Source organism: Ornithorhynchus anatinus, chromosome 2, assembly GCF_004115215.2.
Source record: "Ornithorhynchus anatinus isolate Pmale09 chromosome 2, mOrnAna1.pri.v4, whole genome shotgun sequence".
Classification (NCBI taxonomy): Eukaryota; Metazoa; Chordata; class Mammalia; order Monotremata; family Ornithorhynchidae; genus Ornithorhynchus; species Ornithorhynchus anatinus.
The window spans coordinates 6,773,225-6,842,048 of NC_041729.1; the positions used below are offsets into that span (position 1 = coordinate 6,773,225).

The window sequence follows — 68,824 nt, forward strand, 5'->3', positions numbered from 1 at the left end:
AACAGCATGCTGTTGTGACCTGCCCGAAAGCCAGCTGGATGCTATGGAAATGCCTAGCTCATTTAGTGCAAACCTCCAGGGTGCCATTATAGTGGACTGTGGCTCATTGTCTTCGGGGAGGGGGGTAGAAGCCAGACCAGCTGCCCTTCCCAACCTGAAGCACAAGCAGCATAGCCTGGTGGATGGAGCCCGGGCTGGGGGGGGTCAGAATGACCTGTGTTCAAATCCTGGCTCTTCCGCTTGTCTGCCGTGTCACCTTGGGCAAGTCACTTCTCGGTGCCTCAGTTCCCTCATCTGTAAAATGGGGATTGAGACTGTGAACCTCATGTGGGACAGGAACTGTCCAATTCAAAAGTATTTATTGAGCGCTTACTATGTGCAGAGCACTGTACTAAGCGCTTGGAATGTACAAATCGGTAACAGATAGAGACAGTCCCTGCCCTTTGACGGGCTTACAGTCTAATCGGGGGAGACGGACAGACAAGAACAATGGCAATAAATAGAATCAAGGGGATGAACATCTCATTAACAAAATCAATAGGTTAATGAAAATATATACAGTTGAGCGGACGAGTACAGTGCTGAGGGGATGGGAAGGGAGAGGGGGAGGAGCAGAGGGAAAGGGGGGAAAGGAGGGTTTAGCTGTGGAGAGGTGAAGGGGGGGTAGAGGGAGCAGAGGGAAAAGGGGAGCTCAGTCTGGGAAGGCCTCTTGGAGGAGGTGAGCTTTAAGTAGGGTTTTGAAGAGGGGAAGAGAATTAGTTTGGCGGAGGTGAGGAGGGAGGGTGTTCCAAGACCGTGGGAGGACGTGGCCCCGGGGGTCGACGGCGGGATAGGCGAGAACGGGGGACGGTGAGGAGGTCGGCGGCAGAGGAGCAGAGCGTGTGGGGTGGGCAGTGGAAAGAGATAAGGGAAGAGAGGTAGGAGGGGACAAGGTGATGGAGACCCTTGGGTCGTATCCACGCCGGCACTTAGTACAGTGCCTGGCACGTAGTAAGTGCTTAATAAATACCACTATTATTATTATTACATGACCCACATGAAATGAGCATAGGATTGGGTGTTGGGGGAATTGCTCTCTACTGCTTTCACTGGACCTGATCTGCTCGTGGCTAATTTCGTTCAGGTTTGCGAACACTTTTTCTTTCTCCTCATCTGAGCTAAAGGTAGTTGAGATAATGGAGGTTTGGGTCACTGGTTTTCTTCTTTATAAGGAAGCCAACAGGCATGAACGGAAGGGAGCAAAGGAAAGTTCTGGGCTGAGCTCAATGGGGAAATGAATCTCGGGCAACCCAAGAGAGCCAGGCTGCTGAGAGAGCTCCATCTCACTCCATTCTTTCTTCCTTTCTGCTGCCCTCCTGCTCACCTTTTTACCTGGAGTAGGTTAGCATTTTCCATTCCCAAAGGAAATTAAAGCAAAATGTTTAGGATTGCTGTTACCCCTTGCCACCTCCTTTTTAAGAATTCAGAGGGAGTGAACGGAAGTGACTATGGTAGTAGACCGTTTCCTTTTGAGTAACCAAACCAGTTTCCACTGTAAGCCTCGTGGTCAGAGCTGATCTGATGTAAGCTAACTGGCTTCCGCTCCCCCCCAATCCTGATCACGACAGCTTCTCTGGTGGGTTTGCAGAGCCACCGCTTCTGGCAAGGAAGAACAAAACCCTAAAACCTTACTCCTTTCAAGGCTTCCTCAGGAATAGTAGAGGCTCCCACTTAATGTGTTTCCTTCTCCCTTCAACTTCGAGGCCTGTTCTCAGTCCTTTCTAACTCTAGGAAGTTGAGTGTGAAGGGCAGCCTTCTCTGGGTACGGAGACTAGACTGTAAGCTCATTGCGAGTAAGGAAATGTCCCTATTGTCCTCTCCCAAGCGCTTAGTAGAGTGCTCTGCATACAGTAAGCGCTCAATACAGTTGACTGGTGCTGAAATCAATCCACCAGTGATATCTCTTGAGCAATTACTAGGTGCTGAACAATAATAATAATCATGGTGTTTAAGTGCTTACTATGTGTCAAGCACTGTTCTAAGCACTGAAGTAGGTACAAGATAATCGAGATGGACACAGTCCTTGTCCCACATAGGGCTCACAGTCTAAATCGGAGAACAGATATCGAAGCCCCATTTTACAGATGGGGAAACTGAGGCCCAGAGAAAACAAGTGACTTGCCCAGTAGTTATTACGATAGGCAAATAGCAGAACCCTCCTGGCTCAGAGGGCACCACCCAATAATTATGATATTTATTCAGTGCTTACTATGTCTTAAGTACTATTCTGAGCGCTGGGGTAGATACCTGATAATCAGGTCAGACAGAGTCCCTGACCCACATGGGGCACCCATTCTGAGTGGGAAGCATCGACTCCCCATTTCTCAGTTGGGGCAACTGAGGCCCAGAGAAGTTAAATGACTTGTACAAGGTCACGGGGTAGGTAAATGGCAGAGCCCTCCTGGCTCAGAGGGCACCGCACAATCATTGTGATATGTATTAAGCGCTTCCTAAGTGCTAGGCACTGTTCTTAGCGCTGCGCTAGATACCAGACAATCAGGTCGGACGGAGCTCCTGTCCCCCATGGGGGAGAACGGGCATTAAAACCTCATTTGGCCATTGAGGAAACAGGCCCAGGGAAGTTAAGTGGCTTGCCCAAGGTCACATGGCAGGCAAGTGGCAGAGGTGGGAGTAGGCCGTAGCCTGGCAGGATCCTCCCAGAGGGGCAACTGGAGAGAAGCACTGTGGCCTAATGGTTAGAGCCCGGCCCTGGAGTCAGAAGGACCTGAATTCTAATCCAGGTTCCACCTATTGCCTGCTGTGTCATCCTGGGCAACTCGCTTCACTTCTCTGGGCCTCGGTCACCTCATCCGTAGAGTGGGCATTAAGACGGAGAGCCCCATGTGGGGCGTGGAGTGTGTCCAAACCGATTACCTCCTATCTACCCCAGCGTTTAGATCAAGGCCAGTCATTTTCCCCGCATGCTCCGCTCCTCTGCCGCTCACCTCCTCACCGTCCCCTGTTCACGCTTATCCCGCCGTTGACCTCTAGCCCACATCCTACCGCTCCTTGGAATGCCCTCCCTCCTCACCTCTGCCAAACTGACTCTCTTCCCCTCTTCAAAGCCCTACTTAGAGCTCACCTCCTCCAAGAGGCCTTTCCAGACTGAGCTTCCCCTTTTCCCTCTGCTCCCTCTACTCCCTCTCTGCTCCCCCTTCACCTCCCCTCAGCTAAGCCCCCTTTCCCTCTGCTCCTCCCCCTCTCTCTTTCCCTCCCCTCAGCACTGTACTCAGTTGAATGTATTTTTATTACCCTATTTATTTTGTTAATGAGGTGCCTATCCCCTCCATTCTATTTATCATGATTAAGTTGTGTTGTTTTTGTCTGTCTCCCCTAGTAGACTGTAAGCCTGTCAATGGGCAGGGATGGTCTCTATCTGTTGTCGAAATGCCCATTCCAAGCACTTAGTCCAGTGCTCTGCACATAGTAAGCGCTCAATAAATACTATTGAATGAAGGAATGAACCTGATTACCTCTGCTCTTTCCCTTCCCCCTCCCCTCAGCACTGTGCTCATTTGCATATATTATTTATTACCCTATTTAATTTCTTAATGAGGTGTACATCCCCTTGATTCTATTTATCTTGATGATGTTGACTTCTTTTGTTCTGTTTTGCTTTACTGTCAGTCTCCCCCGTTTAGACTGTGAGCCGTCGTTGAGGCAGGGATGGTCTCTATCTGGTGCCCAATTGTCCATTTCAAGCGCTTAGTCCAGTGCTCTATAGTAAGGGCTCAATACGATTGAATGAATATTCATTCATTCATTCAATAGTATTTATTGAGCGCTTACTATGGGCAGAGCACTGGACTAAGCACTTGGAATGTACAAATCGGCAACAGATAGAGACAGTCCCTGCCCTTTGACGGGCTTGCAGTTTAATAGGGGGAGACAGGCAGGCAAGAACAGTGCCAATAAATAGAGTCGAGGGGAAGAACATCTCATAAAAACAATGGCAAATAAATAGAATCAGGGTGATGTACATCTCATTAAACAAAATAAACAAAATAAATAGGGTGATGAAGATATATACAGTTGAGTGGATGAGTACAGTGCTGAGGGGGTGGGACGGGAGAGGGGGAGGAGCAGAGGGAAAGGGGGAAGAAGAGGGTTTAGCTGTGGAGAGGTGAAGGGGGAGGGTAGAGGGAGCAGAGGGAAAAAAGGAGGAGCTCAGTCTGGGAAGGCCTCTTGGAGGAGGTGAGCTTTAAGTAGGGATTTGAAGAGGGGAAGAGAATTAGATCGACAGAGGTGAGGAGGGAGGGCGTTCCAGGACCGAGAGGGGACGTGGTCCAGGGGTCGACAGCGGGATAGGTGAGACCGAGGGACGGTGAGGAGGTGGGCGGCAGAGGAGTGGAGCTTGAGGGGTGGGCGGTGGAAAGAGAGAAGGGAGGAGAGGTAGGAAGGGGCAGGTGATGGAGAGCCTCGAAGCCTAGAGTGAGGAGTTTTTGTTTGGAGCGAAGGTCGATAGGCAACCACTGGAGGTGTTTAAGAAGGGGAGTGACAGGTCCAGAACGTTTCTGCAGGAAGATGAGCCGGGCAGCAGAGTGAAGAATAGACTGGAGCGGGGTGACAGAGGAGGAAAGGAGATCAGAGAGCAGGCTGACACAGTAATTTAGCTGGGATATAACGAGAGCCCGTAGCAGTAAGGTAGCCGTTTGGGTGGAGAGGAAAGGGCGGATCTTGGCAATATTGTAGAGGTGAGACCGGCAGGCCTCGGTAACGGATCGGACGTGTGGGGTGAATGAGAGAGACGAGTCCAAGATGACACCGAGGTCGCGGGCCCGAGAGACGGGAGGGATGGTCATACCATCCACGGTGATAGGGAAGTCTGGGAGAGGACCGGGCTCGGGAGGGAAGATGAGGAGCTCAGTCTTGCTCATGTTGAGTTTTAGGTGGCGGGCAGACATCCAGGTGGAGACGTCCCGGAGGCGGGAGGAGATGCGAGCCCGAAGGGAGGGGGAGAGGACGGGGCAGAGATGTAGATCTGCGTGTCATCTGTGTAGAGATGGTAGTCAAAGCCGTGAGAGCGAATGAGTTCACCGAGGGATTGAGTGTAAATGGAGAACAGAAGAGGGCCGAGAACCGACCCTTGAGGAACTCCAACAGTTAGAGGATGGGAGGGGGAGGAGGTGCCCACGAAGGAGACCAAGAATGACCGGCCAGAGAGATGAGAGGAGAACCGGGAGAGGACGGAGTCCGTGAAGCCAAGGTGAGATAAGGTGTGGAGGAGGAGCGGAAGGTCGACGGTGTCAAAGGCAGCCGAGAGGTCAAGGAGGATCAGAATGGAGTAGGAGCCATTGGATTTGGCAAGAAGGAGGTCACGGGTGACCTTAGAGAGAGCAGTCTCGGTAGAGCGGAGGGGACGGAAGCCAGATCGGAGGGGGTCCAGGAGAGAATGGGAGTTAAGGAATTCTAAGCAGCGAGTGTAGACGACTCGTTCTAGGATTTTGGAAAGGAAGGGTAGTAGGGAGATAGGGTGATGACTGGAAGGGGAAGTGGGGTCGAGAGTGGGTTTTTTTAGGATGGGGGAGACATGGGTATGTTTGAAGGCAGAGGGGAAGGAGCCATTGGAGATTGAGTGGTTAAAGTGGTTAAGTGGCTAAATATTGAATGAATGCTCTGCACAGCGTGGCACAGTGGAAATAGCCCGGGCTTGGGAGTCAGAGGTCATGGGTTCGAATCCCGACTCTGCCACTTGTCAGCTGTTTGACTGTGGGCAAGTCACTTCACTTCTCTGGGCCTCAGTTCCCTCATCTGTCAAATGGGGATTAACTGTGAGCCTCACGTGGGACAACCTGATGACCCTGTATCTCTCCCAGTGCTTAGAACAGTGCTCTGCACATAGTCAGCGCTTAACAAATACCAATAGTATTATTATTATTATTATTATTATTAAGCGCTCAATAAATACGAATGGATGAATGGATGAATGGATGAGTGAGTGAGCGAATGAATGAATGAATGAATGGGCGTGGGCGGGGAAAGAGGGAGCGAGAGCCGCTCTTGGTGACCCCGCCCATCACCCGAAGCCCCGCCCACTAGGGGGAGGGGGAGGGGAAAGAGGGAGCACGAGCCGCCCTCCAGGGCCACGCCCCCTCCCGAAGCCCCGCCCACCGCGGGCGGGGCCAGGAAAGACAGAGCACGTGCCGCCCCTGGCGATCACGCCCCCTCGCCCGAAGCCCCGCCCGCTCGACGATCGGCCGGGGGGCGCGAGGGAAGAGGGAGCGCGAGCCGCGCTGGGCGTCTCTTGCCGGAGGCCCCGCCCACTGGGGGGGGCGCGGGCGCGAGGCAAGCGGGGGCGCGAGCCGCCCTTGGCCCCGCCCTCTGCGCACGCGCCCCCGCGCACGCGCCCCCGGCCCCGCCCCCCCTCTCCATAGTTACGGCGCTGTGGAGGCGGGCGGGTGGGCGGCGGCCATCTTGGCGGCGGCGGCGGCGGCGATGAGCGGGTCGAACCCCACGGCGGCCGGTGCGGGCCCGTTGGCCCCGGGCAAAGAGGAGAAGAAGAAGTGTGGCGGCGGCGTCCTCAACCGCCTGAAGGCCCGGAGGCAGCTCCACGCCTCCGCGCACGACGAGGGGGGCGGCGGCGGCGGCGGGGGGTCGGAGCCGCAGCGGGTCCCGCCGCTCACCGAGCAGGACCTGCTGGCGCTCGACACCATCAGCCCCGAGCACGTCCTGCGGCTCGGCCGGGTCACCGACAGTGAGTACCGCCCACCCCCTCCCCACCCCCCCTTCGGCACCTCCTCCTAACCGGGGTCTCTGTTAAGCGCTTCCTCTCTGCCAAGCGCTGCGCTCCGCGCCCCGGTAAGCCCGGGCGGCTCAGGTCGTCATCCCCGTTTTGCGGATGAGGGAACTGAGGCCCGGGGAAGTGGCGCTCCCGCAGCAGTGGACCCAGCCCCCGGCCGCGCAGGCGGAGGTCGTGGGTTCTAATCCCGGCCCCGCCGCTTGTCGGCTGGGTGACTTGGGGTAAAGTCACTTCACTTCGCGCCGCCTCAGTTTCCTCCTCTGCAAAATGGGGGTGAAGACTGTGAGCCCTACGTGGGACCCCCTCATCACCTTGATCGCCCCCGGCGCTTAGAACGGAGCTTGGCACATAGTAAGCGCTTAAATACCATCAGCAGCGGCAGAGGAGCGGCGGAGTCGGGATTAGAACCCAGGTCTTCTGACTCCCAAGCCCCCTAGGTCAAGCTCCTCTCTCCCTCCCCCGCACCCAGCGCTTAGAACAGTGCTTGGCACATAGTAAGCGCTTAACAAATACCAGCAGCAGCAGCAGCAGAGGAGCGGCGGAGCCGGGCTTGATAATGTTGGCATTTGTTAAGCGCTTACTATGTGCCGAGCACTGTTCTAAACGCTGGGGGATACAGGGTAGGTACAGGATTAGAACCCAGGACTTCTGACTCCCAAGCCCCCTAGGCCAAGCTCCTCTCTTCCTCCCCCCGCACCCAGCGCTCTGCACCCCCGAGATCGCACTCATCTCTACCCCCCTTTTTGTCCCCATCTCAGGATCAAAATCCACCCTCCCTGCTGCCCTCTCTCAGGGGGCCTTGCCCCCTCCCTCACCCAACCTCATTCATTCATTCAGACATATTTATTAAGCGCTTACATTCATTCAGTAGTATTTACTGAGCGCTTACTTTGTGCAGAGCACTGTACTAAGCGCCTGGGAAAGTACGGTAGAGTAATAAAGAGTGACAGTCCTTGCCACAGTGAGCTCATAGTCTGGGGAGGGTGTGGGGCTAGACAGACACCAATACAAATAAGCAGGCATCAATATAAATAGATAAAATTATAGATAAGCAGCGTGGCTCAGTGGAATGAGCCCGGGCTTGGGAGTCAGAGGTCATGGGTTCGAATCCCGGCTCTGCCACTTGTAATAATAATAATAATGATGTTGGTATTTGTTAAGCGCTTACTATGTGCCGAGCACTGTTCTAAGCGCTGGGGTAGACATAGGGGAATCAGGTTGTCCCACGTGGGGCTCACAGTCTTAATCCCCGTTTTACAGATGAGGGAACTGAGGCCCAGAGAAGTTAAGTGACTTGCCCACAGTCACACAGCTGCCAAGTGGCAGAGCTGGGATTCGAACTCATGAGCCCTGACTCCAAAGCCCATGCTTTTTCCACTGAGTCACGCTTGTGACGGTGGGCAAGTCATTTCACTGCTCTGTGCCTCGGTTACCTCATCTGTAAAATGGGGATGAAGACTGTGAGCCCCACATGCGACAACCTGATTCCCCTGTGTCTACCCCAGTGCTTAGAACAGTGCTCTGCACCTAGTAAGCGCTTAACAAATACCAACATTATTATTATTATTACAGTATAGTAATGAGGGACAGTCCTTGCCACAGTGAGCTCATAGTCTGGGGAGGGTGTGGAGCTAGACAGACACCAATACAAATAAGCAGACATCAATATAAATAGATAAAATTTTAGATGGATGGATGTAACTGCTGTGGAGTGGCTGGGGGGAAGCAAAGGGAGTAAGTCAGGGTGACAGAAAAGAATGGGAGATGAGGAAAAGTGGGGCTTAGTCTGGGAAGGCCTCTTGGAGGAGATGGGCCTTCAGGAAGGCTTTGAAGGCGGGGAAGAGTCATTGGTGGATTTGAGAAGGGAGGGCATCCCAGGACAGAGGCAGGACGCGGGCCAGGCGGTCCTCGGTGGTCCTTCCAGGTGAGATGTGGGGCTCTGCTGCTCCTCCCCTGCCCACCTCCATCCCCTCTCCCCACCAGGCCCGGGGAAGCCCCTGGGCATCCCCAGGACCCACGGGGATGCCTGCCGGATGATGAGTTGAGGACATGAGCCAAAGGGCCCTGCCAGCTCCACGTTCCTCCAGGCTTTCCGAGGTGACTCACTGTGGCCTCCACCCTGAATTGGAGGAAGCGAGACCGTGGCCGCCACTTCCCCAGAAGCCCGGGGCGGCCCGGAGCTCGCACTTGGCCTGGATGGCGGCGCCCTGGAAAGATGACCCCGTTGGAAGCGGCCCGGGAATAATCATGTTGGTATTTGTTAAGCGCTTACTATGTGCTGAGCACTGTTTTAGGCGCAGGGGGAGATACAGGGTCATCGGGTTATCCCACGAGGGGCTCACAGTCTTCATCCCCATTTTACAGATGGGGCAACTGAGGCACAGAGAAGTGAAGTGACTTGGCCGCAGTCACACAGCTGACAAGTGGCGGAGACTGGATGATTCTAGTCCTGTTTTTTGGTTCTCCTCGTGACTTTTCCAGGCCTGCTGGGATGGGATCCCTTTCCCTGCAAGCCTCAGGAGGGTTCACAGCAGGATGGTGGGGGCTTACCCCACCTGGTTTACCTTTGTAGGAGGGTTGCAAGGTTTATTCCTCCGTTCCTCACCGTTTTGCCCCAGAACATGCCCCAGGAATGCCTAGTTCCTCAATCTCTGCTCCCTCTCTGGGGTTTCAGGGCAGGGGTGGGGCTCCAACCCCTGCTCTCCATCACCTTGCCCCCTCCTACCTCACCTTGCTTTTCTTCCACAGCCCAACCTGCACACTCCGCTCCTCTGCCGCCACTAACCTCCCCACTGGACTTGTTTCTCGCCTCTCCCGCTGTCGACCCCTGGCCCACGTCCTACCGCTGGCCTGGAACGCCCTCCCTCCTCACAGCCGCCAAACTAACTCTCTTCCCCCCTTCAAAGCCCTACTGAGAGCTCACCTCCTCCAGGAGGCCTTCCCGGACCGAGCCCCCCTTTTCCTCTGCTCCTCTTCCGCTCCCCATTGCCCCTACTCCCTCCCTCTGCTCTACCCTCTTTCCCGCCCCAAAGCATTTGTGTATATTTGTATACATTTATTATTCTATTTATTATTAATGATGTGTATATATCAATAATTCTGTTTATCTGTTTTGATGCTATTGATGCCTGTATTCTTGTTTTCATTTGTTGTCTGTCTCCCCCTTCTAGACTGTGAGCCTGTTGATGGGTAGGGATTGTCTCTATCTGTTGCAGAATTGTACTTTCCAAGCTCTTAGTACAGTGCTTTGCACACTTCAAGCGCTCAATAAATACGATTGAATGAATGAATGAATGAGTGAACTTCCACTCCCTCCCCGCCCCGGAGGCTGGCTCTGCTGCTCAGGGCACAGCAGCATACCAGATTAATGCTGAATTCTGCAGCTCTGTGAGTGTGAGTGCTCAGCTTTTCTCCCTTCCTTTCTGGAGCCTGCCCAGCCCTTCTCTTTTGCCCTTTTTCAATTCAGAACTTGTAAAATACCGTTAAATTCAGAACTTGTAAAATACCGTTAAATTCAGAACTTGTAAAATACCGATCAGGTCATTCCTGAAGGGCCAGTAACGGCCAAACTGTAGAACTCTCTCATTCTTCTGAAAAGCTGATGGTTTTGCCTCCTTCGGTGCCTTTGGGTCATGTCTAAAATAGGCAAATTTATTTTCCTGTATCATACATTTGGTTGACACAACTCACCTCTTGAACTGTACCTCTTTTTTTTTTTTATGTGTCCCTGATTCGGCATTGTGGGAAAGCTGTCAGGGAGTCATTCTGTGAGGCATCCAGGGAAGGCTTTTATTGCTACCCCCCTTTTTACCAGGGAATTTTCCCGAGTTGTGCGTACAAGCATATTCCTCCCTTGCTGCAGAATTTACTCTCAACAAGCCTCCCGGCCCCCCCGCCCCCCAAAAAGTGCCTGATATTTGAGAGTCATCTTAGGTGAGTCTGGAGCTGAGTCAAAGAGTACCTGGAGGATTAGGAGGCTGGTCCTTTGGGGAGTTAGTCAATAACCTGATATCTTTCTCCCTTTTAGATTATCTATGCAAGCCCGAAGACAACATCTACAGTATTGATTTTACCCGATTCAAGATCCGAGATCTGGAGACAGGGACGGTCCTTTTTGAGATTGCCAAGCCTTCTGCCTCAGGTAGAACCGGAGGGGAGCCTGGCATGGAGGAGGCAAAAGGACTCTAAAGGATTAAAACTGGCTGTTCTAGTTTGCTCTTGGGCCCCCGTGAGCCGGTATGCCTGTGCTATCTGCTGTACTGGCCTCGTGTATGGCAGCCCAAGGTGTGGGAGCTGTATAGCTCACTCCCCGAGTACCTTTCTCCAGCTTGCTCTCAACCGGGAATCTGGAAGTGCTGTACAAATAGCCCCTCAGTCATCCGCCCAGCCTCTCCCTGAGGAGAAGGGAGGAAGAGGCTTCCCCAGTTTACTGATAAGGAAAACTGGCCCCAAGGGATTCTGAAATTGGAGCAGGGTCACAAGGGGGAAAAAAAAATGAATTAATGTTATTGATCGAGTGCTTATTCATTCAATAGTATTTATTGAGCGCTTACTATGTGCAGAGCACTGTACTAAGCGCTTATTGTGTGCAGAGCACTGTATTAAGCTCTTGGGAGAGTACAGTACAATAGAGTTGATAGACATGTTCCCTGCCCCCGAGAAGCTTTCAGTTTAGCTGAGGAGATGGATGTTAAAATAAACTGGGGCTGTGTACTTACGTGCCATGGGACTGAGGGTGGGGTGAATATCAAGTGCTTAAAGAATACAAATCTGAATTCAAGGGCCAAGGCAGAAGGAAGAGGGAGTTGGGGAAATGAGGGTTTAATCTGGGAAGTCCTTTTGGAGATGTGATTTGAATAGGTTTTTGAAGGTGGGGAGCGTGGTGGTCTGTCGTCGATGAAGGAGGAGGGAGTTCCAGGCCAGAGGCAGAGGCAGGATGTGGGTGGGGTGTTGGCGGTGAGATAGACGAGATTGAGTAGAGCGAAGAGGTTGGCATTCGAGAAGTGAAGTGTGTGGGCTGAGTTGAGGTAGGAAATCAGTGATGTTAGATAGGCAAGTGGTTTTAAAGCCCCTGGTGAGTTTTCTCTTTGGTGTGGAAACTCCTGGAGGTTCTTGAGGAGTGGGGATACGTGACTGTACCTTTTTTAGGTAAGTGATCTGGGCAGCAGAGTGAAATATGGACTGAAGTGGGGAGATGCGGGTGAGGTCAGTGAGGGGGATGAGTCAGCAAAGAGGAGTAGGGTATGAGATGCAGAGGATGTTATAGGTAATCACCATGATAATATTGCGGTATTTGCTAAGCACTTACTATATGCCAAGCACTGGGGTAGATCCAGGGTAATCAGGTCAGACACATGGGGTTCACGGTAATTGCCACCTACCCCAGTCCCCCTCGTCCTCAGCAGACTTTAACCTTGCACTGTGAGATGCCAGATGGAATCATTGGCCTCCAGCTGGCATAGACAGGGTGCTGTCCCTACCCACTTCTCACTCTCCTCTTCTCCCACCTCTCTGTCCCTCAGTCCCATCCTTCCAAGCTAGCCTGGTCATAGTCCAATGCCCTCTAAGGGTAGAGAGTAGGTTCCGTAGCCCATTCAGTTCTTTATATTCAATCTCCCCCTATCCATAAGCTCTTTGAATGTCTGTCTCCCCCTGAAGACTATAAACTTCTTTTTTTATGGTATTTGTTTAGTACTTATTATGTGCCAGGCACTGTAATGAGCACTAGAATAGATTCAAGCTCATTCATTCAATCGTATTTATTAAGCACTGTGTGCAGACCACTGTACTAAGCACTGGGGAAAGTACAATACAATAATAAACAGTGACATTCCCTGCCCACAGCGAGCTCACAGTCTAGAGTTGGGGGAGACAGACATCAGTCCAAATAAAATAATGGATATATACATAAGTACGGTGGGGCTGGGAGGGGGGAATAAAGGGAGCAAGTCGGATCGATGCAGAAGGGAGTGGGAGATGAGGAAAAGTGGGGCTTAGTCTGGAAAGGCCTCTTGAAAGAGCTGGGCCTTCAATAAGGCTTTAAAGTGGGGGAGAGTCATCGTCTGTGGGATTTGAGGAGGGAGGGAATTCCAGGCCAGAGGTGGGACATGAGCCAGGGGTCGATGGTGAGACAGGAGAGAGCAAGGCACAGTGAGAAGATTAGCATTAAAGGAGCGAAGTGTGTGGGCTGAGTTGTCGGAGAGAAGCGAGATGCGATAGGAGGGGGCAAGGTGATGGACTGCTTTAAAGCCAGTGGTGAGGAGTTTGGGTTTGATATGGAGGTGAAGTGGCAACCACCAGAGATGGGGTTAGACACAGGCCATATGCTACCTGGGGTTCACAGTACTAATCTCCACTTTACAGATGTGAGTGGGGCACAGAGAAGTGAAGTGATTTGCCCAAGGATACCTAGCAGACAAGTGGCGGATCCGGATTAGAACCCAGGTCCTTCTGACTCCCCAGCCCATGCTCTATAGAGTAGGCCGTGCTACTTCTCACCTGCTTCTTGTGGTCAGGGATTGCATCTACCAAATCTATTGCACTGTACTTTCCCAAGCACTTAATACAGGGCTCTGCACACAATAAACGCTTAGTAAGTACCATTGATTGATTGATTGGTTACTTGTATGGTTTCCATTGTCATTTGAGGATGCCTAGTTAACACAGTGGTTTCCTCCCAACCCCCTCCCTGGGGGACAACTGTTGGCCCAGGGTCACTTTCCATTCCCACTGATAAAAAGGAATGAGTTCCCCCACGCCCTCCCTCCCCCAGTCTCTCTTTTCTCACACAGTTCATGTATCATTCTTACTCATCAGTCAATCGATAGCTCTGATTCATTAATTCAGTCGTATTTATTGAGCGCTGACTGTGTGCAGAACACTGTATTAAGCACTAGGATAGTCCAGTACAGCAATAGACAATCCCTGCCCACAACAGATTTATAGTCTAGTGGGGTTGCCTACGGATTGCCTACTGATGCAGAGCACTGCTAAGCGCTTAGGAGAGGACACGAATCGAATCGGTAGACACAATCCTTGCCCTCAAAGATCTTACAGTATTGTGGAGAGATAGGCATGTAAATCATAGAGAGGCGGAGCTGTAGATTTTGAAAAATATGTACTTAAAGGGCTCCAGGGCCTGTGGTAATCAACTGTGTGGATGATGCTGTGATAGGACTGAGGAGGCAGGTGGTAGGGAGATGAGAGATTACTCTGAAGGCCTCTTGGAAGAAACACGCTCTCAAAAGGGCTTTGAAGATGAGGGAAAACTGTGGTCTGTCAGATATGAAGGGGGAGGGAGTTCTGGGCGGGTGGGGGGGTGGGAGGGGGCGGGTGCGAGTTAGAGGTCGCCTGCATTGAAGATGAGAGTGAGGCACAGATTAAGCACAGGAGCCTGAGGAAGGCCAGTGCTTGAAGTGGTCCAGATTGTATATTTTGTTTCATGACTTTTATGATGTAAAAGGAAGAAAATGAAGGAAAAGATCCTTCTTTTAGGTTTTTCTCTCAGACATACGCTTATTTCGTATGGCTGTACTAAATGGTCATACTTTTAGAGGCCACGACTGCAGTGCAGTCCCATTGGTGGGCAGGTAGTAGTTTTAACAGCAACAGCAGAAGATGGCCAAAAGGCATTTGCTCGGGACCAAAATGTACTCTTAAAATGACAAATTCTGGTCCCATTCAGAGATGGGTTCAGTTCTGTCACTGAACTGAACTGTGAACGTAGTCCGAAGACACTTTCAACTATCAACTGTGTGGTCTGGATCAATCAATCAGTGGTATTTTTTGAATTTTTACTGTGTGTACAGACCACTATACTTAAGTGTTTGGGAAAGTACAATTCATTCATTCAATTATATTTATTAAGAGCCTGGGTTTAAAAGTCAGAGGTCATGGGTTCTAATCCTGCATCCGCCACCTGTCAGCTGTGTGACTTTGGGCAAACCACTTCTTAGTGCCTCAGTTACCTCATCTGTAAAATGGGGATTAAGACTTTGAGACTCACGTGGGACAATCTGATTACCCTGTATCTACCCCAGCGCTTAGAACAGTGCTCGGCACATAGTAAGCGCTTAAATGCCAACATTATTATTATTACGGTGTACTGAGCCTTGTACTAAGTGTTAGGGAGAGTACACTACAACAGTAAACAGACACATTCCGTGCCCACATTGAGCTTACAATCTAGAAGAGGGGAGACAGCAATACAAAGAAATAAATGACAGATATGTACATAGTTGGGAGACGCAAACCTTGGTCATAAGGAGTTTACAGTCTACAGGGAGACAGACATTAAAATAGATTAGAGATGGGGGAAATAGAGTGTAAGAATATTTGCATAAGTAATGTGGGGCTGGGGTGGGTATCAGGAGTGCTTAAGGAGTTCACAGCCACAGAGCAGAGCAGAGTAGTAAGCACCTCTTGTGTGGTCCTGCTCTTGGAGAAATGGTCATCCGGGCACCATCATGAGCCCCAAATGTCCCTCTCCCTTGGTCAGTGGTGAAACTGGTGTTTGCTTTGACCATTCATGCCTGGGTCTGTACCTGGTCACCGTGATCTCAGGAGGGGGTTGTGGTTCTGTGGGGGCAGTGGAGGGACTCTGGGGTCTGTCTGCTCTTCTAGACCAAGATGAGGAGGAAGAGGACGAGGAGGATGGTGGTGAAGTGGACACCAGTGCAGGACGTTTCGTTCGCTATCAGTTCACTCCAGCATTTCTCCGTCTCCGGACTGTCGGTGCCACGTGAGTATCAGTACTTACTATTTACGGTCATAATAATAGTAATAATGGTAATTAGATCATTGGTTCAGCCCTTTCTATGTGCCATGCACTAGACTATAAGCTAGGGTAGATACAAGATAATCAGGTCAGACACAATCCCTCTCCCACCCGGGACTCACAGTCTAAGTGGGAGGGAGAACAGGTATTTTGATCCCCATTTTATAGATGAAGAAACTGAGGCACAGAGAAAAGTGAGGGGAATAGCCCCAGGTTACACAGCAGTCAGTTGTATTTCCTGAGCACTTACTGGGTGTAGAGCACTGTATTAAACACTTGGGAGAGGACAATACAGCAATATAAGAGGCATATTCCCTGCCCACAGACAGCTAGAGGGGGAGACAGAAAGGCAGGTGGCAGAGCCGGCATTAGAGCCCAGATCCTCTGACTCCCAGACCCATGCTCTTTCCACTAGGCCGCACTGCTTCCTTTCAGAGTGTGGTGAAGGGGTGGGTTGGGAGGGTCCTGGGCTCATTCCTTCATTATCATATTTATTAAGTGCTTACTGTGGGCAGAGCACTGTACTAAGCAGTTAGGGGAGCCCAGTACTACAATAATGAGGCAGGAGGCTGGGGTGTGGGGTGCCTTCAGAGAGGAAAGCCGGTGAAGTGAATCTCACAGAAGTTGCTCCTGCAGGGTGGAGTTCACCGTGGGAGACAAGCCTGTGTCAAACTTCCGGATGATCGAACGGCATTACTTCCGGGAGCGCTTGCTGAAGAACTTCGATTTTGATTTTGGCTTCTGCATCCCCAGCAGCCGGAACACGTGTGAACACATCTATGAATTCCCTCAGCTCTCCGAGGATGTCAGTATGTATCTGTTGGCCCTCTCGGGGCTGGGGTCCCGCTGGTTTGATTCCCAATTTTGGGTGGTTTGTCTGGGGTACCCGTGGTCCCGGCAAACCAGAACCTCTACCGGGAGCATGTGCATGCAGTTCCCTTTGCCTGGCTTTTGTGTAGGTTCTGGACCCGACTGGGGTCTCAGGAAAGGGAAGGAGGAGTCACCGGGGCCAAGTGTATGCCTGTCCAAGGGTTCCTGGGATGGACCTTGAAGACTTGAGCGTAACCTTGTCTGGGAGAAAATTGATTAAATGATAGTGACCAAATCAGAAGGTAGGAGCTGGGGCCTAACAGTACGTATTTCCCTTGAATGGCCCATTTCTAAGGGACAGTGAAGCCAGTCCAGGCTCTCTCTCTCTCTCTCCCTCTCAAGGATCTGGCTCGAAAGAGCAAATCCAAGGGCGGAAGCCAGGTGTAACTTGGTTCTGAGGTAGCACTGCTCCTAGATGGCATTAGGAAACACTGCTGACGAGGCAGTCAGTCAATCACAGGCATCTGTGAAGGGCCTACTGTGTGCTGACCACTGTACTAAGCACTTGGGAGATTACAGGACAGTCGTTAGCATGATCCCTGCCTTCAGAGAGCTTATAGTCTAATGGAAAAGGCAGAAAAGCAGAGCCAGGCATTTGGAGCAGAGGCCAATTCTATTTCCTGTCCCCAGGGCCGCTCCAAAATCCGTGGCTGTCGGGGGCAAGGTGGCCCGCGTCTTGCCGGAGCTCAAGGGCCCATCGGCCGAGCTGGCAAGCTGGGTTCCCTAGGGAACTGAGTGTGTCTGGGTTTAAGGTGAACCCAGTAAAGGGCATTGAATGTCTCCCAATTGCTACCAAAAGTGCACCAGTAGTGAAACAAGGCTGCGACTGTTCATGAACCTTTATTCTGGCCCCCAGACCTGGCCCAAGCCAAGCCCCAAGAGACTGGACTGGAACCTAACCCAAAACCCGGTGGGATCGGTTTAAGGTCATCGTCACCTTGGGACTTCACACATTCATTCAGTCAGTCAGTCAGTCGTATTTATTGAGCGCTTACTGTGTGCACAGCACTGTACTAAGCATTTGGAAGAGTACAGTACAACAATAAACAAACACATTCCCTGCTCAGGATGAGCTTCCAGTCTAGAGGAGGGAGGCAGACATTAATATAAATAAATTACTTCCATCCAGGTGATGTTCCCTGTACTTACTTCTCAGCCTTTGGGCCCCCACACCTTAAGCTTGAGGGGATAGGGTAGTCAGCATGGTCTGGAAGATAGAGCACGAGCCTGGTAGTCAGAAGGACCTGAGTTCAAGTCCTGGCTCTGCCCCTTGTCTGCCGTGTGACCTAGGACGGGTCACTTCGCTTCTCTGTGCTTCAGTCACCTCTTCTGTTAAATGGAGATTAAGACTGTGAGCCCCACGTGAGACAGGGACTGTGTCCATCCTGGTTAGCCTCTATCCACCCAAGTGGTTAGAACAGTGCTTGAGACATAGTAACTGCTTTAACAAATACCGTCATCATTCCTCTAGACTGTAAACTTGTTGCGGGTGGAGAACATGGCCGATTATTGTTATATTGTACTCTCCCAAGCGCTTAGTACAGTGCTCTGCACGGTTAAGTGCTCAAGAAATATGACTGAATGAATCCGAAATGGGGACCACAGTGGCGTTCGGACTGGCTCAGACCAGCTTGCTCTTCCCCAAGCCCCATGCAGGGCTGTAATGGAGCTTGGAGTCCATGAGATTAAACTACATAATGCTGATAGTGTAGGGTGGGCAACAGGACATTGGGTATGTGGAAGCTGATTAACAACCTCCAACAATAGCAACCTTTCTGCTTTCTCTCAGTCCAGAGTAAACATTAACTCCCCAGACAGAGGTAGTGAGTATTAATTAACCTTATGCCGCAGCGGGGGTGCCGAGACCGGGAAGCCTGGTGGGCAGGTCCTGGCCTGAACAAACAGCTGGTTTTTATCGGGGCCCAAAGGCAAGCAGACGCCTTTTGGGAGCTCGGGAGGAAATTCCAGAGCATTGAGCCCTGTCTTGAGCAGGCCCCTCCTTCTGCCCTCAGCCCCGTTCCTGGAATGCTTTGACCCCCTCGACTCGGTCGGAGAGTCTGGGGCAGAACCCGGGTTGGGGGTGGCCTGGGGCACAGGGAGTTCATCCACAGGGCAACCCGAGTGTTACCGCCAACTTCTTCGTTGGCCGAGGTCCCTGAATGGATTCCCTGAAACGCCCAGGCTAGGGGTGAGAGGCCGGATTCATTCATTCAATCAGTTGTGTTTATTGAGCGTTTACTGTGTGCAGAGCACTGTACTAAGCCCCTGGGACAGTCCAGTAGAACAATAAACAGGCATTTTCTCTGCCCGCAACGAGCCCACTGTCTAGGATGCCCGAGGAGGGCTTACAGTGGCGAGGTCTATCTCAGCTCCTCGGTGTTGATGCGTCCGCTTCTCCCTGCAGTCCGTCTGATGGTCGAGCACCCGTACGAGACCCGCTCCGACAGCTTCTACTTTGTGGACAACAAGCTGATCATGCACAACAAGGCAGACTATGCCTACAACGGGGGCCAGTAGCCACGGCGTTGGGAGCGGAGGGCGACGGGCTGCAGCGACTCGCTCCGGGCACAAGGCACATTCCCGCCCCACTCCGCAGCTTTTCGCCAGACAGACCTCCGGAGACCCAACCCCAAGAAGGAGAGGCCGGGGTGATAACTTTTCTTCCACAATGGGGGAGAGACTTTAAGCAGGGTTAGCCTCCCCATCCCCAGCGTTCTCTCTTCCCCGCCTCCCGTCTGTCTCTGTTCTTCGAGTCCCTCTAGGTGAAAGGTTAGGATAAGACCCTTTCAATCCAGTTAAAGGAGACATTTGTTTCCATTTGAGAGTAGCTGTGGCCGAGCGTTTGTGCCGTTCTTTGATGGTGTCCCCCTCCCTGGCCCCTGCCCTCCGGGGGCGGCGGTCAGCGGACAGGTTGGCTAGCTGTGCCCAGCTGCTGAGATCCTGGTGGAAGTCTGACATGGAGGCCTCCCTCTCGGTCATTCCTGTGCCCTGTGTGATGCTGCCATTTTCACAGCCTGTCAGCGGGCTGGTTACTCCCAAATCTCCTGACCGGAAAGAGGCTGGTTGAGGAGGGTCCCCGAGCCGGGGAATGCTGCCTATCAGAGAGGGTCAGCTCCTGAGGCCCGGAGCCAGCACTGCCTTTGCCCGTTTGGGATCTGATGAAGACCTGAGGGCGGGGAAACGAGGGTTACGGTCTTCCCGCCGGGAGGGACCCTCCTGCCTCTGTCCCTAGAGCTGAGGAAGGAGCTTTGGGCCCGAGGCTGGCTCGGCTTTCTTTACTTCCCCTAGCTCCTCGAATGTCAGTTATGGTGTTGGCGGTAGGTTTGCTTTCTTCCAAGGGGTCTGGAAGGGAAACACAGGCCGGCCCCACTGTGTCTGATTCCAAATTTTCCATGAGAGGTGCTAGAATCTGACCACGGTGTCCCTGGTTCATCCGCTTTGAGGCTAGCCTTGCAAAAGAATCAACCCAGCCTCCGGGGCCTCTCCTGGGCTCCAGGCTGGTAGGAAGCCGGGGGACTAACTGTTTTCAAGGCAAGGGGTGTGTCGGTTTTAAAACCATGGGACGTGGCCTTGGCAAGGTTGGGGCTTGGTTCCCAGGATTTGCTACGATTTGCTGCCAAAGTTTGACTGCAAAATTTCTGGAGATGTCTCCTGACCTTCTTTCCTCTACTGAAGTCATTGCTGGAACTCTTCCTGGCTATCAAACCAAAGGGCAGGTCTCTGAGCCTTGTCACTCTCGGGCAGAGTGGGGCGAGGGGGCTGAGGCATTGCTGGGGGAAGGTGGCCCACCAGAGAGGGTGCCAGAGGATGGGAAGGGCTCCCCTCTCCAGTTGCCCCAGTCCTCAGACTGACTTTCATCTCTTCGGGTCTCCTTCGGATGGCTGAATTTGATCTTATTTAAGATGCTTAGGAGAATCTTGATAACTCTGTAATTAGAAGGTCTCCACTGATGGCAGTAACTATAGCAGTGATTTCATCAGGGCGATTGGAGGTGCCAGCAGGAGTCCAGAGGAGGGTGGTAATTAGAATTCTAACATCAGGAAGGGGAGGGAAGCTGTGGTCTAGGGCTGGAGCGGGGAAAGCGTGGCAGAGGGCAGGGCTGGTGAAAAAGGGCTCAGGTGACACCGGTTCCCCTCAGCCCTCCCTCCCACCCACCCACCCCCAAATTGGACTATTAGTGCCCGGTGAGGGTAAACCAGTTTTGTCTGTCCTGGAGCTGCCAGTGCTGGGCCTTGTGGCATTACGGTAGCTTTTCATCGAGAAGGCCCCAGAATGGGGCACGGAGTGAGCCAGAGAGGCTAGCTGGTCCCTCCCCTCCATCCCTCCCTCCCGGGAAACAGGTGAGAAGTCTAGGAGGAGCTGGGGTGGGGTCGGAATTCAGGTACCTTAAGTGTGAATTGGTCCCACATGCTGCTGGGGCAGCATAGTTGCTGTGGTTTCCTCTTTGACTCTTCCTGGACAGGTTCCAGCCTCTGTCCTGAAACCTCCCAATACCCACTGTTGCGTTTTCGAGGTGATGACTCCAGGGCTGTTTGTCATCTTCCCGAGCCCGTGGCTCCCAGGCTGCCACAACGTCTCTGCTCCCTAAGAGTAGCCACTTCAGGGAGGTTCGGGAGCTTCTCAGACTGCTCGGCCTCCCAGCGGCCTGAGCAGGTGGGGAGAGCTGTCTTCTTTTAGAGGTTCTCTGGGCCTGGGTCTACAGGCGGGGCCCGGATGGAGCTTGTGGGTGGCTCTCGGCGATATGGGTCAACGCAAGTGGCATTTTTCTCATTTGGGTCTGGTCATTGCTCCTCTCCCTACTCCGGGGTTGGTTTTCTCCCCAGGGAGAGAAACGATGCTCTAGACTCTTCTAGACACTCCAGGACCTTGCCCGGTCCCTACGCACCCCTGAAGTGGTCAGAGACCCCTATTTGGGCACCCAGCTCTGAGCACCATCACTCCCACTCGGACTCGATGGCCGGGGCCAGGTTCACCGTGTGGTCCGGGGAGGGGAAGGATTGGGCTCTGGGTTTTCGGACTCAGAAAAGAGTTCTCTGGGATAAGGCGGGAGGGTGAGTTTGAAGTTGAGAATCAGGGATTTGGGTCAGGAAATGAGTCCAAAGCCACCCTGTTTCCTCTGGTAATCGACCAACACCAAGTTCTTAGGGAGCTGGGCTCTTGCTGGTTCAGGTGCGACAGGGAAGAAGGGAAACGCCTGCCAGAGAAGAGTGCCAGCTGGTGTCCTGGGAGAGCCAGACAGAGCCTCTGATGTAGCTCCTCAGAAGTGGCACCTACTAGCAAGCAGGCCTTGGCTACCAGGTGGGGCCTTTGGAACCTTTGCCTCCTCCTCTTCCTCTCGTTCCTATCCTCGTGACATCCATTATCTCGCAACAGAGTGAACACTAGGGCCAGTGTTCCTGCAGAGCTTCTGGGCTGGAGCACCTTGCAGCCTCTCCTAAGAAAATAGTGATCGTCTGTTTATGTATGACGTTTTGGCGGGGCTAATTTGAAGGGCAGACAGCTGGGAGGATTCAGGGGGTTGGGAATGGTTTGGGAGTGATTCCCCCCTCTCGCCTCCCGTTCTTACCCCCGCAATCTCCTCGCTGGATACCTTGAAGCTGGTGCTCTGGCAGATTTTCCTATTTGCAGGGATCTGTGCCCCCTCGGGCTCCCTTCTGCTTGGCCGGTCTGTGCCATTGGCGATGGACACTCATTCTGACCTGACCCTTTCGGGGAAAGGCACAGCTGCAAGCGTTTACCGCCGGACAAACCTAGCTTGTCGGAACAACGTCTGCTGAGCGGTGGGGGATGATACCATTTTTTAGGCAATTTGGGAGATTAGGTGTGCGGATGGGGTGAGTTCCCCACGCTCCTGGCAAGTTCTCCAGGGCAGTTGTCTGAATCGAAACTCTTTCTGGAGTCTCTGGAAACCCAGGGTCACCCAAGCAAGGGATGAAGAAACTCTGCAGAAATCTCAGAGGCCCCAGGCTCTTCAGAGATGCTCAGAGATAACCCTTTGCTGATGCTGCAGAGCTCTGCTCTCTCCTCCGAGCTCCCTCTCCTGTCCCCTGCCTGTTGTCTCCATGTTACTTATTCTCCTGGCTAGAAGAAGGATCTGGAAAGATAACGGGAGTTTTGCCCTTGTCTCGCAATGGTCATGTAAAGTCACTGATGTCTTCAAAGTCTATTTTTTTCCTTGTAAAGCTATTTTTGTCAGAACAGAAGCAGCATCGATGACCTCCCTCCCCGTTCTGCCTCACCTAGGATCCGTGTTGGGCTGTATGTAATGTCTCCGTGTCCAGAGTGAACTAGGTGACCTTATTTGTATAAAATGTTATTTTGTCACAAAGCAATAGAATAAAAAGGAAGGTTTTTTTTCACATTACTCGGGATGAGTCCTTTGTCTAGAAGCAGGCAGTCCTGTTCCCCTGGCTCCATGCCCCCTTGCTTGGAGTGGGCACTCCTCCACTTCCCTTCGTGGGTATTTCCTGCTGTTGTTTCAGGCAGCAGTGTTACACCCTGCAGTGGAGCCTATGTGGGGGGGGTGGTGTATGATAATGCATCTCTTCTGGGAGCGGCTTTGTGAATTTTTAAACCTGTAAAATATGTATAGCCTCAAGGGCAGGGACTGTGTCACTCCTTCCTTGAAGCTCCCCCAGCATCTTTGTGCAGTGAGTGCTCGATTTGGAGTGAACGTTTGCACAAATGACCTTCAACTCTCCATGCTATGAGAGTTATTATTCAATCCAATCAATGGAATTTTTTGAGCGCTTAAAGTGTACACTATACTAAGCAATCGGGAAAGTACAATACAACAAAGTTAGCATGATCCCTGTTTAAGCATGGTTTTTGAGCCAGAGGCACCTAGACAGGAAGAACCTGACCCCTCACCCAGGTTTCAGGTTGCTGCTGGCCCAGAAAAAGGCTGTGGGAAAGGCTAAAGAAGGACCGTGGGGCCCGAGCCGATGCCCGGCCCCCAACAGCCCTTGGGAAGCAGAGAGGCATGTTAGGGCGGATATTTGCCCTGTCCCTTCCTCCAAAGGCAGAGCAAAAGCTTTCTCTAACCCTGCCAGGCTTCCTGGGTGGGGCTCAGTAATTATGGTATTTGTTAAGTGCTTCCTATGGGCCTATCACTGTACTAAGCGCTGGGGTGAAGACAAGCAAACCGGGTTGGACACAGTCCTTGTCCCACAGTCTCGATCCCCATTTTGCAGATGAGGTAACAGGCCCAGAGAAGTGAGGTGATTTGCCCAAGGTCACACAGGAGACAAGTGGCAGAGCTGGGATTAGAACCCATGGCCTTCTGACTTCCAGGTCTGGGCTCTATCCAACAGGCATCTCAAGATTGGCCGCCCGCCTTCCTATAGCCCTGGAAAAGGGGGACGCTCACAAAGGCCTCGCTACAGGATGGGCAGTTTTCCAAAGCCGGAGGCCCTTGGCCCAGCTACCATCTGACCTCAGCCTACCAGTAGCCAGCCAAGGTGACCAGCCAGCCCACCCACCTGCAGGGATGCAGCCGGTGGAAACTAATAAACAAGTTAAACCGGAAAAGACCTTGAGAGCCAGTTGCTTATAATAATAATAATAATGATATTTGTTAGAGAAGCAGCATGGCTCAGTGGAAAGAGCACAGGCTTTGGAGTCAGAGGTCATGGGTTTGAATCCCGGCTCGGCCACTTGTCAGCTGTGTGACTGTGGGCAAGTCACTTAACTTCTCGGTGCCTCAGTTACCTCATCTGTAAAATGGGGATGAAGACTGTGAGCCCCTCGTGGGACAACCTGATTCCCCTGTGTCTACCTCAGCGCTTAGAACAGTGCTCGGCACATAAGCGCTTAACAAATACCAACATTATTATTATTATTATTATTAAGCACTTACTATGTGTCAAGCACTGTTCTAACCACTGGGACGGGGAGAATACAAGTCTGTTACCGACTTGTTCATTCCAAGCGCTTAGTACAGTGCTCTGCACATAGTAAGCACTCAATAAATACTATTGAATGAATGAATTAATTAATACAAGGTGATCAGAGAAGCAGCGTGGCTCAGTGGAAAGAGCCTGGGCTTGGGAGTCAGAGTTCATGGGTTCTAATCCCGGCTCTGCTGCTTGCCAGCTGTGTGACTCTGGGCAAGTCACTTCACTTCTTCACTCCTGCAGAAAGGCTCTGGGCCTGTCACTCCCCTCCTTAAAAACCTCCAGTGGTTGCCTATCGACCTCCACACCAAACAAAAACTCCTCACTCTGGGCTTCAAGGCTCTCCATCCCCTGGCCCCCTCCTACCTCTCCTCCCTTCTCTCTTTCTAATAATAATAATAATGTTGGTATTTGTTAAGCGCTTACTATGTGCAGAGCACTGTTCTAAGCGCTGGGAGAGATACAGGGTCATCAGGTTGTCCCACGTGAGGCTCACAGTTAATCCCCATTTTACAGATGAGGGAACTGAGGCACAGAGAAGTGAAGTGACTCGCCCACAGTCACACAGCTGACAAGTGGCAGAGCTGGAATTCGAACTAATGACCTCTGACTCCCAAGCCCGGGCTCTTTCCACTAAGCCACGCTGCTTTCTACCGCCCACCCCGTAGGCTCCGCTGCTCTGCTGCCCACTTCCTCACCGTCCCCCGTTCTCACCTATCCCGCCGTCGACCCCTGGCCCACATCCTCCGCTGTCCCAGAACGCCCTCCCTCCTCCCCTCCGCCAAAATAATTCTCTTCCCCTCTTCAAAGCCCTACTGAGAGCTCACCTCCTCCAAGAGGCCTTCCCAGACTGAGCTTCCCCTTTTCCCTCTGCTCCCTCTCTGTTCCCCCTTCACCTCCCCTCAGCTAAGCCCCCTTTCCTCCCTTTCCCTCTGCTCCTCCCCCTTCCCTTTCCCTCCCCTCAGCACTGTGATCATTTGTATAGATGTGTATGTATTTTTATTACCCTATTTATTTTGTTAATGAGGTGTACATCCCCTTGATTCGTGATTATGATTATGATCATGATTATGATTCATATCATGATTATGTTGACTTGTTTTTGTCCGTCTCCCCCGATTAGACTGTGAGCCCGTCATTGTCTCTATCTATTGCCGAATTGCCCATTCAAGCGCTTAGTACAGTGCTCTGCACATAGTAAGCACTCAATACTATTGAATGAATTGCCTCAGTTCCCTCATCTGTAAAATGGGGATGAAAACTGGGAGCCCCACGTGGGACAACCTGATCACCTTGTATCCCCCCTGGCGCTTGGAACAGTGCTTTGCACATAGTAAGCGCTTAACAAATCCACCAATTTTTTCTTCTGTCCCACGTGGGGCTCCCAGTCTTCATCCCCATCTTACAGATGAGGTCACTGAGGCACAGAGAAGTGAAGCGACTGGCCCACAGCTGACAAGTGGCCGTATCGGGATTAGAACCCAGGACTTGGGACGCCCGAGCCCCGCCGCTTAAAAGCGGGCGGCGGGGAAGGTAACGCGCAGCGCAGCAAGGCGTCGCGCGGGCTCGGGGCGCGCTCCCGAGGAAGCGCCAGGGGCGGGGCTAGCGGCGCGCGGGGGGGGGGGGGGGAGGCAGGAGCCCCGCCCTTACGTCATAGGGGGCGGGGCCTGTGCACGTGGAGCGGGAGGGGGCGGGGCTAGTGGAGCATGAAGGCGGGGGTGGGCGGGAAGAGGCAGGAGCCCCGCCCTTACGACATAGGGGGCGGGGATGGGGGCACGTGAGGCGGGAGGGGCGGGGCTAGTGGCGCGTGGAGGCGGGGGTGGGCGGGGGAGGTGGGAGCCCCGCCTTTATGTCGTAGGGGGGGGGCGGGGCTTGTGGCACGTGACGAGGGAGGGGCGGGGCTAGCGGCGCGTGAAGGCGGGGGAGGCAGGAGCCCCGCCCTATGCATCCTAGGGGGCGGGGCTTGTGGCCCGTGAGGAGGGAGGGGGCGGGGCTAGCGGCGCGTGAAGGCGGGGGAAAGGGCGAGGAGGGCGGATTCCCCCTGGCTTCCGGCCTGGCCCCGCCCCCTGGCGCCTCGCGCTTGCGCGGTCCTTCCCTCTCCCCGCCCCTCTCCCCGCCCCTCCCCCCGCGGTGGGGGCCGAGGTGAGCGAGGAGTCATGGCCGCCTCCCTGCTGGGTCGGGGCTGCGGCTCGGCCGGCCGAGGTGAGCGCGGGGAGCCGGGGGGCCCCGGCCGGTCACCGGGGGGGCGGTGGGAACGGGGCCCGACCGAGCCGAGGCCAGGACCGGCCCCCCCCACGCCCGGCCTCGCCTCCTGCCTCGGCCCCTCAGGGAACGCGACCTTTGCCCCACTGCCGGGCCCGGCCGGACCAAGCCGGACCAGACCGGACCGGGCCGGATCGGACCGGATCAGGCCGGGCCTCCCTTCCTGCCCCGTCACCTTGGGCAAGACGCCTCCCTTCTCCGGGCCTCAGCTCCCTCATCCGCAAAATGGGCATAATAAATCATAATCTTGGCCTTTGTTAAGCGCTTACTATGCGCACAGCACTGTTCTAAGCGCTGGGGGAGAGACGGGGTCATCAGGTTGTCCCTCGTGAGGTTCACAGTTTATCCCCGTTTTCCAGATGAGGTCACTGAGGCCCCGAGAAGTGAAGCGACTTGCCCACAGTCACCCAGCTGACAAGTGGCAGAGCCGGGAGTCGAACCCATGACCTCGGACTCCCAAGCCCAGGCTCCTTCTGCTGAGCCAGAAGTCGGTTAAGCGCTTAGAACAGTGCTCTGCACCTAGTAAGCGCTTAACAAAGACCAACATTATTATTATTCTTCTTCTAAGTGCTGGGGGAGATCCAGGGTCATCAGGTTGGCCCCCGTGAGGCTCACAGTTAATCCCCATTTTAATAATGTTGGTCTTTGTTAAGCGCTTACTAGGTGCAGAGCACTGTGCTAAGCGCTGGGGGAGATCCGGGGTCATCAGGTTGTCCCCTCGTGAGGCTCACAGTCTTCATCCCCATTTTAGTAATAATGTTGGTTATTTGTTAAGCGCTTACCATGTGCAGAGCACTGTTCTAAACGCTGGGGGAGATCCAGGGTCATCAGGTTGTCCCTCGCGAGGCTCCCAGTCTTCATCCCCATTTGACAGATGAGGTCACTGAGGCCCAGAGAAGTGAAGTGACTCGCCCACGGTCACACAGCTGACAAGTGACGGAGCTGGGATTCGAACCCATGACCTCTGACTCCCAAGCCCGGGCTCTTGCCACTAGGCCACACTGCTTCTCTCACATACATAGATACATAGATAGAGATCATAGATAGAGATCATAAATATACCTAGATGACATTTTTATATATATATACACATATATGTTTATCATGCTCTCCAGTGCTTCCTCCTTTCTCTAACTTGTTTTAGCGTCTCAATAGATGCTACGGTCCTGGGGGCCAACGATCGTCTCTATTGTAATAATAATAATAATAATAGTGAAGATTGTAAGCAGCGTGGCCTAGTGGCAAGAGCACAGGCTCGGGAGTCAGAAGTCATGGGTTCCAATTCCACCTCCGCCACTTGTCTGCTGTGTGACCTTGGGCAAGTCACTTCATTTCTCAGTGCCTCAGTTCCCTCATCTGTAAAATGGGAATTGTTGTGAGCCCCACGTGGGACAACCTGATCACCGTGTACCTACTCCAGCGCTTAGAACAATGCTTGGCACCTAGTAAGCGCTTAAATACCAGCATGATTATTATTGATAAGCGCTTACTAGGTTTCAACCACTGTTCTACATGCTGGGGTTGATATGAGATGATAATAATGTTATTTGTTAAGTGCTTGCTATGTGAGCTAGTTGTGGGCAGAGATTGTCCTCTGTTGATGTGTTGTTGTTTCCCAAGTGCTTAGTACAGTGCTCTGCACACAGTAAGCCCTCAGTAAGGGTGATTGAATGCCTGAATGGACCAGGAACTGTATTAAACACTGGGATAGATACAAGATAGTAATAATAATGTTATTTGTTAAGCACTTGCTATGTGCTAGGCATTGTACTAAACACTAGGGTAGATACAGGATAATAATAATAATTATAGTCTTTGTTAAGCACTTGCTATGTGCCAGACACTGTATTAAGCACTGGAGTAGATACAAGATAATATAATAATATTAATGGCATTTGTTAAGCACTTGCTGTGTGCCAGGCACTGAACTAAGCGCTGGAGTAGATACAAGATAATAATATTAATGGTATTTGTTAAGCACTGGCTGTGTGCCAGGCACTGTACTAAGCACTGGGGTAGATACAAGATAATAATGCTAATAATAATAATGTTATTAAGAACTTGCTATGTGCCAGACACTGTTTTAAGCGGTGGGGTAGTAATAATAATAATTATGGTATTCGTTAAGCACTTGTTATGAGCCAAGCCCTGTTCTAAGCACTGGGGTAGATACAAGGTAGTCAGGTTGGAAACAATCCCTGTCCCACATAGGTTGGAAGCAGTCCCTGTCTCACATAGGGCTCACACTCTTAATCCCTATTTTGCAGATGAGGTAACTGAGGCCCAGAGAAGTGAAGTGACTTGCCCATCGTCAAACAGCAGACATGTGGCGGATCGGAGATTAGAACCCATGACCTTCTGACTCCCGGGCCCATGCTCTCTCCACTAAGCTACCCAGATACAAAATGATGATAATAGTTTTTAAGCACTTGCTATGTGCCAGACACGGTACTAAGCCATGGGATAGGTACAAGCAAATCAGGTTGGACACAGCCTCCTCACTATTATGACCCAGACCACTCCCTCTCCCCCTGTCCCGGGTGACCCAGGCCCCTCTAATAATAATAATCATAATAATAGCAGTACTTGTAAAGTGTTTCCTATGCACATAGGAAAATAATAATAATAATAGTACTTGTAAAGTGCTTCCTATGTACTAAGCACTGGGGTGGATACAAGCAAATTGGGTTGGACACAGTCCCTGTCCCACATGGGGCTGACTGTCTTAATCCCCATTTTCCAGACGAGGTCACTGAGGCCCAGAGAAGTGAAGTGACCTGCCCTCTGTCCCACAGCAGACCAGTGGCGGAGCGCGGGATTAGAACGCATGTCTTCTGACACCCAGGCCCGGGCTCTATCCTCCAGGCCGCGCTGCTTCCCTGTCCCTCGCAGCCCTGCGCCCTGGCGGCTGGCGGCGACTCCATACGGTTTACCAGACCGTGGAGCTGCCCGAGACCCATCAGATGCTGCGCCAGACATGCCGGGACTTTGCGGAGAAAGAACTGGTGCCCATTGCCGCCCAGCTGGACAAGGAGCACCGCTTCCCTGCCGCTCAGGTAAGGGCCACCCACTCCGCGGCGTCCTGCTCAGGATGGGGGAACTTCCAGGGTGGTGAGGAGAAACAGACGCAGCAGAGCCTAGTGGATAGAGCCCGGGCCTGGGAGTCAGAAGGACCTGGGTTCAAATTCGGGCTATGTCACTCATCTCTGGTACGACCTCGGGTGAGTCACTGCGCTTCTCTGGGCTTCGGTTACCTCAGCTCGAAAATGGGGATTAATAATAATAATGTTGGTATTTGTTAAGCGCTTACTAGGTGCAGAGCACTGTTCTAAGCGCTGGGGGAGATACAGGGTCATCAGGTTGTCCCACATGAGGCTCACGGTCTTCATCCCCATTTTGCACATGAGGTAACTGAAGCACAGAGAAGTGAAGTGACTTGCCCACAGTCACACAGCTGACGGGTGGCAGATCCGGGATTCGAACCATGACCTCTGACTCCCAAAAGAGTGTGAGCCCCATGTGGACATGGTTTGGGTCCAACCTGATGATCTTGTATGTACCCCGGCGCTTAGTTCAGTGTCTGGCACATAGTAAGCGCTTAACAAATACCGTGGTTATTATTATTACAGACCCAGGCCTGGGAGCTGCCTGGGGTGATCCCAGCAAGCTGGGGGCTTGGGTCTACGAAGACCCTCCGCTCTGTGGGGGAACTGCTCTGACCCTACCCCAGCTGTGACATTCATTCAGTCCTATTTTTTGAGCGCTTACTGTCTGCAGAGCACTGGTACTAAGCGCCTGGAAGAGGACGAGAAGCAGCCCAGCCTAGTGGATAGAGCATGGGCCTGGGAGTCAGAAGAACTCCAGCTCTGCCACTTACCTGCTGTGTGACGTTGGGCAAGTCACTTCCCTGCACCTCAGTTCCCTCCTCTGTAAAATGAGGATCGAGACTGTGAGCCCAACATAAGACGGGGTCCGTGTCCAACCCTATTTGCTTGTATGTGCCCTGGTGCTTAGTACAGTGCTTGGCACATAGTAAGCACTTAAATACCCACAATTATTATTATTGCAATATAACAATCAACAGATATGTTTTCTGCAGACAGTGAGCTTACAGTCTTGGGGGGGAGACAGATATTAATATAAATAACAGATCTTATATAAGTGGTGTGGGGCCGGGAGCAGGGATGGTTAAAGGGAGCAAGCCAGGATGACACAGAAGGGAGTGGGAGAAGAGGAAAGGAAGACTTAGGGAAGGCTTCTTGAAGGAGATGAGGGGGCAAAGTGTATTTCCAAGGCTCAGCCTGCCAAGGCGGGAAGTGACGGCCTGCAAATCCCATTCTGCATTACCTGCTGGGGGTTTAGCGACCTTTAGAATTAGGGTTTTTTTGGTTGTTTTTTAAATGGTATTTTTTAAGTGCTTACTATGTACCAGGCACTGTACTGAGTGCTGGGGTAGGTGCAAGTGAATCAGGTTGGATACAGTCCCTGTCCCACGTAGGGCTCGCGGTCTTAATCCCCATTTTCTAGATGAGGTAACCGAGGCCCAGAGAAGTGATGTGACTTGCCCAGAGACACAGCCGACAAGTGGCGGAGCCGGGATTAGAACCCAGTCCTTCTGACTCTCAGACCCATGCTGTATTGACTAGGCCACACTGCTTATGGAGTCACTTCGGGGCTATGTTGCTTTTGGAGTCAAAAAGAGTTGCCCATTGAGTCAAAAAACACCACCATCTGAATAACACCCTAGAATGGGTTAAAATGAGCTGCCCGGATGCTTTTACTATTTATTATTATTAATAAAGAATAATAATCACAGCTCTACCACGTTTTCTGTTTGACCTTGGGCAAATCACTTCATTTCTCTGTGCCTTAGTTCCCTCATCAGTAAAGTGGGGATAAGACTGTGAGCCCCATGAGGCACAAGGGACTGTGTCCCACCTGATTAACTTGTATCTACCCCAGCGCTTAGAACAGTGCTTGGCACATAGGAAGAGCTTAACAGCACTTATTATTATTATCGTTATCATTATTAAGCGCTTAGTATGTGTCAAGCACTGTTTCAAGCCATTGAGTAGATTCAAGTTGCAGCGTGCCAACCCAAAGAGAAGAATATCTGACCAACCGTCCCGTCCCTGCTGCACCCCTCTTCCTCCTCCAGCTCTCCTAAATCCTGGCTGCTGTTACTTAGTAGCGGGTGGGGGAGCCCAACTTTTGCTTCTGCAGGTGCTCTCCCTCCCCTCACCCCCGCAACCCTCTGCCAACTCCAGACACTTCCCCAAGGGCCTGACTAGGGAAAAGCCTCCAGGGCCAGAACAGGAAAAGCTCCTGAGCCGAGCCGAGAATCCTGGCTGGCAGCCCAGCTTGTTCTTCCAATTAGCTGTCATTTGGAGACTGTGTCCATTTTTCTTGCCATCACCGTGGTCTGTAAACATTTGCCCTTCTATGGGTAATAGTAATTTCAACTGTCCTATTTGTTAACCGCTTATCGTGTGCCAAACACCTTATGAATCACCGCGGTAGGTACAAGGAGAAGCAGACGAGACACAGCCCCATCCCGTTATTTATTTGTATTAACATCTGTCTCTGTCCCTAAACTTGTTGTGCGCAAGGAACCTGTCTGCCAACTCTGTTGTAGTGTACCCTCCCAAGCGCTTAGTGCAACGATCTGCACACAGTAAGCGCTCAATAAATATCACTGATGATGGGGGTGAAGGGGCTCACAGTCCCAAGAGGGAGGAAGAAGGGGAAGTTGATTCCCCAATTTAAAGATGAGGAAATCTAGAGGGGAGTCCAACCGAGGAACTCCGGGAAAGAATGTTCTTTTTCATTGATCTTTGAATTTTTCCCTTGTGTCGTCTTAGTGTTTTGTTTCCTCTCTCCTTGTGTCTCTCACTGGTCCCCTCTCCCCCTTTTTATTTTTAAATGGTGAGCCCCCTGAGAGACAGGGACCGTGACAAATTCCCAACTGTTTTCTTAATGCTGAGGACAGTGCTTGGCACCCAGGAAGTGCTTAATAAATACCATTAATGCTAACTACTACTACTTGTTCCTGGGACTGGAAGATGTTTGGTGGCTCATTTAGTGAGAATGGCTTGGAGAATCCCACTTTCCCACTTTTGGGTGGGCCTTTTGATCTGGGCTGGGATCTGGGTGGGCCTCAGGGGTGGAAGCAGGTAACACAGCTTGCCTGCTCACCCGTGATGTCATGTGTCACACCGGGCACGCAGCTTAGTGTGATGACTTCATAGGCTGGACCCCCACCCTCTCCCTGGTCTGCAACTGTCAACTAGGGGCAGAGACCCCCAGGAATGGGCCCCTTTTCCTTTTCACTCTCCCTCCACCAACATTCCCCTCACTCCCAGCTGGTGGGAGGGAGAGGGGACCTGTGGCTCAGATTGCCTGAGGGCCTAGAGGACCGAGCCGACCACCCTGTCCCCCTTTTCTGGCTGGTCTAGCCTCCTTCTCTGGACTCCCGCACCCTCTGAGCGTCCCACAGCGGTGGCGGGGGCCAGGGTAATAATAATGTTGGTATTTGTTAAGTGCTTACTATGTGCAGAGCACTGTTCTGAGCGCTGGGGTAGACACAGGGGAATCAGGTTGTCCCACGTGGGGCTCACAGTCTTGATCCCCATTTTACAGATGAGGGAACTGAGGCACAGAGAAGTGAAGTGACTTGCCCACAGTCACACAGCTGACAAGTGGCAGAGCTGGGATTTGAACTCATGACCTCTGACTCCAAAGCCCATGCTTTTTCCACTGAGCCACGCTGCTTGGCTCAGGGAGGAGGACGTTAGTGAGCAGTGGTCTCTGCCCAGAAACTGGGTCTGGGGCAGGGGTCGCGATGGGTACCCAGGGGGAGGGCAAGGTGACAGATGAGATGTCACGTGGCACAACCCTGTGCCCAAAGGGCATCACCTCCAGCCACCCCTGGGTTCCGTGGCAGTTCATGGTCTCCACAGATCTCCCCGGGGGTTGAGCAGCCCCCGACTTCGTGGCCACCCCTTCCCCCAACTTCCTCGGTCCCACCCAGGCTCAGCCTGGGCTCTGCCAGAGCAGAGGTCGCCCGCGGCCCCTCCTGCCACTGGGAAGTCTGAAGCAGCCATGACCTGGCCAGAATGACTACCCCAGTCCTCACGCTCTTTCCAGAGAGATCCCTGTCCCGTGCCTTCTCGGCTACATCTGCCACTCGGGCCAGCTGGAAGCCACTTGCCTCTGTCAATCAGTCAGGCAATCATATTTATTGAGCGCTTACTGTGTGCAGAGCACTGTATTAAACGCTTGGGAGAGGACAAGAGAACATTATAAGAGACAGATCCCCTGCTCACAACGAGCTTACAGTCTAGAGGGGAGCCTCTGCCCTTTCACAGCTGCATTTAGCTGATCCAAGTTGGCACAGAGTAAGCACTTAACAAATACCACAGTTATTATTATTTTTGTTATTATTACCTTTATTCTGAAACGGAGCACCTCCATGCCTGAGGAGACTCTACTTTTAGCCTCTGGGCCTAATGAGGGTTAGAGTTGGGGTTAGGGCCTGGGCCTTCCCGGTTAAGGGCTGCAGCTGTTCATTCAGTCGGAACCCTAAGGACTCAGCAGCTGTGAACCACCCGTCTGGATGCCAGGAGGGTCGGGAGAGGTCAGGGAGGAGCGTGGATAAGAGGTGAAGAGGGAATGTTTCCGAGGGGTTTGAACGAAGACCAGTTAACTCTCCGAAAAGGAACCGGCCTCAGGACCCTGGGGCCAAACCACTGGTCAGGCCATTGGCTGTGTTGGCTTGAATTCCCTGGCACAGCTTCCACTAATAATAATAATGATGACGATGGTAGTATTTGTTAAGCATTTACTATGCATCAAGCACTGTTCTAAGTGCTGGGGTAGGTACAGCCTAACCAGGTTTGACACAGTCTCTGTCCCACTGGAGACTCAGTCTTAATCTCCATTTTACAGATGAGGTAACTGAGGCTCGGGGAAGTGAAGTGCCTTGCCTAAGGTCACACAGCAGACAAATGGCGGAGCCAGGATTAGAACTCAGGGCCTTCTGACTCCCAGGACCGTGCTCTGTCCACTAGGCTACACTTCTTCTCATGAACCACTGGCTTCAAGGGTCAGCGAGGCAGAGGGCCCGGTCACCCAGAATCTCACCATGCCAGCGTCAGGCCACCAAGGCAGTGCTCCACACACGGATAGCCAGCGTGGTTCTCCGTCTGCCCATCTTATTTCCAGAGCCGTAATTGACCTTAATGTCTGTCACCCTCCTGTAGTTCGTAAGCTCCTTGTAAGCCGGGAACCTGTCCACCAACTCTGTCGTATTCTCCGCTCCCAAGCGCTTAGTCCAGTGTTCTGCACACGGGAAGCGCTCAGTGAGTACCATTGATTGTTTGCTCGATCCTGGGAGCAGGTCAAGAAGATGGGAGAGCTGGGGCTCCTAGCCATGGATGTGCCCGAAGAGTTCAATGGTGCGGGGCTCGACTACCTGGCTTACTCCATCGCCATGGAGGAGATCAGCCGCGGCTGCGCTTCCACCGGGGTCATCATGAGCGTCAACAATGTAAACCCCCACCCCCTCCCCTGGGCCTCGTCCGTCCCTCGGGCACGCGGAGCTGAGCAGATTGCGGCGGCCCTGCACGTTGGGCCAGGGAGGGGCCCATCACCCTGGGGGTGGATCCCTGTGGCCTGGGTCGTGAGAGGTGGGACTCTGGGAGGCGTGGGGGCAGGGGTCAGAGGTCACGGGCTCGCTGTCACTCCTGCCAGTCTCTCTATCTGGGGCCAATCCTGAAGTTTGGGACGAAGGAGCAGAAGCAGCAGTGGATCACTCCCTTCACCAGCGGCGACAAAATCGGCTGCTTCGCCCTCAGTGAACCAGGTACCGGGGCTGGAGGCGGGGGGCACCCAAGGACCTGGCCCCTTCTCTTCCCCTCCTCCTCCCTCCAAGTCCCTGAGCAGCAGCTGGGATGAGGGCCCCAGGCCGGGAAGAAAGGAGGGAGGGAGGGACCGGAGGAGGAGGAGGAAGTGGAGGGGAAGGGGAGGAGGCCAGGCTGGGATGTGCCGCTCCTGGATTGCAGAATTGGAGGACTTCCCGGTGGAGTGGTTTCAGAGCCGGAGTGGGCCTGCTCTCCACAGTCAGCACTCACCGCCCTGGGGATTCGGGGGCTAGGTGGGGAGGAGGGAGAGTGCTTGGCCGGCTCAAAGTATATGAGTTCTATTTTTTACTTATTTTGAAATCACGAGGAGTTTGCAATGAAGATGAAATCTGAAGGACTATTTCTTATCACCATATATTGCATCTATTTAAATGTAATTTTTTAGTCGTGGAACAGTAATTTTTATTACAAAGTAATAATGAACATTTAGGTTCAGGTAAAAAAAAACACAAGAGGGCAAAGTGCTAATCAAAAGCTTGTTGGAGGCAAAAAGCATATTTGCCAACTCTTGTATTGTACCCTCCCAAGAGCTTAGTACAGTGCTCTGCACAGAATAAACGCTCAATAAATACCATCGATGATGATAATGATCAAAGGTCTTGGCCGCCCTTTACCCCGGTCTCCAGGAAGTCCCAACACCCTCCTCCCCAACTCCTTTCTTCTCTTCTCCTTGGCCTTTCCCATGGACAGAGGCTCCTGATAGAATTGTGGATTTGTTAAGTGCTTACTATGTGCCAAGCCTGTACTAAACGCTGAGAGAACAAGGTAATGAGATTGGACACGGTCCCTGTCCCCTATGGGACTCACATTCCAAAGGGGAGGGAGGCCAGCTATTTAATCTGCTCGGCGTTCAATCACTCAGTATATACATCGAGCCCCTACTTGGTGCCGAGCACTATACTAAGAGCTTGGGACAAAAGAATAGAGGGAAGAGACTCAGTCCATGGCTTCAAGGAGCTTACAGTCTAGACAGAAGACATACACTAAATAAACTCTAGGTGGGGGGAAGAAGAAAAGGACAGGGAGACCGGCCTCAAGCTGAACAAGGCTCGGGTGGGGTGGGATTGATGTGGGGTGTGGGTCGGAGGGTCCAGAGTCAGCGGGGAGAGAACAGCCAGGTCTAGCTAAGGTGTGTGACTGGGGCAGGGAATGGCAGCGACGCCGGAGCCGCTTCCACAACGGCGCGGGCAGAGGGGGACTCCTGGGTCCTGAATGGCACCAAAGCCTGGATCACCAACGCCTGGGATGCCTCTGCTACAGTGGTGTTTGCCACCACAGACAAGGCCCTGAAGCACAAGGTGATAGAGGCGGGCGAGGGTGGGGGTGAGGAAGAGGCACAGACCGGCTGCCCGGCCGTTGGTCCTGGCTCATGGTTGGCCTCCCTGGGCTCCGAGGGTGGGCGGGCACTCGGGCTGCCAGCATTCAGGTCCTCCACTAGGCCGCCGTGGGAGTCGGTGCCTGTCTCCTGCTGGAGCAGCCGAGGGAGTCCGAGCCGACGCTTCCGAGCCGACGCTCAGAGGGAAAGCGGAGGGGAAGGCATCTGGGGGGCAACCCGCCCACCCACCCATCCCCGGAGCTCCGGGCCTGCGGCCAAGGTCCGGCCCCTCGGCCGGCTGCGCCTCCCTGCGCCTCTCCGGGCTTTGGGGAAGGTGGGGACGGTGGGCTGGGCTCCGGGTGACCTCCCGGCCTGGGGCCGTGCAGGGCATCACAGCCTTCCTGGTGCCCATGCCGACTCCCGGCCTGTCGCTGGGCAAGAAAGAGGACAAGCTGGGGATCCGCGCCTCCTCCACGGCCAACCTCATCTTCGAGGACTGCCGCATCCCCCGCCACCACGCGCTCGGGGAGCCTGGCCAGGGCTTTAAGATCGCCATGGTGAGCTCCCACCTCCCCGGGCACCCCCCCCCCCTCCCCCAACCCACCCTGGCGAATGGATCCCACTCCCCCAGACCCGGGGGAGAGAGGTGGACAGACCCCTTCACTCTGACCCGAGCCGCTGCCCTTGCCCCCCAGCAAACCCTGGACATGGGCCGCATCGGCATCGCCTCCCAGGCGCTGGGCATCGCCCAGGCCGCCCTGGACTGCGCCGTGGACTATGCCGAGAAGAGGATGGCCTTCGGGGCTCCGCTCACCAAGCTGCAGGGCATTCAGGTATCGGAGGCGGCGGAGGAGCCTAGGCGGGCAGCTTTTCATCCCTTAGCCCCTTCGTGGCAACGGCCCCTGTCCTGTTGGCCGAGGCCGAGCGTGCTGGTTCCTGACCTCCCTCCTTATCCCTCCCCTCCCTGGCCACTGGCCTTCTGCCCGTCCCCGACCTTCACCTGCCTCTGCCGCCCCTCCAGGGGGCATCCGGGGGCTGGGCAGTGAGGGCGGCAGCCGTCTGGGCCAACGCTGACGGCGGGTTGCATTGATGGGTGCGTTTCAGTTCAAGTTGGCGGACATGGCCCTGGCCCTGGAGAGTGCCCGCCTGCTCACCTGGCGCGCGGCCATGCTGAAGGACAACGGCAAGCCCTACGGCAAGGTGACCGCCCCCCTCCAGCGGGAAATGGAGAGTGGGGGGTGGGAGGTGCATCAGATCGGGGTCAGAGGGCGTCACCAGCAGACTGCAGCAGGTGCGGCCCATGGAAGGAAGGTCCGGGGGTCGTGCCGTGGGCCTGGTCAGACCCACGGCAGGGACCTTCCATCGGTCTGGACGGTGCAAGGCCCCAGAGGAGGAGGGAGGGAAGGAAGGAGGCAGAGCCGTGGGACGGGGGCTTCCCGGGCCGGCCTCCGAACGAATTGGTTATTCCAGCTGCCTCCTCCCCGGCCCAGGCGGGAGCGGGGTCTTGGGGGGCACCCTGGCTTGACCGTCCGCTCATCCCCTCCTGCGCGCGTAGGAAGCCGCGATGGCCAAGCTGGCGGCGTCTGAGGCGGCGACGAGCATCGCCCACCAGGTGAGCAGGGCAGACCTGCAGGGTGGGGTCGGAGGTGGGGAGGGGCCACAGGCTGCCAAACTCACCCATCCCCTGGACCTTCCTCCAGGGTTTGGAGGCCTGAGAGCCCCTCGCAGGACTCAGCCCTCAGTGGTAGGGGGGAGGGATCGGAGGGGCTGGGGAGGCCTCAGCCCCGGCGGCTCCTCTCCCAGGCCATCCAGGTCCTGGGCGGGATGGGGTACGTGACCGAGATGCCCGCCGAGCGCCACTACCGCGACGCCCGCATCACGGAGATCTACGAGGGCACCAGTGAGATCCAGAGGCTGGTCATTGCCGGCCACCTGCTCAAGAGCTACCGGGGCTGAGGCAGGTCCCCCGGCCCCCGGCCTCCCGGCCCCCCTGGCCACTGCCCCTGCCCTTCTGGGGGCATCGAGGAGTGAGGGTGGGCCCTGGCTCCCTCCCCCCTGAGGAAGAAGGGGAGAGCCGGGCCCCTGGGCCCGGATTGGGCTGAGCTGGCAAGAAGGAGAGGGAGGGGAGGAGTCAATTTCTGTTGGCTTCAAGAGGTGCCCCTGAAGGGGGCTCCAATGGGGGCCAGGGTTGGGCCAGCCCTATTGGGGGTGACACTCCCTGCTGCCCCTTGTCATTTTGTGGGCTCAGCCCTGAGGCTGTGGCTTGGACTTGGCACCTAGCAGGGTGGTTTCTTTCTCCTTGCCTCTCTTCCCCTTTCCTTTCCCCTATCCTTCCCTCTTCTTCTATCTCCCCCACTTCTTTCTCCCATCTTCTTCCGTCTCCCCTCTTCTTCTCTCTCCCAGCTTCTCTCTTCCCTCTTCTCTTTCTCCTCTTCTCTGTCCCCTCTTTTTATTCTCTGTCCCCTCTCCTCCTCTCTGCCTCCCTTCCGTCTCCCCTCTGCACTGACTGGCCGGTTAGCTCGGGCCCGTGGAACTAAGCCTCCAGGGCAAGGAGGAGGCAGTGGCATCGGCCCTCATCTCTCTTCCTCTCTCCCCATTTCCTTCCCCACTGCCCCCCCACTCCCCTTGTCTCCAGAGCAGGATTGGGAAGGGGGAGGAGCCCTGAAAGCTTGGCCACCCCTTCCCAATGCCTCTACTTCACTCCTTTGTGCCTGTTGGCTCATCTGCAGCAGAGGGCCGGTAGGTGCCCACCCTTGAGGACAGTCCACCAGGGGAGAGATGGGCACCCGCCACCTGCCAGCCTCGTCGGGCAGAGTCAGTGAGGGGGCACCCCAAGTTTCCCCCAGCAAGCACGGCCCAGGCTTCCGCGAGTTCACAAGAACCTGGTGTTGGGGGAGTGGGAAAAGGGAAGCGGGGTGGGGGGAAAGCCTTCGTGCCTTACAACTCCGGGGGCGTTGTGCCCAGCTGGTGGGCAGCAGTGTGGATCGGGTGCCAGCCCTTCAGGCCTGCAGGAAAGACTCAGTCTGGCGGACCTCACTATGTCCTGTTTCACAGCATTATTTTTTATGATTCTTGTTTTTAAACTGAGAGTTTTTTATGAGTTAATGCAGGCAAGATGGAGAGGATGCCGTGCATTTTATTCAAGCCACTGCCCCTTGGTCCTTTGTGCAGATGACCATCAAATAAAGTATTCTTGGCAACCAGTAGCCACTTCCTTGCTCTGCGACCACCTCGGGTGGGGTGGGGAATGGGTCCTGCCGTGGAATTGAGCTCCTCGGAGAATAATAAGAATGGGGGTTTCATTTGATCCACCGTTTCACCCTCCTAGTAGAATCAGTGTGGGGACATGAGGCAAACTTATTAGGGGAGGGTCACGGTCTCCGACCACCCGGTCCTCTGGTGGAGGCCCGTGGCCCCTGGCTGGAATATTCAGTAGGAAGAATTAACAAATGAGCAGCCTCCAAACTAGGCTCTCAGTAGCCTCTTCAGCAGAAAGGGCCCCTTGCCTGCATCTTCCATCTGGCCTGGAACTCCCTCCCCCTTCACATATGACAGACCGTCACTCAAGCAATCAATCGTATTTAGTGAGCACTTGCCGTGTGCAGAGCACTATACTAAACACGGCAGTACAACACAATATGAGACGTTCCCTGACTGCAGCGAGCTTACTCTCTCCCCCCCTTCAGAGCCTTCCTAAAATCCCAGCTCCTCCAAGAGGCCTTCCGCTACTAAGCCTTCATCTCCCCTGCTACCTTTCTCTTCTGTGTCACCCTTGCACTTGAATTTGTATCCTTTACTTACCCCACGCTAAGCCCCACAGCACTTAGGTCTATATCATTTTTTTTTTAATGTCTATTTCCCCATCTAGACTGTATACTCCTTGTGGGCAGGGAACCTGTCTACCACTCCATCTCCCAAGTGCTTAGTACAGTTTTCTGCACACAGTAAGTGCTAAATAAATGCCATCGATTAGTCCTTTGATTAACCAGCTCCTCTGCATCCTCTGAAGCACATGGCAGCAGAGAGTGTCCTCTCCTTTGGTGCCACTCTGGGTAGGAAAGGGGAGGGATTTGAGGTGCCAACAGAATGATTCATTCATTCAATAGTATTTATTGAGCACTTACTATGTGCTAGGCGCTTGGAATGTACAGTTCGGCAACAGATGGAGACAATCCCTGCCCAACAATGGGCTCACAGTCTAAACGGGAGACAGCGAAGCAAAACAGAACAAAACATCATCATCAAGATAAATAGAATCATGGAGATATATACCTCATTAAAAAATAAACAGGGTAATAAATAATATGTACAAGATCCCAAAGGTAAGTAAGTTCCAGCCAGCCAAGAACTGAGCTAGCTGGCAGAGGAGCAAGACCCAAACGATCCTCTCGAAGGCAGCAAAAGGTAAAAACTGGGCAGGGGAACATGTCTGCTAATTCTGTTGCAATCTCCCAAGCATTTAGAACAATGTTCTACATATATTAAGAGCTCAATAAATACCATTGATTGATTGAAGAACAAGAGGGGAAGGTAGTGTCCGACTTGTTTCATTTATAAATTACTTTCCGTCTTTTAGAATGTAACCTCCTTGTGGGCGGGAATCATGTCTTTTATTAGTATATTTCCCTCTAGACTAAGCTCATTTTGGGCAGGAAATGTGTCTGCTAATTCTGTTAGACTCTCCCAAGCGCTTAGTACAGTGCTCTGTATTCAATCATATTTAATGAGTGCTTACTATGTGCAGAGCACTGTACTAAGCGCTTGGGAGAGTACGATACAACAATAAACAGACACATTCCCTGCCTACAACAAGCTTACAGTCTAGAGGGGGAGACCGACATTAATATAAATAAATAAATCCCAGATATGGACATAAGTGCTGTGGGGATGGGAAGGGGACAGTTCATTCATCAGTCGTACTTATTGAATGCTTAATGATAATAATAATAATGGCATTTAAGCGCTTACTATATGCCAAACACTGTTCTAAGCACTGGGGTAGATACACGGTAATCAGGTTGTCCCACATGGGGCTCACGGTCTTAATTCCCATTTTACAGATGAGGTCACTGAGGCACAGGGAAGTTAAGTGATTTGCCCAAGGTCACACAGCAGATCAGTGACGGGGGCAGAATTAGAACCCACGACCACTGACTCCCCACCGTGTGCTCTTTCCACTAAGCCACGCCACTTCTCTTCTTGCATGCAAAGCATTGTACTTAGCACTTGAGGGAATACAGTGTAACGACAGACACATTCCCTGCCCACATGAAGGGAGCAAATCAGGGTGGTTGAGAAGGGAAGGGGAGAAATGAAAAGAAGGGGTACGGGAAGGCCTCTTGGAGATGTGCCAACGATAAATAAGGTTTTGAAGGGGGATAGAGTAATCGTCTGTCGGTTATGAGCAGGGAGGGCATTCCAGGCCAGAGGTAGGATGTGGGCGAGAGGTCGGCGGTGAGATAAACGAGATGGAGACAGAGTGAGGAGGTTAGAATTAGAAGAACAAAGTGTGTGGGCTGGTTGGTTGTAGGAGAACAGCGAGGTGAGGTAGGAGGGGGCGAGGCGAGTGACTGCTTTGAAGCCGACGGTGAGGTTTTCGTTTGATGCGGAGGTGGATGGGCAACCCCTGGAGTTTCTTGAAGAGTGGAGAAACACGGCCTGAACGTTTTTGTAGAAAAGTAATCCGAGCAGCTGAGTGTCATATGGCCTGAAGTGGGGAGAGACAGGCGGCAGAGAGGTCAGCAAGGAGGCTGACGCGATAAAGCGGGCCAGGGTACGGGATTGGATTAACATGGTAGCGGTTTGGATGAACAGGGAAGGGAGGATTTTAGCAATGTCCTGATAGTGTAAGGATTCAGTAAATACTATGGATTGATTGATTGATTTCCATTCATTCATTCAATAGTATTTATTGAGCGCTTACTATGTGCAGAGCACTGTACTAAGCGCTTGGGATGGACAAATCGGTAACAGATAGAGACAGTCCCTGCCCTTTGACGGGCTCACGGTCTAATCGGGGGAGACGGACGGACAAGAACAATGGCAATAAATAGAATCGAGGGGAAGAACATCTCATTAAAACAATAACAAATCAATAGAATCAAGGTGATGTACATCTCATTAACAAAATAAATAGGGTGATGAAGATATATACAGTTGAGCGGACGAGCACAGTGCTGAGGGGATGGGACGGGAGGGGGGGAGGAGCAGAGGAAAAGGGGGGAGGAGGGTTTAGCTGCGGAGAGGTGAAGGGGGGATAGAGGGAGCAGAGGGAAAAGGGGAGCTCAGTCTGGGAAGGCCTCTTGGAGGAGGTGAGCTTTAAGTAGGGTTTTGAAGAGGGGAAGAGAATGAGTTTGGTGGAGGTGAGGAGGGAGGGCGTTCCGGGACCGTGGGAGGACGTGGCCCAGGGGCCGATGGCGGGATAGGCAAAAACGGGGGACCGCGAGGAGGTGGGTGGCAGAGGAGCTGAGCGTGCGGGGTGGGCAGTGGAAAGAGAGAGGGAGGAGAGGTAGGAAGGGGCAAGGTGATGGACAGCCTTGAAGCCTAGAGTGAGAAGTTTTTGTTTTGTGCTGAGGTTGATAGGCAACCACTGGAGGTTTTTAAGAAGGGGAGTGACATGCCTAGAGCGTTTCTGCAGGAAGATGAACCAGGCAGCGGAGTGAAGAACAGACTGGAGTGGGGAGAGAGAGGAGGAAGGAAGATCAGGGAGAAGGCTGACACAGTAATCTAGCCGGGGTACTACGAGAGCCCGTAGCAGTAAGATAGCTATTTGGGTGGAGAGGAAAGGGCGGATCTTGGCAATATTACAAAGGTTCATTCATTCATTCAATAGTATTTATTGAGCGCTTACTATGTGCAGAGCACTGTACTAAGCGCTTGGGATGAACAAGTCGGCAACAGATAGAGACAGTCCCTGCCGTTTGACGGGCTTACAGTCTAATCGGGGGAGACGGACAGACAAGAACAATGGCGCTAAACAGCGTCAAGGGGAAGAACATCTCGTAAAAACAATGGCAACTAAATAGAATCAAGGCGATGTACAATTCATTAACAAAATAAATAGGGTAACGAAAATGGTGCGACAGGCAGGTCTCGGTAACGCATCGGATGTGTGGGGTGAATGAGAGAGCCGAGTCAAAGATGACACTGTGGACGAGGGCCTGAGAGACGGGAAGGATGGTGGTACTGTCCACGGTGATAGGGAAGTCAGGGAGAGGACAGGGCTTGGGAGGGAAGATGAGGAGCTCAGTTTTGGCCATGTTGAGTTTTAGATGGCGGGCAGACATCCAGGTAGAGACGTCTTGGAGGCGGGAGGAGATACGAGCCTGCTATTTCCATAGCACTTAGTACAGCGCTTAGTGAAGGGGGCCGTCCCTTCGGACCTGCAGGAAAGACTCAAGCTGGCAGACTTCAAGGTGTCCCATTTCACAGCATTATTTTTATGATTCTTGCCATTTTTAAATTGAGAATTTTGTATGAGTTGATGGGGGCAAGAGCTCTGCCCATAGTAGGCGCTCAGTAAATACTACCGTAGGACGATTTTCTGTTTGTCGATTCTACGGTGTTTTTAGTGACATTGTATGGATCCAAAAGCTGGACAGTGAAGAAGCAGGATAGAAAGAGCATCGATTCTTCTGAAATGTGGTGTTGGGGAAGGCTTTTGCTAATACCACGGACTGCCCAAAAAAAACAAACAAATGGATTTTGGAACAAATTACGGCAAAGAGGTCTTCGAAAGTCCAAATGACTAGACTTACATGAGCATAATAGTCTGTCTCCTCCTTCTAGACTGTGAGCCCCTTGTTGGGTAGGGATCATCTCTATCTTTTGCCAAACTGTTCTTTCCAAGCGCTTAGTTCAGTCTGCACCCAGTAAGCCCTCAATAAATACGACTGAATGAATGAATATTTTGGATACATCATCAGGAGCACTAATTCTCCGGAATTACTTCACTGATGCTAGGAAAAGTCCAGGGAAAAGGTGGAAGAGGCAGAGAGGCAGTTAGATGGACAGAGACCATAACTACGAGAACGGAAGAACCGTGAGAAAGGTTGCAGATTATGGCAGAGGACGGGATGTTCTGGAGAAAATAGATCCATGGAGTTGCTATGAATCAGAAACAACTGGATGGCGCTTCAAAAGAAATGGTCGCCTGTTTGCAGAGGGGGTCAGACAGGCTTGTTCCAGCAGAAAGTGCCAGAACACATGGCTTCAAAAGCGGGGAGAAAGGGGCCCAGAGGCTCCAGAGTCAGGAGTCTGGGCACCCCAGCTTTACTTTGCCACTGGCCTGGGCCTGAGAATCAGCGACAAAGCCTCCCTCCTCACCGGTCCTGAGGGTCCTGGGAGAAGGACCTGGGTTCTAATCCAGCTCCACCACTCGTCTATTGCGTGACCATGGGGAAGTCACTTCCCTTCTCTGGGCCTCAGTTACCTTATCTGTAAAATGGGGATTAAGAGTGTGAGCCTCATGTGGGATGTGGACTGTGTTCAACCTGATTACCTTGTATCTACTCCTTCTACTCTACCCCCTTCCCCTCCCCACAACTCTTGTATATATTTGTACATATTTATTGCTCTACTTATTTTATTAATGATGTGCATTTATCTATGGTTCTATTTAACTATTTTGATGGTAGAGATGCCTGTCTACTTGTTTTGTTTTCTGTCTCCCGCTTCTAGAATGTAAGCCGTTTGTTGGAAAGGGACTGTTTCTATCTGTTGCCCAACTGTACTTTCCAAGTGACTGGCACAGAGGAACCACTTAAATACTGTCACCGACTCATAGGCTCAGGCAGGAGATCCTGTAAACTCCCAGGTCTGTGCTCTATCCACTACACCGTGTCTTCACTTCCCCTTCCCGGTTTAATCACATCTCCATAGACCCAAGGGATTCTCACTGGATGCCTCAGCCTAGAGATCTCCTGCCCCACCCAACTCTCCCCGCCCCTGTTGGGGAGGCAGGTCCCATCCCAGCCCCGTTGCAGAGTGTGTGTTTTCCTCCTGGACCTCGGCCCTTCTGGACTTTCCCTCCTCTCTGGCTTGGAGCCAACTGGAAATGGCCTCATTCCTGCCCTGCGCCTGTGGACTGAGTTGAGCTTGTCAGTGGGAGTGGAAAATACCTTTCGTCTCCAGCTACGCTCCCCCTAGGAAGAAGCAATTTCTTTTTACTTCTCTGCATTAGCATCTGTGACTCAGTCACACACCACCAACCCGGAGAGTCAAGCTCACCTCCTCCAGGAGGCCTTCCCAGGCTGAGCCCTCCCTTTTCCTCTGCTCTTCCTCCCCATCCCATTGCCCCGACTCCCTCCCTCTGCTCTACCCCTTTCCCTTCCCCCCTTTCCTCCCCACAGCACTTGTATATATTTGTACATATTTATTGCTATATTTATTTTATTAACGATGTGCATTTATCTATGGTTCTATTTATCTATTTTGGTGGTAGTGATGCCTGTCTACATGTTTTGTTTTGTTGTCTATCTCCCCCTTCTAGACTGTGTGCCTGCTTTTGGGCAGGGATTGTCTCTGTTGCTAAATTGTGATTCCAAGCGTTTAGTACAGTGCTCTGCACACAGTAAGCGATCAATAAATACGATTGATTGAATGAATGAATGAGTTGTTGGGTAGGGATTGTCTCTATTGCCGAATTGTACTTTCCAAGTGCTTAGTACAGTGCTCTGCACACAGTAAGCGCTCAATAGAGAATCAGTGTGGCATAGTGGGAAGAGTCCAGGTTTGCGAGTCAGAGGACGTGGGTTCTAATCCTGGCTCCGCCACTTGTCGCTGTGTGACTTCTCTGTGCCTCAGTTATCTCATCTGTAAAATGGGGATTAAGACTGTGAGCCTCACTTGGGACAACCGGATTACCTTGTATCTACCCCAGGGCTTAGAACAGGGCTTGGCACATAGTAAGCACTTAACAAATACCATCATTATTATTAAATACGATTGAATGAATGAAAGGACCAGAGGCACCATCTGCCCAAGATACCCAGTCACGGATTGGTGGTTCCCACAAGTTAGACGCCCTTTCCCCAACCCCTGTGATAGACCTTCCCTACCCCAACGGAAACACCAGAGAGTCGCCTGACTATAGGCCCTCTGTCCAGCTCCCTGGACTCTCATACACTGTCCTCCCTCCCCACCCAGAAGACCTTCTGACCAGCTCCCTAAGTAGCAGGGAGGGTGGACGGCTGTTCATCATTCAATCCGTTAAATCTGAACAATTTGTGAGTGTCACAACACTGTGCTAAGCATTAGGGAGTCATATAAGGACGCTCACAGGGCCCCTCCTCCAAAGGAGGAGCCGCGTGGCTCAGTGGAAAGAGCCTGGGCTTGGGAGTCAGAGGTCATCAGTTCTAATCCCGGCTCCATCACTTGTCAGCTGTGTGACCTTGGGCAAGTCACTTCACTTCTCTGGGCCTCAGTTCCCTCATCTGTACAATGGGGATGAAGACTGTGAGCCTCATGTGGGACAACCTGATTGCCTTGTATCCTCCCCCCTAGTGTTTAGAACAGTGCTTTGCACATAGTAAGCGCTTAACAAATGCCATTATTATTATTATTATCATAAAAGGTTTACAGTGTAAAGGGGTGGGAGGGGAGGCAGACAGAAGGGTAAGGAGGGATCTGGAGAAAGGGGGGTAGGAGAGCAAAGAGGCAGTTAGAAGTGGGGGGGGGTAGGCGGGGCTGGGGCCGCTCCCTGGTCCAGTGCGGGCCGGCCGGGGTCACCATCAGCCCGCCGTGCGGCCCGGGACGGTCAGCGGGGAGAACGGCGGGCTGGGGCCGTTGGGCCAGAGCACTGTGAGGGGGGCTATGTTCCTCCCGCCCTGCAACCCCCTACGATGCGCAGGTTGAGGTCGATAGTGCAGAGGGAGACGTGACGGGACTCCACCAGAGAGTGTCCTTCCCGAGAAGCAGCACGGCCTCGTGGCTAGACTGCTGGCCTGGGAGACAGAAGGTCCTGCGTTCTAATCCCACCTCCGCTACTTGGCTGCTGTGTGACCTTGGGCGAGTCACTTTACTTCTCTGGGCCTCAGTTCCCTCATCTGTAAAATGGGGATTGAGACCGTGAGCCCCACCTGGGACAGGGACTGTGTCCAGCCCCATTTGCTTGGATCCACCCCAGCACTTAGTAGAGGACCTGGCATATAGTAAGCGCTTAAACAAATACCATAATCATCACCGTCATTAACAGGGTGGCCCCGTTGGAGGTGACTGACTGACCGACTGACCCTTAAAACAGTGCCTGACACGTAATCAGCGCCTACCAACCTCAAAATAAATAAAATCAGGGTTCACATTTGTGGTGTTGGCAAGCAATGGGCAACGCGGGGTTTGGCGGCTGCTGTTTGCCGCTGCAATAGAGGATTTGCCTTTTCTTCATTCAATCGTATTTATTGAGTGCTTACTATGTCCAGAGCACTGTACTAAGTGCTTGGAATGTACAATGCGGCAACAGAGAGAGACAATCCCTGCCCATCGACGGGCTCACAGTCCAACGACCTGCCTTTTATCGACATAACTTTGGCGCCCCTCTCGTCCCTGCCCCAAATTGACTCCAGCTCCGGCCACAGGTGTCAGTCTTTAGGAAAGATTTTTAAGAAGTGCAAACTGGGAGCCATTTATTTTAATCCACTTGTTCTGTTTGGTTTTGCTGTCTGTCTCCCCCTTCGAGACTGTGAGTCTGTCATCGGGCAGGGATTTTATCTTGATGATGGTGTCCTGTTTTTGTCTTGTTCTGTTTTGCTCTGCTGTCCGTCTGCCCCGTTTAGACTGTGAGCCCGTCGAGGGGCGGGGATCTGTTGCCAAAGTGTATATTCCAAGCACTTAGTCCAGTGCTCTGCGCCTAGTAAGCGCTCAATAAATACGATTGAATGAAATGGTCTCTCTCTGTTGCCGACTTGTCCATTCCAAGCCCTTAGTCCAGTGCTCTGCACCTAGTAAGTGCTCTATCAATGCTATTGAATGAAATGGTCTCTCTCTGTTGTGGATTTGTCCATTCCAAGCGCTTAGTCCAGTGGTCTGCACCTGGTAAGCGCTCAATCAATGTTATTGAATAAAATGGTCTCTCTGTTGTGGATTTGTCCATTCCAAGCGCTTAGTCCAGTGCTCTGCACCTAGTAAGCGCTCAATCAATACGATTGAAACGGTCTCTGTTGCCGACTTGTCCATTCCCATCGCTTAGTCCAGTGCTCTGCACCTAGTAAGCGCTCAATCAATAAGACCGAAAGAAGGAAGGAAGGAATGCCCCGAAGCCTTCACGTACTCCGGCTGCGGGCTTTCCATTTCCCCTCTCTGTTTTGCTGCCGTTTGAAAACCGAAACTCTGCAAGTGTCACATTCGGTTTCCCTCTGGAGGGCCGCCCCCCCTGACGTCATGATGGAGCTAGGCACCGCCCTCCGTGACGTCACGACCCCCCGCCGGCTTATAAGAGCAGCAGCCGCAGCCCACTCACCCATTCCGTCGGAGGAGACCCTACAGCACCCGACGGACTCCCCGACAGGACCGGACCCGCTGGCGACATGGTGAGTTGGGACCTTCTACAACCTCCACCGGCTCCCCCATCCCTCCCCAGCTCTTCGCAATTACCCTCCTGCTTAATAATGATGGTATTTGTTAAGCGCTTACTATGTGCCAAGCACTCTTCTAAGCACTGGGGGACGGGGGACCGAAGGCCATCCCGTTGGTCCCAAGCGGGGCTCTCAGTCTTCATCCCCATCTTACGGATGAGGGAACCGAGGCCTGGAGAAGTGACTTGCCCCAGGTCACACAGCTGACAAGTGGTTCTTAGGATTAGTAGTATTGTTCAGGATTGGGCCCAGGGGAGAAGGGAGGCAGAGAATCGATCAATTGGATTTATTATTAATAATAATAATGGTATCTGTTAAGCGCTTACTATGTGCGAAGCACTGTTCCAAGCGCTGGAGTAGATACAGAGTAATCAGGTTGGGCCAAGAGGAGAAGGGAGGCAGAGAATCAATCAATTGGATTTATTATTAATGATAATAATGGTATCTGTTAAGCGCTTACTGTGTGCAAAGCACTGTTCTAAGCACTGGAGTAGATACAGAGTAATCAGGTTGTCCCACACGAGGCCCACAGTCTTCATCCCCATTTTTACAGATGAGGTAACTGAGGCACGGAGAAGTGAAGTGGCTTGCCCAAGGTCATACAGCAGACTAGTGGCAGAGCCGGGATTAGAAACCACGTCTCTGACTCCCAAGCCCTGGTTCTTGCCACTAAGCTACGCTGCTTCTCTTAGCGCTTACAGTGTGCAGAGCACTGTATTAAGCGATTGGGGGAGGAATATATAACAGAATTGGTAGACTCCTTCCCTGCCCACAAAGGGCTGACAGTCCAGAGGGGCAGTGTGGTCTACGGGATGGGGACTCAGGAGACATTCATGAGCGCTTACTGTGTGCAGAGCACTGTACTAAGTGCTTGGAATGTACCATTCGGCAACAGAGACAATCCTCGCCCAACGACGGGCTCACCGTCTAGAAGGGTGGGGGGGACAGACAACAAAGCAAAGCAAAGCAAGTAATCAGGCATCAGTACCATCAAGGTAACCTGGGTTCTCACCCTCTTTTCCCCCACCCTGACCTATTGTTTCACCCTGGGCAAATCACTTAAGGTCTCTGAATCTGTCTCCTCATCTGTAAAATGGGAAGTAGATACCAGTTCTCCGTTCCGCTTAGCCCCTGAATCCCCATAGGGACAGGGGCCGGGTGCTAGTGTATCTCCCACAGCGCTTCGCACAAAGCGGAGGGGGACCCAGCAGCCGTGGCGAGCTGGGGTGGGGAGGTCTGGAGTCAGGGGATGGAGGGTGGGGATAATAATAATAATAGTATTTGTTAAACGCTTACTATGTGCGAAGCACTGTTCTAAGCACTTGGGGGGGATGCAAGGTAATCGGTTTGTCCCACGTGGGGCTCACAGTCTTCATCCCCACTTGGCAGATGAGGTCACTCATGATGATGATGATGGCATTTGTTAAGTGCTTACTATGTGCAAGGCACTGTTCTAAGCGCTGGAGGGGAAGTGAAATGACTTGCCCAAAGTCACACAGCGATAAGTGGCGGAGTCAGGATTAGAACCCATGACCTCTGATTCCCAAGCCCGGGCTCTTTCCACTGAGCCACGCTGGATGGGGGGTGGGGGTCGCCTGGCCGGTCCCGCCCCTCCGGCCGACCGACCGACCCCTCCTGACCGTCTCCTCCCGCAGGCCCCGACTCACACCCTGATGGTGAAGCTGCTGAGTGGGGAATCCCACTCGGTGCCGGCCAGAGAGTCCATGTCGGTCTCTGACTTCAAGAAGGAAATCGCCCTGCGGACGGGCATCCCTCCCAGCCAGCAGAAGCTGGGCTCCCAGAACGGGACCTTCGTGGAGCTGAGGGACGGCACCCAGCTCTCCGACTACGCCCTGGCCCCCGGGGACACCGTCCTGCTGATGGTCAAGGCCGAGGAGCCCATGGAGGTCTTCGTGAGGAGCAACGGCCGCTCCAAACTCTACACGGTGCGGCCCAGCGACAACGTGACGGAGCTGAAGGCGCAGGTGCAGCAGCGGGAGGGGGTCCGGCAGGAGCAGTTCTGGCTCTCCTATCAAGAGGCCAACCTGCAAGACGGACACTCGCTGGCCGAGTATCTCCTCGTCCCCCACTGCACCATCGACCTCAACCTGCGCGTCAGAGGGGGTGGCAGGGCGGGAGGAACATAGCCCCCCGCACAGCGTTCCGGCCCAGAGGCCCCAGCCCGCCGCTCTCCTACCCCCCTTTCTCCGGATCTCTCCTTCCTCGTCTGTCTGCCTTCCCTCCCGCCCCTTTACACTGTAAACCTGCTTTGGAGGAGGGATCCTGTGAGCGTCTCTATATGCCTCCCCAATGCTTAGCATAATACTTTGACACAAGCCCATAATAAATGCTTTTTTTCGATTTGAGTGTGGACGAGCATCTGTTTCCTCTGATATTTAGGGGTCAGAGGGTCGGGGTGTGAGGAGCGAGAGTCCAGGGAGCTGGTCAAAGGGTAACCCTTTGACGTGCTTGTGAGGTAGGAATGGTGGGGATTCCGTCTGCAGTGATGGGAAAGTCACAGGGAGGACAGGGTTTAAGTGGGACGATAAGTTCTGTGTTATACATGTTAAGTTTGAGGTGACGGGAGGACAGCCAAGTAGAGATGTCTTGAAGGCTGCCCTTGCCCACCTCCTCCTTCTGGCTTGAGATTCCTCCTCAAATCTGACAATTTCTCCCTGCCCGCCAAAAAAAACCCGTATGGAAGGCTCATTCATTGTCAGTCGGTCATATTTACTGGGTGCTTACTATGTGTAAAAAACTGAACTAAGCCCTTGGGAGAGTACAATGAAACAACAAATAGACACATTCCTGCCCACAGTGAGCTCAAAGTCTATTGGGGGAGAATCCCCAAAAGGCCTTCCCTCACTAAGCCCCCCTTTCCTCTTTCACTCCCTTTTGCATTTCTCTGACTTGCTCCCTTTATTCATTACCACCCTCCCAGCCCCACAGAAACTTCTGAACATATCTGTAATTTATTTATTTCTATTCATTCATTCAATCGTATTTATTGAGCACTTACTGTGTGTAGAGCACTGTACTAAGCGCTTGGAGTATACAATTCGGCAACAGATAGAGACAATCCCTGCCCAACGACAGGCTCAGTCTAAACGGGGGAGACAGACAACAAAACAAATAGTTCGGAGTCAATATCAAGATAAATAGAATCCACATCATTAACAATTAATAGAGAAATAATATATACAAATATGTGCAAGGGCTGTGGGGAGGGGAAGGGGGAAGAGCAGAGGGAGGGAGAAGGGGGAATGGGGTGGGGAGGAGGAGCAGAGGGAAAGGGAAGTTCTCCTGGAGGAGGTGAGCTCTCAGTAGGGCTTTGAAGAGGGGAAGAGAGTTAGACGGAGGTGAGGAGTGAGGGTGTTCCAGGTCAGTGGTAGGATGTGGGCCAGGGATCGATGGCGGGACGGGTGAGAACGAGGGACGGTGGGGAGGTGAGTGGCAGAGCAGCCAAGTGTGCGGGCTGGGCTGGAGAAGGAGAGAAGGGAGGTGAGGTAGAGAGGGCAAGGTGATGGACAGCTTTGAAGCCAATAGTGAGGAGTTTCTGCTTCATGCAGAGGTTGATAAGCAACGACCGGAGGTTTTTGGGGAGGGGAGTGACAATGCCCAGAGTGTTTCTGTAGAGTGATAATCCGGGCAGCGGAGTGAAGTACAGACTGAAGCAGGGAGAGACAGGAGGTGGGGAGATCAGAAAGGAGGCTGATGCAATAGCCCAGTCGGAATATTATGAGAGATTGTACCAGTAAGACAGCAGTTTGGATGGAGAGAAAAAGGCGGATCTCGGCGATGTTGTGAAGGTGAGAAGGGGGCGGTTTCCGGGAGAAGGGGTGGTTGACGGTGTTGAAGGCAGGTGAGAGGTGGAGGAGGATTAGGATGGGGTAGAGGCTGTTGGATACTGCGAGAAGGAGATCACCGGTGAACTTTGAGAAGGTTTTTTTTTTGTTGTGCAAAGAGTAAGCACTCACTAAATACTATCGATTGATATTAGCTCATGCCAACCCCCTCCCCTTACCATCAGCCACCCAGCAATGTACTGACATCTATTTGTGGATTTTTCGTTCACTGCTTGTTTATGCTTTCATCTACCGTGTTTCAGCTCTTACTCGTTCTTCTATTGTACGTTTTTCAGTTTGTACCCCGTTATCTCTCCCGTAACATCACAAACTTCTCAAAGGCGGGAAAAGTGTTTTAGAATCTAACCTGTGTCCCCAAGTGCCCGGTTCAGGGCACGTCAGACAGCGTACAGCTCTGTTAATCAGTAGGCAGCGCCGTTGCCGCTACTGCCGAAGAAGATGGAGGCTTGATGACCCCACGGGTTTCTAGCCAGGCTGAGGAAACTACCGTTTCCAACCCCAACATTCTCCATGTGGGCAAGGGATGCCTCTACCACTCTGTCGTACGTTCTCTCCCAAAGGCTTAGTACAATGCTCTGTGCACATTAGGTGCCCAATAAATACCACTGACCGATGATTGAAAAGCCGTCTTTGGAAAGTCCTGCAAGATCCCCACCACGTGACTCCTCGAGTCGACGCCTCACCGGGCTTACCTTGCGAAGCCGGCCCTATCCGAGTTGTGTGTAGGAATCCAGTGTCGCGAAACAAATGACACGTACCACAGTCAGCGCATAGAACGGTGCCTGGGCCATCGTAAGCGCTTGACCGACACCACCATCGTCGTCACAGTTATTATTATTATTAGAAAGGCACCTTTTTCCCTGGTGGCATTTTGGGCAAGGCCGCAGGACCTCTAGAGGGGAGAATGGGGGAAGAAATGCTCCTCGTGCTCCTGGAATTCGCATCCTGGGGGGCGGGGGCTTCTCTCCAACCACGTTGCCGCACGAAGGGGAGTGGTCACGGGAGGGACGGGCGAAGACCAGGGTTTAGCGTAGTGCTCCGCGCTCCGTAGGCGCTCGAGAACTCCCATCGACTGCTTGATTGATTGACTAGTTGATTGATTGGGCAGCAGCAGGTTAGAGGCCTCAAACTAACCCTCTTCAAAGCCCTACTGAGAGCTCACCTCCTCCGAGAGGCCTTCCCAGACTGAGCTCCCCCCTTTTCCCTCTGCTCCCCCTCCGCCCTCTGCCCCCCCTCTTCCCCCTTCACCTCCCCTCAGCTGAGCCCCCTTTCCCTCTGCTCCTCCCCCTCCCTCTCCCCCCCCCACTTGCTCATTTGTATACATTATTAATTACCCTATTTATTTTGTTAATGAAGTGTACATCCCCTTGATTCTATTTATCGTGATGATGTCTTGTTTTTGTTTCGTTCTCTTTTGCTTTGCCGTCTGTCTCCCCCGATTAGACTGTCCTTGGGCCGGGATGCACTCTCTCTGTTGCCGAATTGCCCATTCAATAGTATTCATTCAGTAGTATTTATTGAGCGCTGACTATGCGCAGAGCACTGTACTAAGCGCTTGGAATGAACAAGTCGGCAACAGACAGAGACAGTCCCTGCCCTTTGACGGGCTTACAGTCTAATCGGGGGAGACAGACAAGAATTCCAAGCGCTTAGTCCGGTGCTCTTCACGCTCCCCCACTTGTCAGCTGTGTGACTTGGGGCGAGTCACTTTGCTTCTCGGTGCCTCAGCGACCTCCTCTGTAAAATGGGGATGAAGACCGTGAGCCTCACGTGGGCCAACCTGATGACCCTGCATCTCCCCCAGCGCTTAGAACGGTGCTCGGCACACGGTAAGCGCTTAACAAATACCAACATTAGTAGTAGTACAGCAGCGTGGCTCAGTGGAAAGAGTCTGGGTTTTGGAGTCAGAGGTCATGGGTTTGAATTCCGGCTCGGCCAGTTGTCAGCTGTGTGACTTTGGGCAAGTCACTTAACTTCTCTGTGCCTCAGTTACCCCATCTGTCAAATGGGGATGAAGACTGTGAGCCCCACGTGGGACAACCTGATTCCCCTGTGTCTACCCCAGCGCTTAGAACAGTGCTCGGCACATAGTAAGCGCTTAACAAATACCAACATTAGTAGTAGTAGTAAGCGCTCAATAAATGTAAGCCCGTCAATGGGCAGGGATGGTCTCTATCCGTTGCCGAATTGTCCATTCCAAGCGCTTAGACCAGTGCTGTGCACATAGTAAGCGCTCCATGAATACTAGGGAATGAATGAATGAGTGCGAGGTCCTGGCAGGTGAAGGCCGAGGCCACGAGGGGGCGCTCCGGCTGTAGGCATCCCCCCCCCACCCCCACCCCCCACCCCCCACCCCTCCCTCCTTCCCACCCCCCTGGCAGGGGCCGCAAGCCTGGAGATTGGCATCTGGAGAGATTCCTTCAGTCGGCCGGGGCCGGGGAGCTGGGAGCAGCCCGGCCCGGCCCAGCCCTCCTCGGCCAGACCAGAGTGAGGGGCCAGAAGATAGAGGAGGGCGGACCTGTCCGGCCTCCCCGCCAGGCAGGAGGGAAGGACCTGAGCTGGGCCACTGCCCAGGCCGGGAGGCGGCTCGGCCCCCCTGCCCCGGCCACCCTCGAGGATCATCCATGGAATCCCCCCAAGGAGACCCCCCGAGGAAAGAGTCCTCGGCCGAGGGCTTCGCCAGGGGCTGCTGGGCCGCCTTCTGGGACTACGAGACCCCCAAGGTGATCGTGGTGAAGAACAGGAATCTGGGCCTCATCTACCGGACCGTGCAGCTCCTCATCCTCCTCTACTTCATCTGGTGCCGCCTGGGTCTCCCGGGGGTGGGGGGGTGGGAGGGGAGGGTGACGGAAGGAGGGGGTGGGGACGGGGCCCCAGGGAGCCCACGGGGAGAGGCCGCGGGCAGAGGAGGGAGAGGAGGGGATCCGGCCGGCCGAGAGGCGACCGAGGACGAGGGATGGAGGTAGGGAAGGGGATGGGCTGAGAAGGTTGGGGCTGGGATGGGGGCGCGAGGGGGAATTCGGCAGGGGGGCGGCCGGAGGGTGGAGCCGGGTCGGGGGCAGAGAAGGGGGAATGGAGAGAGGAGGATATTGCGGTCAGGTGGGCTCCGCTCTGCTCGGAGCCCGGCGGGAGAGGAGCCGGGAGAGCTGCGAGACGGACGCCCTCGTTGGGATTCGAAGGGCTAAACGAGCCTCCGCCCGGGCGCAGGCCTGAAGCCGTCCCACCTGGGGAGTGGGAATTCCAGACCGGGCACGTCGATCCCAGTCCCTTCCGGAGCGGGAGCTGCCGAGGCCCAGCTCCCGGGGAGGAGGTTGGAGCCCGCTGGGCCCCAGGCCCGGGACGGGGGGTGCCCGCCACTGCTGGCCTCGCCGCCTCCTCCCGTGAGAGGCCCTTCCTTCCCGGTGGGGTCTGCGTTCACCGATGGCCCCGGGGTGGTGGTGAAGAGGATCGGCCTCCGAGGCGGAAGCCGCTCCCACCCGGGGACCCCTGCCCGGCCCCGTGGCTGGAGCTGGGGCCGTCTCCCTCTGTTGCGGGCGGACAGGTACGTGTTCCTCGTTCAGAAGGGCTACCAGGACCGAGAGACGGGGCCCGAGAGCTCCGTCATCACCAAGGTCAAGGGCATCACCAAGTCCCCGGATAAAGTGTGGGATGTGGAGGAGTACGTCAAACCCCCTGAGGTGAAGATGACTTCCCTTCCTCTCCCTCCAGGCCCCTTTGGTGACCCCACTTCCACCCGCCAAACCCTCGTCACATCCACTCACCCACCCCCACAAACACAAACACACACACACAAACACACACACACACCCCGTGGGTCACGGGCGAAGGCGAGCCGTGGGGCCAGACTGCCGGCCTAGGGAACTTGAAACCCTTCCCCTGGGATGGGGGTTGAGGAGGAGAGAGGAATGCTGCTTCGGCCCCCTCCCCTGAGCAGTCGGTCAATCGATCGTATTTACTGAGCGCTCTCTCTATGCCTATTACTGTACTAGGCGCTTGGGAGAGTAGGATGTAACAATAGATCAGACGCATCCCCTGCCCACGCTGGACTTACAGTGTAGAGGAGCCCCCGATGGGGAGGGGGCAGGGGTGGGATCCGGGGTGAGCCTGCTGGCCCAAGGATGACTCTCCTCCCTCTCCCTGTCCTCCCGGGTCCAGGGGGGCAGCGTGTTCAGTATCATCACTCGGATGGAAGTCACCAGATCGCAGACCCTGGGGACCTGCCCCGAGGTGAGAGGCTCCGACCCAGAGGGAGGGCCGGATGGGGGGCGGGAGGGGACGGCTGGCCCGGAGGAACTCTGGAAGAAGGGGCCAGAAACCCTTCCCCAGGGTCGTGAGTGTGGGCCGGCCCGGGAGACCCCCCCGCCCCCTCCCCATCTGTGTTCCCCAAGAGCGTGAAGGCCCGCAATGCCACCTGCCGCTCAGATGCCGACTGCGTCGCTGGAGAGATGGACATGCTGGGGAATGGTGAGTGTCGGAGTGGCGAGGCGGTGGGCCGGGGGGAGGGAGTGGTGGCAGGGGAAGGGGCTCAGACCGGCCCCTTCACCCTCTCCTCACCCGCTGGAGAGCCCAACTGCCCGCCACCTCCTCCTCCCTCTCCTCCGGGGGAGGGACGAGGACTGGGAACTGTCCAAGGCTCCCGCTTTGCAGGCCAGAGGACGGGACGCTGTGTTCCCTATTACCATGGGACGGAGAAGACCTGCGAGGTCTCAGCCTGGTGCCCCGTGGAAGACGGAGCGGCTGTCAGGTGAGAGGCAGCGAGCCGGGCAGAGGTCCCTTGCAGATAAGGTTGGAATCGCCCACCCCCCCGTGGCTAGCCTGCCCTCCGGCCCTCGCTTCCGTCTGGGTGGCTGGGAGAGAGGGATCCCTGCCTTGCCCTCGTTTCTCCTGGCCCTAAGGTGGCCAAGCCAGGACTGGAGAACTGATTTCCCCTTCCCCCGCCCAGCCTTTATTCATTCAATCATATTTATTGAGTGCTTACTGTATGCAGAGCACCGTACTAAGCCCTTGGGCGAGTACAATTCAGCAATAAACAGACCCGTTTCCTGCTCACAGAGAGCTTAGAGTCTAGAGACTTCCGGTCTTTTGGGGACTTCCCTGTCAGCTTCCCCAGAGGGGTTTGGGCTAACGGGCCAGAACGGTGCGGTGGGGGAAAGTACACCGCTCCTTCCTGGGGCGGGAGGGAGGACGATTCTCAGTGGGAGGAGCACCCCAAGCTTCTCCCTGGCTCTGGGAACCTGGCCCGGTGGATGCCGGGGCCAGACCACTGGGGCTCGACCTGGGACCCGGGTTGAAGCCCAGCTCTGATGCCTCATCTCTCCCTTCTCAGCGAGTTCCTCGGGAAGATGGCCCCCAATTTCACCATTCTGATCAAGAACAACATCCACTATCCCAAATTCAGATTCTCCAAGTAAGAGCCCCCCAGCAAACCATCGTCGGGGGAGATGGGGAGAGGCGGCCACCTTGGATCCTGGGGGACCTGGGTCTGCTCCAGCGGGCTCTTGGGGGAGGGCAGGGGTGTAGAGGAGTTTTGGCCCCCAATTGTCTATTCCTCCAGCCATTGCAGGGGTTCAGTCAGGATCCCTCTCCTCCCCCAACCGGTACCGAAGGTGACTCTAATGGCCCATATCTGCCCTCTGGGGAAGGCAACCCCACAACCTACATAAGAATCGATCAATCGACAGTATCTCTTGAGCACCTACTCTGAGTAGAGCACTATCCTAGGCAGTTGGAAGAGCACAATAGAAATAAAATAATTATGGAATTTGTTAAGTGCTTATTATGTGCAAACCCCACATTAAACTCTGGAGTTGACAAGATAATCTGGTTGGACAAAGTCTCTGTCCTCCATGGAGCTCACAGACTAAGGTGAGGGAGAACAGGGATTTAATCCCTATTCTACAGATCAGGAAAGTGAGGCACAGAGAAGTTGGTGACCTGCCCAAGGTCCTGCAGTGGGCAGGTGGCAGAGCTGGGATTAGTCCTCTGACTCCCATGCCCGTGCTCTTTCCACTAGACCACACCGCTCAATCCTCACATCTCAAGGAGTTTAATGGAGGAAGAGAGGCCCAGGGAGAAGCAGTGTGGCTTAGTGGAAAGAGCCCGGGTTTGGGAGTCAGAGGTGTTGGGTTCTAATCCTGACTCTGCCATTTATCGGCTGTGTGACTTTGGGCAAGTCGCTTCACTTCTCTGTGCCTCAGTTGCCTCATCTGTAAAATGGGGATTAAGACTGTGACCCCCTGATCACCTTGTATCTTCCTCAGCGCTTAGAACAGTGCCTGGCGTATAGTAAGCGCTTAACAAATACCATCATTATTATTCTTATTATATTATTTACAGCTCTGAAGAGAGAGAGGTACAACTGGTTATAACAAGATAATGGAGAGAGATGGATAAGTGAATAAACGCTTAAATAGTTTAATGCACAAATCAATATATACATAAGTGCTATGGGTGGTTGTGAATGTGTGAGAGAGAACAAAATTCATTGGGAAAAGCCCCTTGGTGGAGTTGGGATTTCTGGAGGATAATAATAATGTTGGTATTTGTTAAGCGCTTACTATGTGCCGAGCACTGTTCTAAGCGCTGGGATAGACATAGGGGAATCAGGTTGTCCCACGTGGGGCTCAGTCTTAATCCCCATTTTACAGATGAGGGAAATGAGGCACAGAGAAGTTAAGTGACTTGCCCACAGTCACGCAGCCGACAAGTGGCAGAGCTGGGATTCGAACTCATGAGCCCTGACTCCACTCTTTCCACTGAGCCACGCTGCTTCAGGAGGATAGTGAAGAGGACAGATTTGAAGAGGGAGGGATATTTCTGGGCAGGAGAGAGGGCAGAAACAAGGGACCAGAGGTGGGAGGGGTGAGTGTGATGTCAAGTGAGAATGACAAACAGTGGGAGGACCAGAGCCCAAAGGCTGGTGGGGGAAGGTCAGGACGCAAGTGGCTTCAGTACAGCTGTAGCAGAGTCAGAGGCCTGGGGGCAGACCATTTTGGGGATAATTAGTGATCAAGCCCTGGAGATGGGGCCATATAGCCTGAAGGAAAGGTTAAACCTGAGAAGCTGGTAGCTCATCTCCAGCTGTTTCCCTTTTATCTACTTTGTCTTTTCCTGTTCTCCATCAGTTTAAAGCCTTCTTCTCCCAAGCAAAGTTAGTAATTGAACCTTTCACAATCCTCCTGTCTCTATCCCACTGTAAACTCGTTGTGGGCAGGAGATGGGTCTGCCAACTGTGTTGTATTCTCTCAAGTGCTCCGAGCACGGTAAGCACTCGGTAAACAACACTGAAGATGGAGAGTGATTTAGTTCAGTGAATTTGAAGGGGGAGTTTCATACTGGCGAAAAGGGAAAACGCAATCATCGTCAAAGTCCTAAGAAGCTATTTCCTGCAGGAGGCCTTCCCTGACTAATTCCCATTAATGATAGGAATGGTAACTGTTAAGCACTTACTATGTGCTGAGCACTGTCTTTTAAGGGGAAGATACAAGATAATCAGGTTGAACACATTCCTTGTCCCACCTAGAGCTCACAATCTAAAGAGAAGGGAGAACAGGTATTGAATCCCCATTTTGCAGATGCAGAAACTGAGACAAGAACATTAAGTGACTCATCCAAGGTCACACAGCAGGCAAGCGGCAGAGCCAGGATTAGAACCCAGATTCCCTGACTCCCAGGCCTGTATTCTTTACACTAGGCCGTGCTACTTCTCCTAATTATCACCTCAGCTCTCACAGATATAGCTAATCATTTAATTCCTTGCTTTGGTCTTTATCAGTTCTGTCTTTGGCAAACTGTTTCTGTGTGTTTCCTCCATTAGATTGTCTGCCCCTTGTGGGCAGAGACTGTGTCCTTTACTTCTACTGTTGGCTCCCAGGCTCATAGTTCAGGACTCTGCATTCAGGAAGAGAGGAGGAGGAGGAGGAGAGAGAGGTGGAAGAGGAGAGGAGGAAGAAAGGAGGAGAAAAGGGGAGTGGAGGAGGAGGATGAAGGAAAGAAGGAGGGGGAGGAAGAGGAGGGAGTGGAAGAGAGGAGGAGGAGGAAAAGGAGGAAGAGGAAAAGGAGGAAGTGGAAGAGAGGAGGAGGAGGAGGAGGAGGAGGAGGAAAAGGAGGAAGAGGAAAAGGAGGAGGAGGAGGAGGAGGAAAAGGAGGAAGAGGAAAAGGAGGAGGAGGAAGAGGAGGAGGAGGAAGAGAGGAGGAGGAGGAGGAGGGTGATGGTTGGGAGGTCTCTAAACTGGGTCCTGGCAGGGCAGAACAGGGTGTACTGTGGTGACTCAGTCCTCAATCTCCTCAGAGGGAACATCAGGAACAACCAGAATGGCTACCTGAAGCGCTGTCTCTACGATGCCATCTTAGACCTTTACTGCCCCATTTTCAAGCTGGGCTTCATCGTGGAGCAGGCTGGAGAGAACTTCACTGAACTGGCAGAGAAGGTGAGGGGCTTGGGGTAGGGGGGCTGGTGTGCTGTGGGAGAATGGTGGGACATCAATAGGCAGCTAGCACCCTAGCAGCCGGATGGCCACAACCTCCTTAGTGTCCTCCCATCCAGGCGAGGACTGAGGATTGGTCCAATCCTTACTCCCCACCTCGGAAAGTTGATTGATTGATTGATTCATTCAATTGTACTTATTAAGCGCTCACTTTGTGCAGAGCAGTGTACTAAGTACTTGGGAAGGTACAATACAGCAATAAAGAGGGACATTCCCTGACTACAACTAGCTCACATTCTGGGGGGGAAGACGGACATCAATATAAATTAATAAAATGGCAGCTATATACATAAGTGCTATTAGGTGAGGAGTTGGGGGAAGAGCAAAGGGAGCGAGTGAGGGAGACACAGAAGGGAGTGGGAGATGAGGATTAGTGGGGCTTAGTCTGGGGAGGCCTCTTGGAGGAGATGGGCCTTCAGTAAGGCTTTGAAGTGGGGGAGAGTCAGTGCCTGGTGGATTTGAGGAGGGAGGGTGTTCCAGGCAAGAGGCAGGACATGGCCCTGGGGCAAGACAGGTGAGATCAAGGCACAGTGAGAAGGTTAGCACCAGAGGAACGATTCATCTCAGACCTTTCTGCCTCATCGTTCTGGAGCTCTTTAATCAGTCCATCGATCAGTAGTATTTATTGAGTATCCACTATGGACTGAACACACTAATAATAATAGTAATTAGTACTATTATTATTTTATTTGTTAAGCACTTACTACGTACCAAGCACTGTACTAAGCACTGGGGTAAAGTAGGCTCCCTCTAGACTGTAAACTCATTGTGGGCAGGGAACATGTCTACCAATTCTGTTATACTCTCCCTAGTGCTTAATGCAGTGCTCTCCACACAGTAAGCATTCAGTAAGTACCATTGATTGCTAGATTGATAGACAGGTGGGACACAGTCCCCATCCCACGTGGACTCACAGGCTAAGGGGAAGGGAGAACAGGTTTTGAATCCCCATTTTACAGGTGAGGAAACTGAGGCACAGACTTGTCCAAGGTCACAGTAGGCATGTTAAGATTAGAACCCAGGCCTGTGCTCTTCACTAGACCACACTAAATCACTGCTTTTCAAGCACTTGGGAGCTAAGGACTTGGAGAAATATTCATTCATTCATTCAATAGTATTTATTGGGCGCTTACCATGTGCAAGAGCACTGTACTAAGTGCTTGGAATGTACAATGCGGCAACAGAGAGAGACAATCTCTGCCCAATGACAGGCTCACAGTCTAAACGGGAGAGACAGACAGCAAAGCAAAATGGAACAAAACAAAATAACATCATCAAGATAAATAGAATCAAAGAGATATACACCTCATTAACAAAATAGATAGGGCAATAATATATATACAAATGAATGCAGTGCTGAGGGAGGGGAAGGGGAAAGAGCTGGTGGGGGAGGGGCAGGAGCAGAGGGAAAGGGGGACTCAGTCTGGGAAGGCCTCCTGGAGGAGGTGAGCTCTCAGTAGGGCTTTGAAGAAGGGAAGAGAGTTAGTTTGGCAGACTTGAGGAGGAAGGGCATTCCAGGACAGCGGGAGGATGTGGACCGGGGTCGTCGGGATAGGCACGAACAGGGGACGGTGAGGAGGTGGGCGGCAGAGGAGCGGAGCGTACGGGGTGGGCAGGAGAAAGAGAGAAGGGAGGTGAGGTAGGAGGGGGCAAGGTGATGGAGAGCTTTGAAGCCGAGAGTGAGTTTTTGTTTCATGCGAAGGTCGATAGGCAACCACTGGAGGTTTTTGAGGAAGGGAGGTGACATGCCCTGAGCGTTTCTGCAGGAAGATGAGCCGGGCAGTGGAATGAAGAATAGACTGGAGTGGAGAGAGACAAGAGGAAGGGAGATCAGAGAGGAGGCTGACACAGTAATCCAGCCGGGATATTATGAGAGCTTGTACCAGCACGATAGCAGTTTGGATGGAGAAGAAAGGGCAGACCTTGGCGATATTGTGAAGGTGAAATACAATATAATTAGTAATCAATCAGTGGTATTTATTGAGCACTTACTATCAACAGAGCACTGTACTAAGTACTTGGGAGAGTACTATAAAACAGAATTAGGAGTCACATTCCCTGTCCATAATGAATTTACAGTCTAGAGGATGGACATAATCCCTGCCCTCTTGGAGTTTACAGATTAGAGGGTAGATACAATCCCGGCTTTCAAGGAGTTTACAGTCTAGAGGATAGACACAATTTCTGCCCTTGTGGAGTTTACAGTCTAGAGGGTAGACACAACCCTTGTCCTCAGGGATCTTTCAGCCTAACTCTGTATTAACAGCCATCACCCTTGAATTTCCTTTGCAAAGACTCATCTTCACCACCCAAATTTGTTTTGTCTTCCTACCCCCTGCAGGGGGTCTGGCCAGATTCCCCATTCCCTCCAGGCTAGGGCTGGCTCCCCTGGTCAAATCCATTCATGGATTTGGGCTCCAGCCCAATGGGGAGGGCTGGTGTGGTCACTCAGGTTCAATCTGGCCAGGTGACTGGGGCTCTGCCCCAACTTCCCCAGGGTTCTGGGGCCCCTGGACTCAGACAAGGTCCAGACCACCTGGGGCTCCTGGGCTCAGACTAAGTCTAGACCGCTTGGGACCCCTGGGTTCAGACATGGCCCAGACTGTCTGTGCTAGCGGCCCCTGAAATGTCTAATCACCCTCCCAGCCCCATACTCTCTTGTGCCTTGAGACCAGCGAATCTCTGTAAGATGCACTCCGTGGCTGCCCCTGAGGCATCCATCCAGGGGGCGAGTCATTCAGTCAGTCATATTTATTGAGCGCTTACTTTGTGCAGAACTCTGTAGTAAGAGCTTGGGAGAGTACTATATGACAATATAACAGACACGTTCCCTGCCCACAGTGACATGTTCCCTGCCCACAGTGACCTTACAGTCTAGAGGAGGAGACAGACATTCATATAAAGAAATAAATTACAGATATGTGCGGAAGTGCTGTGGGGCTGGGAAGAGGGGATGAATAAAGGGAGCAAATGAGGGAGACACAAAAGGGAGTGGAAGAAAAGGAAAAAAGGGCTTAATCAGGGAAGGCCTCTTGGAGGCGATGTGCCTTCAATATGGTTTTGAAGGAGGGGAGAGTCATTGTCTGTCAGATGTGAGGAGGGAGGGCGTTCCGGGCCAGAGGCGGGACATGGGTGAGAGGTTGGCGACGAGATAGATGAGATGGAGGTACAGCGAGGTTAGAATTAGAGGAGTGAAGTGTGTGGGCTGGGTTGTAGTAGGAAAGTAGCGAGGTGAGGTAGAAAGGGAGTAGCATCTCTAACTCAATATGCCAGCGGTGGCCCCAGGAATAGCCCATGGCTACCTAAGGGAGCCCCTCGAGGCCCCTGGACTACCTGAGGGGTCTCATGATACAGCTGAGTGCTGCAGGTCCAGTGACATAGCCAAAGCCCTCAGCCTTCTCAGCTCCCCTCTGGTGTCAGCTGGTCCGGAGACAGATTTTGGCATCTTGGTCTGCGGCTACTGGCTACTGGCTGGGACCGAGGTGGTTTCACCTTCGCCTAGAGGCCGGGAACAGCAGCTCCGCTCAGACTCCTGAACCTGAGAGCTGGTTGGGCTCTTCTTGCCTCCAGCAGAGGAGGGAGAAACCCAATCTGGCCCAGAGGCCCTGTACCCGCCCCGGGGCTGGTGTCATCCTGCTGCATTATTGACAGCCTGCGAGCTCACTGGCTGCTTCTGGGGGAAGAGGAGACACCGCCTCAAGTGTGATTACAGGAAGCCCAGGTGTCACCTACATCTAGCTGGGCCTTGAAATCCATTTCAGACCCAAGTTGCCATCACAGCCAGGGGCTTTATCTGGGCCAATTCAAGGCTCTAGTGAGTCAATCAAATTTGAGTGCTTACTGTGCGTAATAATCATGGTCTTTGTTAAGCACTTACTGTGTGTCTTGTGTGTCACGCACTGTTCTAAGCATTGGGGTAGATACAAACTAATCAGTCCCTGTTTTACGGGGCTCATTAGAAGCAGCGTGGCTTAGTGGAAAGAGCACGGGTTTGGGAGTCAGAGCCCGTGGGTTTGAATCCCGCTCTGCCACTTGTCAGCTGTTTGACTTTGGGCAAGTCACTTCACTTCTCTGTGCCCCAGTTACCTCATCTGTAAACTGGGGACTAAGACTGTGAGCCTCTCGTGGGACAACCTGATAACTCATATAATAATAATAATGTTGGTATTTATTAAGCGCTTACTATGTGCCGAGCACTGTTCTAAGCGCTGGGGTAGACACAGGGGAATCAGGTTGTCCCACGTGGGGCTCACAGACTTCATCCCCATTTTACAGATGAGGTAACTGAGGCACAGAGAAGTGAAGCGACTTGCCCACAGTCACACAGCTGGCAAGTGGCAGAGCCGGGATTTGAACTCATGACCTCTGACTCCAAAGCCCGGGCTCTTTCCACTGAGCCACGCTGCTTCTCTGCGATATCTCCTTCCAGCACTTAGAACAGTGATTGGCACATAGTAAGCGCTTAACAAATACCAGTGTTCTATCTCCGACTGCCAACAGGACCCTTGGAAGAATGTAAAGATGGTAGTTGGGAATCCATTGTGGATGATTTGTTCATGAATTGATCAAATCCGTCCTAAATCTGAACCTGTTTTTTCCAGGGGAACCAAATTTAAGTTGCCAACTAACTGCGAGGTTGAAGGGTGGTTTTTTGGGGTTTTTTTGGATTTTTGGTTGGACCCACCACTCAGGGGCCAACTCCATATTACAGATGAAGTAACTAAGGTGCAAAGAGATTGACTTGTCCAAGGTCACACTTAGTAGTGTTCCAAGCAGCATGGCCTAGTGGATAGAGCATGGGCTTGGGAATCAGAAGGACCTGTGTCCAAGGTGACACGGCAGACAAGGGGTGGAGCTGGGAATAGAATTAGGACCTCAAACCCCTTGGCCCGACTTACTTTCTAGTTGGCCACGTTGCTTCTCAAACCTTCCCTTCACTGACCCAATATGGATTACTTCAATCAATCGTATTTATTGAGGGCTTACTGTGTGCCCAGCACTGCTTCAACCTTTTGGGAGAATACAACCTAACATGTTCCCTGCTACCAATGAATGTATTCTTGTCTGTCCGTCTCCCCCGATTAGACTGTAAGCCCGTCAAATGGCAGGGACTGTCTTTATCTGTTGCTGACTTGTTCATTCCAAGCGCTTAGTACAGTGCTCTGCACATAGTAAGCGCTCAATAAATACTATTGATTGAATGAATGAATGAGTATTCAGTCCTGGGTGGAATCGTGGTCGTTGGTCCTGGGAGCGGGCAGGGGAGAGGGCGGGATATCCGGGCCACGGAGCCAGCCCCAGGGTGGAGATGGCCACTTGGCAGAGCTGCTGCTTCCAGAACCTGGTGGGTAGTCATCTTGCTTCTCGGGAGCCAGAGGAGCAGGATGTGGGGGAAATGGAGCCGGAATCTGTAGCTGGCCAGCCCACTGACCTCCATTGAACTGGCTACGACGTGTCCCAGATTCCATTCCTACCGGAAGATAGGGTCTAATCCCGGCTCCGCCACTTGATTTCTGCGTGACCTTAGGGAAGTTATTTCACTTCCCTGGGCCTCAGTTACCTTATTTATAAAATGGGGGATTGAGATTGTGAGCCCCACCTGGGACAGGGATGGTGTCCAACTTGATTTGCTTATATCCACCCCAGTGCTTAGAATGGTGCCTGGTACATAGTAAGCCATAACACCATTATCGTCATTATTACTATTATTAACCCCTCCTCTTGATTTTTCCTCCCCTCTATTTCTATGTCCTTATGACAACCTGCCCCTTCCCTCCTTCCCCCGTCTTCCTCCATCTCCTGCTCCTCGCCCCCTTCCTCTCTCCCGCTGCAGGGTGGGGTCATTGGAGTAATTATCAACTGGAACTGTGACCTGGACCTGTCCGAGTCTGAGTGCAATCCCAAATATTCCTTCCGGCGGCTGGACCCCAAGCACATCCAGGCGTCGTCCGGGTATAATTACAGGTGACTCCTCCCGACTCCCTGGACCCCACTCCACCTGCCACCACATGGCTTGTTCTGGAGGGATGAGTTTGCTTTTCATGTCCTGGAGAGAGGAAGGAGATGAGGGGAAAGGGTTCCCTGGGCTTGGGGGTTTGAGGTCCAGGCTGGAAGTGGCTGGCTGTGGCCAAGGCGGCCGGACACGCGCCGGACGCCCTATTAGAGAGCTGGAGCGGGGGGGATGTCAGCCCAAGGATAGTCTGATTGTTTATCAGCCTTGGGTCCTTCGACAACTGAAAGAGAGGCCTGAGCTGGAAGGGGAGGGCGCTGAGCCGCCAGACAGTAGATGCACTGGGGCTTCAGATAGCTTGGGGGTGAGGAAAGGAGACCACCCTCTTCCCCTCCTGACTCTGGGCTCAGAGTCGCTAAGCAGAGGTCCAGACACTTGAAGCCAGGCTGGAGTTGGACAGTGAAGCCAGGGATGGGGAGGGGGTGACAGAGGTCAGGGTGGGGATGACGGTGAGGCTGGTAGGGGGTGGTCTCAGAGGCCGGGGTGGGGATGGACAATGAAGTCGGTGCAGGGGTGGTCACAGAGGCTGGGGTGGGAATGGACATTGAGGTTGGAGGTGATGTAGCACGTGCCCTCAGAGGCTGAGAAAGGAACTCAGGAACGTCTGCCCAGGGTTCGCTCCTGCATGGCCAGCCCCTGTCCAGGTCTCCCACCCCACGCGTGTCCCCCTCAGCTCCCCTCACCCCAGCCCTGGCGGCCTCCCCTCTCCCAACAGCCTTGCTGTCCATCTCCAGGTTTGCCAAGTATTATATCCACAACGGGGTGGCCTCGCGCACCCTCATCAAAGCCTACGGGATCCGCATCGACGTCATCGTACACGGACAGGTGAGACCCCTTCATCCCCCCTATCCCCGGCAGAGCTCTACCGGCCCCTCTGGCTGAGGCCGGTGGGATGATGTGCTGCTGCCCCCTCCCCCCCACCACCCAAGGACAAAGAGCCCAGGCCCCGCCCTCCGGCACTGACCTTATACTCACCCAGCCCAGCCAGGGACCTCCAGCTCTCATCATGCCCGGCGGGAGCGTCCGCCCAACCCTGTCACATCTCCAGCCAAACCCCGCCTCACTAGGGAGGCGGT

At 53.1% G+C, this 68,824-nt stretch overlaps 4 protein-coding genes across 6 annotated transcripts in view; all 4 read left to right on the forward strand.

The window, feature by feature from the left end:
- The first annotated feature begins 6,452 nt into the window (after positions 1–6,452).
- UNC119B (unc-119 lipid binding chaperone B) lies at positions 6,453–22,788 on the forward strand. Its single transcript, XM_029057468.1, has 5 exons — positions 6,453–6,733; positions 10,806–10,919; positions 15,401–15,518; positions 16,191–16,363; positions 18,829–22,788. The coding sequence occupies exons 1-5, from the start codon at positions 6,475–6,477 to the stop codon at positions 18,939–18,941; spliced, it is 777 nt and encodes a 258-aa protein (XP_028913301.1). The 5' UTR covers positions 6,453–6,474; the 3' UTR covers positions 18,942–22,788.
- Positions 22,789–26,432: 3,644 nt separating this feature from the next.
- Positions 26,433–39,181, forward strand: ACADS (acyl-CoA dehydrogenase short chain). The gene is made up of 10 exons (XM_029058570.2): positions 26,433–26,521; positions 29,447–29,637; positions 34,980–35,129; positions 35,333–35,444; positions 36,649–36,800; positions 37,204–37,374; positions 37,513–37,650; positions 37,922–38,017; positions 38,373–38,429; positions 38,621–39,181. Exons 1-10 carry the CDS (start codon positions 26,476–26,478, stop codon positions 38,771–38,773), a joined length of 1,266 nt encoding a protein of 421 aa, XP_028914403.1. The 5' UTR covers positions 26,433–26,475; the 3' UTR covers positions 38,774–39,181.
- A 10,050-nt stretch (positions 39,182–49,231) lies between these two features.
- Positions 49,232–51,747, forward strand: ISG15 (ISG15 ubiquitin like modifier). Its single transcript, XM_029057799.2, has 2 exons — positions 49,232–49,341; positions 51,042–51,747. Exons 1-2 carry the CDS (start codon positions 49,339–49,341, stop codon positions 51,531–51,533), a joined length of 495 nt encoding a protein of 164 aa, XP_028913632.1. The 5' UTR covers positions 49,232–49,338; the 3' UTR covers positions 51,534–51,747.
- A 3,927-nt stretch (positions 51,748–55,674) lies between these two features.
- P2RX2 (purinergic receptor P2X 2) overlaps positions 55,675–68,824 on the forward strand; it is a 14,793-nt gene continuing 1,643 nt past the window's right edge. For 2 of the 3 annotated variants that reach the window (XM_029047949.2, XM_029047955.2), the window contains exons 1-9: positions 55,676–56,052; positions 56,794–56,929; positions 57,408–57,479; positions 57,641–57,716; positions 57,900–57,996; positions 58,579–58,659; positions 61,543–61,681; positions 67,572–67,702; positions 68,483–68,573. In XM_029047949.2, coding sequence (XP_028903782.1) covers positions 55,877–56,052; positions 56,794–56,929; positions 57,408–57,479; positions 57,641–57,716; positions 57,900–57,996; positions 58,579–58,659; positions 61,543–61,681; positions 67,572–67,702; positions 68,483–68,573 — 999 coding nt within the window. In that variant the 5' untranslated portion in view covers positions 55,676–55,876. Of the gene's footprint in view, positions 56,053–56,793; positions 56,930–57,407; positions 57,480–57,640; positions 57,717–57,899; positions 57,997–58,578; positions 58,660–61,542; positions 61,682–67,571; positions 67,703–68,463; positions 68,574–68,824 lie in introns of all 3 variants that reach the window. The other variant, XM_029047966.2, reaches the window with a different exon arrangement.

Bases quoted from the DNA above. Each gene is read 5' to 3' on its own strand.
- UNC119B (XM_029057468.1), top strand. From the start codon at position 6,475: ATGAGCGGGTCGAACCCCACGGCGGCCGGTGCGGGCCCGTTGGCCCCG. The intron at 10,920-15,400 runs GTAGAACCGGAG...CTGCTCTTCTAG, and splicing joins TGCCAAGCCTTCTGCCTCAG to ACCAAGATGAGGAGGAAGAG. The intron at 15,519-16,190 runs GTGAGTATCAGT...TTGCTCCTGCAG, and splicing joins CTCCGGACTGTCGGTGCCAC to GGTGGAGTTCACCGTGGGAG.
- ACADS (XM_029058570.2), top strand. From the start codon at position 26,476: ATGGCCGCCTCCCTGCTGGGTCGGGGCTGCGGCTCGGCCGGCCGAG. The intron at 29,638-34,979 runs GTAAGGGCCACC...TCCTGGGAGCAG, and splicing joins ACCGCTTCCCTGCCGCTCAG to GTCAAGAAGATGGGAGAGCT. The intron at 36,801-37,203 runs GTGATAGAGGCG...GGGGCCGTGCAG, and splicing joins ACAAGGCCCTGAAGCACAAG to GGCATCACAGCCTTCCTGGT.